The 63,166-nt window shown below is 42.4% G+C and overlaps 2 protein-coding genes across 5 annotated transcripts; one reads left to right on the top strand and one right to left on the bottom strand.

The window, feature by feature from the left end:
• The first annotated feature begins 3,655 nt into the window (after positions 1–3,655).
• On the top strand, positions 3,656–13,367 carry LOC141743505 (toll-like receptor 1). 2 transcript variants are annotated; one of them, XM_074587805.1, is made up of 3 exons: positions 3,656–4,064; positions 6,092–8,618; positions 12,660–13,367. In XM_074587805.1, exons 2-3 carry the CDS (start codon positions 6,182–6,184, stop codon positions 13,085–13,087), a joined length of 2,865 nt encoding a protein of 954 aa, XP_074443906.1. In that variant the 5' UTR covers positions 3,656–4,064; positions 6,092–6,181; the 3' UTR covers positions 13,088–13,367. The 2 variants fall into 2 exon arrangements, with proteins under 2 accessions (XP_074443906.1, XP_074443907.1); XM_074587806.1 differs by having other exon boundaries at positions 3,692–3,785.
• A 421-nt stretch (positions 13,368–13,788) lies between these two features.
• On the bottom strand, positions 13,789–43,334 carry KLF3 (KLF transcription factor 3). Of its 3 annotated transcripts, none has more exons than XM_074587807.1 (7): positions 42,662–43,334; positions 38,547–38,585; positions 31,792–31,888; positions 24,256–24,751; positions 23,642–23,792; positions 19,013–19,173; positions 13,789–17,839 (listed from the first exon to the last, which is right to left on the bottom strand). In XM_074587807.1, exons 3-7 carry the CDS (start codon positions 31,846–31,848, stop codon positions 17,658–17,660), a joined length of 1,047 nt encoding a protein of 348 aa, XP_074443908.1. In that variant the 5' UTR covers positions 31,849–31,888; positions 38,547–38,585; positions 42,662–43,334; the 3' UTR covers positions 13,789–17,657. The 3 variants fall into 3 exon arrangements, with proteins under 3 accessions (XP_074443908.1, XP_074443910.1, XP_074443909.1); XM_074587809.1 differs by lacking the exon at positions 42,662–43,334 and adding an exon at positions 42,394–42,639; XM_074587808.1 differs by lacking the exon at positions 42,662–43,334 and adding an exon at positions 41,941–42,163.
• Positions 43,335–63,166: the final 19,832 nt, after the last annotated feature.

Here is a 63,166-nt window from a genome sequence, read left to right as displayed (position 1 = left end):
GGGACAGCTGGGTTGTTACAGAGTGGCTTGCTTGAAAATTTTCTTTGAAAGTCTCAGAGTTTTATCTCAGCAGCCCTTGAAACTTCTGTAATAGCTTTAATATCCCCTGTTGTGTGTGGAGCTTTGAGAACTCGTATGGCTGCTCCTGTTGGCCTGGGGACAGAAAAAAACCCTGAAAGCCAGGGAGTGCACCAGGAATCCTTCCTGTTACTCAGGTGGGAGCACACAGCTGTTGCCAGAAAACTAATTATTTCTTTCAGTAGTGGAAGGTTTTAGCAGAGGTTTGCTTGCCACTTTGGAAAAAACTTGGGAACTACGTGACCTCTGGCAATGTAGCTGATGCAATCATAAGCAGATATATATAATTACAGGTTTCTGGTATATGTCCAAAATCCTTTTGTGAATAATGTTGGAAAGGGAAGCTTTTAATGAGCATGGGGAGCAATTAAAACTTGTAGTTTGGAACCGGAAGCCCACGCAGTATTAGATTTTTGTCCACACTATGTGCCAGATAATTCACAAAACAGGTACACATGCAGTGAATTACTACATATAGTTTCTCTGATTCCACAGGAGAGAATGATTTTCGCAAGCAGTATATATCAGAATACTTCAAACGATTGTTTTAGCCTCCACCATACTCTGAACGCTTTCTATAAAAGCAGGTTTAGTCCAAGAAGACTTTTCCCATACGTGGGCACATGTGTTAGTCTCACCGCCCATGTCAGCCACTTTATCCGCACATTTTGTGAAGTGGCTACCCTTTTCTGTGCACCCTGGTGGTGTGAGACTGCAGCTGGTTCTGCACTGAGAGCTGTAACTGCTAATGCACTCCAGATAGGAGGAAAAAGGATTGTGTAAATATATTCTGATGTCAGACACCGTATCAGAACAGATTCCTGGCATTTGACTAGTCATCTTGGTGACTAGCAGGAATGTTATTTTTATGTACATAATAATATCAACATACAAAATTGATAACATGGGAGTTAAACACCCTCCAAAGCCTAGAAACTGTGCAGAATGAAGTGAAAGTGTAAATGTTTTTATGTCTATTTAAGTAGTGTGTGGTGTAAAGGAAACTGAACTGCGACAGACTGGGACTCCTGAGGCAATGTGGGTTGCCCTGCTGAGAGCCCAGCTCTTTTTTAGCTTTAAAAATGTTACAAACCGTCAGCACTGAAGCTCAACTGCAGAGGGTTAGAGCTGGGAAAGGCGCTCGAGGGTAAAGAATGAGACTGTGGGAAGTGAGGCATTCTGCTGAGGGGAAGGTTCAAAACCTCTGTGAAACCCGTGTTTTTGCTCAGGGCTTCAGTCTGGCTGTTTTTTCTTTCAGAAACATTTACTGAGATTGACTATAATCTCATTTGTAGTCACTATTCGGTCAAGAGGAAGCAGCTTTGATAAACCAATAAATGAGAAAGTTCTGTATTCTGCAAGGTGGCTCTCTGTTAGCACTTTGATTTCCACGGCTTTGATCCTTTTGTCTTTTTGGGCCCAAGCAAAACAGGCTTGGGCATAAATGCGATACAGCCTCTGCTCATTTTGACTTGTGGTAGCATTTAGCCCTTGTTTCACCTATGTGACACACAGGGTTAAGTGGTGATGGTGAGAGTTGCAGTTGAAGATAAGGGCCTCGATATGACCAAATACTGGCTTTGCAACTTTTAATAATTGTATTAACTCTTCGTGAGTGCTTGGATGAGTCCAAATGCTCTGGCTGTGTTTTAACTTGGTGTTTCGCATACGCGAGTTCCCTTCTGCAGTTCCAGTTGGAGAGATACTTCACACCTTTGGGCATAGGGCTGGTCCTGAATAGCTTCTGGTACCCAGCCAAGCGTAGCTGCGGTTCCTTGCTGGGTAAGTAATCGGAACACGCAGGCAGAAGTGCGAAATGTGCCTTGAGGAAAGGCTGTTTGTGAAGCTAGGTGCTCGCTGATAGAATCAGCTGCAAAAATCCCCAGCAGTATAAACTTCAGAAATGCAATGAGGTATCTGCATGAGTGTACAGACATGCTGACCGTGGAAAGGATGGTATTTAACTGGTACCTTTTACGATGCGTGAACAGAAATACACTGCTTTTTAGTTTTTGTGTATCACGCAGAACGACTTAATAAGTAAACTGAAACGAGCCCCAAACACAGCTTTGATGAATTGGTTAGTAAAAATAACGTTATGCAATGTTTCTAACGATTTAACAAAAGTATTCATGTGTATGAGTTTTATTTTAACTAGTTGCAAATTTTTCTTTATGGCAAACTGTGTATTTGAATGTATTTTAAAGTCTCATAAAGAAGCGTGGTAGGGAAATTAAACACTACAGCTAAAGGTGTAGATACTTTGGCTTTTTACGGCTCTGTGTGCACTGTAGTCAGTTCTGCCGAAAGGTGATGGTGTATTTGATTTTGTCCATGCAACAAGGCTTTTTCATTGATTATATTGTAAGTAAAACTGCCACTGGTTTGCATCATATAGTTCTCAATTTGATTGTGATATTATTGTTCTGTCGACAAGTGCCTTAAGACAAGACAGTATCAGCTGAGAAGCAGACTCTTGCTGCTTACTGAGAAACATTCATGATCCCCGGTCTTGTCTTGGGTCACAGATGTCTCGGAGTTTTCTGTAATGTACTACTCAGATTCGCTGCACTGAGCAAAGTAGAATGGTTTCAGTTCAGTTTCAGTTCACACTATCTTACTTGTCAATGTCAAAATGAAACCCATAAATTTTCTTTCAGCAAACCAAAGGCTTAAATTATTCTTTACAACGTTGAAAAGTTAATTACAAAAGAAAAGTTTCAAAGGAATCTAATGCAAGCTTGAAATATAACTGGCACTGCTATCCAGAAAAAATTGTCATACTTCTCAGCTTCTTTAAATCAATCCCTTCTTGCCTTCAGCTCTCCTCCAAGGTGCTGTTTTATGGGGTGGAATGAGCTCTAGACTGAGTCCAGAACGGGCCTGGGTGCCCCCTCTCCCCCTAGTTTGCGCATACCTGAAGAATTCATTACATACTTCATGTATTTAATCTTAAAATTAATTAAGATTAAATAAATCTTCATTCATTTATTAATCTCTGCTTCTTTCTGCCGTGCTAATTAATCTTACTGAAGCATGTTGTATTAGTTTGGAGGCTTATGGGAGCAAGGTGTTGGTTTTGGTTATTTACACCTGCTTTTACAATGTGCTCACTCTCTGTTGATTTGCTTGCTAGGCTCATGTCCCTGTTCAAGACATTAATTGAAGTGCTGCTTTATTGGATTCCTTCATCCTCAAATTGCCCTATATTGCTGTGTTCTTCATGGCTTCTTTACAGCTTTAATATCACAGAGAATATTCTCTATAGTTCGTTTTTAATAATTTTTTGAAGAAAGCTACAATGTAGGGCATCCCTGATAACCATCTGAGACATCTCTAGTGTAAAGATGACTGACCTGTAAAAGGTTTCGAACTGTGCCAGTTTGCCCCTGTTACTAGCTTTTAAGATCTAAGCTTTTGCCATCTGTCAATGTGCTACATTAATTAGTCTGCTTGCTGAGGAAAATAGCTCAGCGGGGTAGAGCTCTGCAAGAGATTTTGATACGAAGAGGAGTTGGCGGTGAGAGTTCTGCTTCCTCTTTTCTGTGTGTGCGAATGAGGAGATGCAGTTGACGAATTTCTAGAACATCTGTGTAACCATCAGAAGCAGACATGAAATTAGAAACGCAGAATTATTTAAACAGTCTTACCTTGGTGAATATTCTGTACTGCAGATAGGCTCATTTGCTCCTAAACCATACTGCTACGTAAGTACTGTTCGAGTCTGGGCTGTTAGAAGTTTCCTTTCGTTGTGCTCTTACCTGCATTGTAGGGAAATTTGACTAATTCTTAGAGTTATATAGCCTATATAAGAAAACCCTGTTCTTTCTACTTCCTGAAGTAGTAATTATTAAGGAATTAACGTCTTGTGAGATTCCCCAGCTTGAAGATTATGTGTGTTTGAAATTCTGTTTTGAGGATGTTAACCAAGTATGAAGAGGTCTTTTGCTTGTTCTTTGATTGGAGATGAATTCCACGCACAAAAGGTGGGTTATATTTGCTTCATTGTTTTACATTTTTTGTTCTTCTTGTCATATGTATTTTGGGCTCCGTCAAATCTCAGGTGTTTCTTCACTGTTTAAAGATATTCTTGCATTTTGAAATTTCAGTGAAAATGCTCATCTGTATGTTGAATTTCAACACAGAAGAAAATAAATAAATGTTTGGTACGGCAATTTTCATTCTAAGTGAACTCTTAATTTAATACCATCATAAAGTAGTGTTGGAGGGGTAACTGTTGATCCTTAATATTGCTTTGCTAGACGTATCTGCTTTATTCTTTGACTGTGGCACTCCTCAGTGCTATACAGCGTGGATCATCCCTTCTTGCAGTGTATATCATAGCATGAACAGTAAATTAAAACTCCTCTGGCAATGCAGCATGGACTGTTGTTTTTTTCTCCCTTCAGAAAGTTTCTTGCTTTGTTCCTGATATCCCTTTTGCCCTGTGAAAGTTCCTCCAGACGGTTCCAGATCAAAGTTTATTTGATTCAAGAGGTTCTTTACCTGCCTGGACCCTGAAAAACAGGGTCAGCTGCTCTTTGAAGGAAGCTGGGTCAGATTTCCTTGTCTTGGTTCTTCTCGTGAGTGCTTTCAAACTTTGACCAACCATCATTTCTATTCTCATATTCTGTTCTACTCAGATAGATACCCTTTCTGAAAGAATTTGACCTCTCAATTAGATTCTGTTGATGTAGAAATGTACTCTTTACTGATTATTCTTTTATTGGTTTTGGTGATCTTAATTACACGTATTTTTGCTTTACTTATTTGAAAGAAAACTTGATTAAGCTTGGTAGGAGACTTGGAGGGGAAGGGATGAATTTTGGTATCAGTCAGTCAAACTATTGGGGACTAACACACTTTATAACCTAGAACTGAAAAAAATAGACTTTTTGATTTTATTTAACAAAAGATTACACTGGGCAGAATTTGTTTGTTTGTTTGTTTGTTTGTTTTTTCCCAAACAAAATCAGCACAGGAAAAAAATCAGGACTGTTTGTCTCCTGTAACAGTTTATGAGTTGCTCATGCTTCAGTTGGCTGTGTGTTGTGTTAAATGCTTGATGACAAGAGAGTAATGCCCAGGTCATGCTTTTCCATGATAGGACTGATGCCTCTCCAAATCTATGTAGGCTATTGATAGGACCATATATTAATTCTACTGGAGCATTTTCTGTTTCTAGAGAGGTTCTTTGTCAAGTTGCAGCTGTGGGGTTATTTGGAAAATGTAGGAGATTTCCTGGGTGTCCGAGGAGTCTTTGGAGGTGTTGAGCGTCTTCTTTCAGATTTTTGGGTACCACTACTTTATATGTAGCGTTTGGTTATGCTGTGGTTTTCCTGTTGGCATGCTTTTGGACAGACTGGCATTACAATATTCATGAGACAGTATAATTCCTCCTCATGCTTCTTGGCTTACTGGAAAAATGGACCCTTACGTCTTTGTGCTATAGCAAAGACAAAGCTGATCAGCTTCGCTGATCGGCTGACCCTGAGGGGGTGCGTGGCCGTGTCCTGGGTGTTTGGGGTGTGAAGAGGAATATCCTTTGGCTCTTCTGACCGAAGAGTTTGCTTTTGCGCTGGTTCCTGTGAGAGTCCATGGGGCTCTTGGAGTTCTGTCCCCAAACATGTCTGGACATGGTGTGTAGGGAAAGAGCAGGTGAGAGGCTTGCTGTGTTCTCCTTTACTCCTAAATGCACCGAAGTCTGTCTGTATTTGTTTCAAATTTTTGAATATTGTTGAGAAATTTGTATTTCTTAACATCTTTGTGTTGTTTTAACTTACCACAGATTGTATTCCTCCCGTTATAAAGAGATTAGTTTGTACTTAACTGAGACAATCAATAATTGGAATTAAAGAACGGGGGCGAGGAGGCTTGATAAGAACTTAGAAGAGGAGTATGTGAAAATAAAGCTTTGATTACATAAATTTTGTATTGAATTTCATTTTAGCAATAAAAAGCAAATTCAACAGTTCCACAATTTCAGCAAATTCCATGTGTTTTCTTTTCATAGGGCTGGACTCATCACTGAGAAATATTGATCAGCAAACAAAGATATGCTTTTGCGTTTCTGTAACGAACCAAGATAAACCTGGAAGGCGTAATGGGACCCCTTTCAAATATCTATGTCTTTGTCTGTGTCTTTACATTCATGCTATGGAATAATAGCCAGCCAACTGTGGAAAATGAATTTATTGCAAATTATTCAAGCAGTTTGCTAACTAATGTTCCAAAAAACATTCCAGTCCATACTCAGGTATTAGATTTATCACATAATAGGATCTCTGGACTTAGGATCTTGGAATTTATTTCTCTTTCAAAACTTCAAGTATTAAATCTTTCTCATAATCTAATTATGGAGCTTGACTTCAGTGTCTTCATTTATAATCAAGACTTAGAATACTTAGATTTATCTCATAATAACATTTTGAAAGTTTACTGTCAAACTCTTGCATATCTTAGACATTTAGATCTTTCTTTCAATAAGTTTACTGCCCTGCCCATCTGTCAGGAATTCGGCAACATGTTTCGTTTGGAGTACCTAGGATTAAGTGCCACGGTGATGCGAAGGTCAGACTTCAGGTATATCATACATTTGCAGCTGCACACTGTCTTCCTAACCTTAGAAGACTTTACTCTCTATGAGCCTCAAAGTCTGACAGCCTTGAATACAAGGAGCCTCCACATTGTTTTTGCAGCAAACCAAAACTTCAGTTTTTCCCTCTTGTATGATGGAATGAGCACTTCAAAAAACTTGAGTATAGTTAACTTGAGATATTCCTTGAGCTACAAAGATTTCCCCTTTCCTCCTTTAACGCTTCTGAAGAAAATCAAGACAACAGCTCTGATGCTTGACACTGTGGACTTACAATGGGCTATAATTTTGCAAATTTTCCTGCTTATTTGGTATTCACCTATGGAGCATTTGACTGTGAGAAATTTGACTTTCCAGGGACCACTGGGGGAGCTGACTGAATATGAATTTCTACCCTTATTTGATTCTCTGGAACAAATAATCTCTTTGGATGGCTCCATGAAAGTGCTGACTTTGGAGCATGTTCGTAATAAGGTTTATTATTTCAACCAGGAGATTGTATACAGACAGTTTTCAGAGATGAATATTGCCAGTTTGACAATATATGATGCATATATGCCACACATGCTTTGCCCCAGTAGGACAAGCTCATTTCAGTATTTAAATTTTTCTCACAATGCCCTGACGGATGAATTGTTCCAGAATTGTGGCACTCTGACAGGTCTGAAATTACTTATTTTACAGAGGAATAAATTTGAGAGCCTTTCCAAGGTAAGCTTCATGACCAGCCGTATGAAATCACTGAAATATCTGGACATGAGCAACAACTTGCTGAGTCATGATGCACCTGATGTGCAATGCCAATGGTCTAAGTCTCTGTCAGAGTTGGACCTGTCCTCAAATCAGTTGACGGAGTCTGTGTTTGAGTGCGTGCCAGTCAACATCAAAAAGCTGGACCTGCAAAACAATCAGATCACCAGTGTCCCCAAGGGGATGGCTGAGCTGAAATCCTTGAAGGAGCTGAACCTGGCATCGAACAGGCTGGCTGACCTGCCGGGGTGTGGTGGCTTTACATCCCTGGAGTTCCTGAACATAGAGATGAATTTGATCCTCACCCCATCTGCTGACTTCTTCCAGAGCTGCCCAAGGGTCAGGGAGCTGCAAGCCGGGCACAACCCATTCAAGTGTTCCTGTGAACTGCAGGACTTTATCCGTCTGGAGAGGCAGTCTGGGGGGAAGCTGTTTGGCTGGCCATCGGCGTACGTGTGCGAGTACCCGGAAGACTTGCGAGGAATGCAGCTGAAGGACTTCCACCTGACCGAACTGGCTTGCAACACGACGCTCTTGCTTGTGACAGCTCTGCTGCTGACGCTGGTGCTGGTGGCGGTCGTGGCCTTTCTGTGCATCTACCTGGACGTGCCGTGGTACGTACGGATGACGTGGCAGTGGACGCAGACGAAGCGGAGAGCTTGGCACCACCATCCCGAAGAGCAGGAGAGGGTTCTGCAGTTTCACGCGTTCATTTCCTACAGCGAGCGTGATTCATTGTGGGTGAAGAACGAGCTGATCCCAAACCTGGAGAAGGGGGAGGGCTGTGCACAACTGTGCCAGCACGAGAGGAACTTTGTCCCCGGCAAGAGCATTGTGGAGAACATCATTAACTGCATAGAGAAGAGCTACAAGTCGATCTTTGTGTTGTCTCCCAACTTTGTGCAGAGCGAGTGGTGTCACTATGAGCTGTACTTTGCCCATCACAAATTATTCAGTGAGAATTCCAACAGCTTAATCCTCATTTTACTGGAGCCGATCCCTCCGTACATTATCCCTGCCAGGTACCACAAGCTGAAGGCTCTCATGGCAAAGCGAACCTACCTGGAGTGGCCGAAGGAGAGGAGCAAGCATGCCCTTTTCTGGGCTAACCTGAGGGCAGCTATTAGCATTAACCTGCCAACTTTCGTTGAAGCAAATGAGGAGCAGAGTGATGTTACTTCTACTAGTAGTATAAGTGAGTATGTGAATAACTGATTTGACTGTCTTGCATTAAATTGTGTTAATCAATTTTTTCTATTTTTTACAGTGTTCCTAGTTGGTAGCAAAATGTTATTGTGATACATACAGAAATTGCTATTGCTTATTCTAGTCCTGAAAGTAGTCAGAAGTCTTCTGTAGTTGCCCATCATCAACAAAGAGAAGGAGAGAGAAATGTTCATAGGGATTGCACTTATTTTTGTTGATGTGGGTTGCTTTTATTTTGTGCTTTTCCCGTTGAAAGCCACGTTTGACAGTAACAAAAATAGTGGTTGGTTCAATGTCATCAGGACTGTCAAGGCATGCATTTAATCTTTGTTCTGACATGGATGTTGTGGGGTTAAGGTGGTAGGGATCTGCTTCCTTGGGTTTAATTAAAAAGAAGAAAACTCTTGTTTAAATCCCTTCCTGTACATTGGTATAGTAGATGTCAAGGGTACAGTATCCCTACATCTTCAGCCTCTTTTCCCTGCCTGGAAGTCTTTCCCTTCATCACAGATAGAGACTTTCCTGGGCAAGAGCTGAAAGTTGGAGCCATTAATCCCTGTTTAATATTCTTCTTCCTTTTTTGTACTAAACATTCCCACTTGTCTAGATTTACGTACCAACTCATGATTTCATAGAATTCATAAGCTTCAAAATAGTAGTCAATATCCAAACTTATGAAATGTTTATAGTGTTATAATATTGCTGCTTTCTGCTGTAATCATATCAAGTTATATTGGGTTGCCTGTTTTTCCTGCTTTCTAAAGCATAGTTATATATTTCAATAAAATATTTTTCTTATTATGAACTCTTTCAACTGTAAGAAGAAGAAAAATAAGATTCCTCAATCTGTTGCCATTTCATTACAAAAATTTCCCTCAGTTGTGCCAGTGTAATTCTTCAGTTAAATTATAAAACATATTTTATTGCTATCTCTCTGCAGCAGCTAATAAGTAACCTACATTATAATGTAGTGTTATAGGTATTTAGAATATGTTTTACGCAATAATAGCAGGAAACCCCCTCATATTTATAGAAAATTGGCGACGCTGCAAATGAACAGTGGGAAACAGAACTTGCACAATGATTGAGAAAGAGTGGCAGTGCCGGAACTGTCACTCAATTAGGTCATTTTTAAAGTATTTAAACTCAGAAGCTTGATGTTTGGAGGTAAATCCCCTCTTATCTCCAGACTTTCACTGAACTCTGTTACTTGCCCTTTTACTAGCAGGTGCTGAGGGTCATCATGCAGGTGAAAAAGTAGTAATTTTCATTGGGAAAATTGCTACAATCAAACTGGTTAAACTAATGGTATCTGTTGATAGGTGACATCCAATCATTTGCTGTGCTTGGATTTAATTTGACAATCTAATAAACCTTTCATTTTTTATCTGTTACTAAATTTCCTGGTGTCATTTCACTGGTGATGAGGAGTTGTGTAATTATCCTTACGGCTTAATGGAAATGCAAAGCCCTTCCCAGCACAACCGTGAGTGGCAGGCACGGTGAGCAAGCTGGTAAGAGGTTGTGATCCTTGTCACTCGCCAAAGCAGCTGACCGAGCGCCTGCCAGGCCTGTGTGGTGGTAGCCAGATGGAGCAGTGGATGGGAAGCTACAGGAGAGCTTCCTGATGGCCAGAGGTGCTGAGACAATGCTGTGCAGCCACCTACCAGCTCAGGGTAAGGGGGTATCTCAGCAGGATACTCTGAATGTAGATCTTTGGAAAGAAGGACTAAAAATCTTGAGCAAGTCTTAGTTGCAGGTGAAGGGAAGTTGGCTACTGACTTCTTTGATAACACGTAACTGAGATCTCCCCTTCTCCAAAGCCAGGACCAAACTTTCTTTGTGTACCTTAAAAAGGGCTGCTAAACCTGCAGTACTTCAGTGGGAGCTGGTGGATGGAGCATGCTTGAAAAGCAGGTTATTTATGATGAGAGGAGGTGTTCGAAGACACAGATGGGTTAGGGCTCTGCAGGAGTTTGAGTCAGGAAGGCTTTACCCTACCGTGAGATTTTCTCATGCTTCATAGCAACCCAAAATGGAGGCCAGGGGCATCAGGCACTGCAGGGTGCTGCCAAAAGTGCATCACCAACCTCCTGTGCCAGCTGGCCAGCTATAGCGAGCTGCGAGGCGCTTTCCACAGAAGTAGTGGTGTCAAACCTGGGGCTGCAGCCTGAACGTGCTGCTGGAGCTGTGACGTTTCCTTCATCACAGGTTTTTCCCAACTGTTCAGCATCCCTCTGGGTGCAGGTTCTTTACTTTCTCCGTAACATCTCTGTCTGCTCTTAGGCAGTTGCCTCCTAAGCTTTAGCGGCTTCATTTCAGCTACGACCAGGGTTACGTCTGTCTCTAATTTACTGTTTGTGTGCTATACAGCTCTCGGGTACTTAAGGAACTGTTCAGTCACAGAGGCCAGTGCACATTAAGCTGGTTACGAGTTTTGTAGCATTTACCTCTCCGTGGCTCCTCCGTGCTTTACAGGAGAGAGCCTGTGCCTCTCCTTCCTGAAAGACTTCTCCCCCTCCCACGCGTTACAGTCTGAGGACATGGTTCGCATTCAAGCTTAGTGGTAACGTATCAGTGGGCACGCAGTCTGTCCTGTTTACTAGATGAGAAAAGAGGAAGTAAAATTTCTCAAATCAGGCTTTCCGGCCTCTGTAAATGTGATGCATCAGCAAACTGGGTTTTAGGTCCTAAATAATGTACAGGGCCTGGTCCGGGGAAGAGTCCGTCACCTTTAAGACTGTTCTGAAACCTAAGTTGTAGGAAGGTGTGAAAGGAATAGTTTCTGAAGTTTGCCAAGTATGTTGTTTTAGGATATTAACCTCTGACACCCCTTTATACGCTGCCCTCTCTACCTCACAAATCTTTCATCCACATGCCAAGTATTTAAGTTATTTACGTACTGTACTGTACACTACGGCCGCTTCCAGTACGCTTCTGAGTTCCTTTAATAAGGAAGGTTCATTTTGCTTTTTTTGTTAAGTTAGCACTTGTCAGTGTTTCTCATCACTTCTCTGTTGGAACTTCCGTTTTCTTCTTCCCTGAAACTCTGTCTCTGTTCAGAGGGTACATGAAGTGTTAATTATTTTTTATTTGGCCCAAATGTAGCAAATGCTTTTTTTCACTGTTTTTTTTATGAGGCAATACACTGTTGAAGATTTTGTCCTTAAAATTGTGTTCATAGAGCTGGTTCTTGGGAAGAAGTTTGCAAGACATAGAGGACACGGGTACCTGGTTGAACTCTTGAAATACTGTCATACCAACATCCGTATTTATAAAAACAACGTCAGGTGCTGCTCTCACTGAGCTCCCAGGCCTGCAAGCCCCCATGAAAGCAGCATTGTGTATCGCCTTTCTTAGTGTTTGGCCAGGCCAGAGTTGTGATTGTAGGGGATACATTAAAAGTGTTTTTATGGCTAAAAGTTGCAGTAAAGACACAAAGATCAGTTCGGAATCCTTGCGCAGATTTCTGTGCATGGCAGGATCTGACTCTGATAGAAGGTTAAGGCCGATGTAACAGCTTCATTTCTTAACTGTGACAAAGGAAGTATTTTCTTAAATTACACTTGTAATCCTAATTTTTGCCATTTTCTCAGACTAAGGGTGACACCCAGTGGCCGATTAAGTTACCATTGAGTATTTCCTGAAAATGCCGGCTCATGCTAGGATACACACAGGGCATTTTGCCTCTTAGGCAAAATGAAATAAATAATCGCGTCAGCCCAGCGAATGCAGGAGCCTCTTGCAGGTGTGTGTGGTCTAGAGAGGACAGGTCAGGACAAGCCCTTCCTCGTGGCGGCTCCCACGCTGGGCCAGTGGCTGTGACTTGGGCCCCCACACCATCGGTCCCTCCTGCCGAGTCGGCTGTGGGGCGCAGGGACTGACCGGTTCAACTAACAAATTAACCTTATAAATCAGCAGTGTAATATGGGCACTGACTCTTGCTTTACAGGGAGCAATCCTTATTTTCAAGCAGGACACCAAGATGGAGAATCCGGTCATTTTCTCACATCCTGTCTGCCGTTCACAGGGTTTTATTTTTATGCCTCATTCCTGCCGTACCTGCTTTCCCTCCGGTATGTCCTCACGACGTGGCGTAGGTGGCCTGCTGGGTCCCGGGCAGCAGTCCGCCAACAGCACGACGCAATCACCTCAGCAGGGATGGAAAGGGTTGAGAGATGCATCGTGAATTCAACTGGGCTCGCTCTTTCTGGGCATCTGAAAAGGTGTGAAGACATAAACCCTGCTCTGCCCGCCATCACCTCCCAGCATGCGTGCGGGCGCCCCGCCATGTGTTCTCAGCCTGTGCCTGCACTCTCCGCTCTGGCACCCCGGCCCGGGAAAGGGCTGTGGGGTAGAGCATGGCTAAAGGAGCAGGCCCAGGCAGCCATTTCGAAAGTGATTAAAAACGCTAACTCACACGTTTGGTGCTCCAGACCTGCCAATGGACTAATTTGAATGCCCTAATTAGATGCGAGTGACCCTAGGGGTCAGTACTGGGTCCAGTCCTGTTCAACACACTCATCAACGACCTGGATGAGGGGACAGAGTGCACCCTCAGCAAGTTTGCTGATGACACAAAGCTGGAGGAGTGGCTGACACACCGGAAGGCTGTGCCGCCATACATGGAGATTGGGACAGGCTGGAGAGTTGGGCAAAGAGGAACCTTATGAAATTCAACAAGGGCAAGTGTAGGGTGCTGCACCTGGGGAGGAATAACCCCCCGCACCAGTACAGGTCGGGGGCTGACCTGCTGGAGAGCAGCTCAGCTGAAAGAGACCTGGGAGTCCTGGTGGACAACAGGATGACCATGAGCCAGCAATGGGCCCTCGTGGCCAAAAAGGCCAATGGCATCCTGGGGTGCATCAAGAAGAGTGTGGCCAGCAGGTCGAGGGAGGTCATCCTCCCCCTCTACTCTGCCTTGGTGAGGCCGCACCTGGAGTACTGTGTCCAGTTCTGGGCTCCCCGGTTCAAGGACAGGGAGCTGCTGGAGAGAGTCCGGTGGAGGGCTCCAAAGATGATCAAGGGACTGGAGCACCTCTCTGACAAGGGAAACCCCAGGGCTGCCTGGGGCCAGGGGGGATCCCTGGGCACACCCCGGTCCCTGTACCTTTGTCATTGCTCTGTGTCGTACAGCGTACGATGACATGACCACAACCAATATTCTGAGGGTTTTATTAACAAGTATAATACATATGCATTGTCTCCTAAATATAGTATGAGGACTGTACAGTACAAATTTATGTTCACAGTTTGACATGACAAAATGTCATTACTGAATTCCCATTGGACTACCAAAGTAGGAACAGTGAAAGTACATTAAACATTCACATCTTTAGTAAGAAAAGATTACCAAAATGTCTCCGTATTTGCAAGTTATAGTAATGCACGCTAGAAACCTTTAATTACCCATTCAGTCTTATTAGCTTATAAAATATATTACATTTTATTAAAAAATTTCTGCATAGTTTATACAAGTATTAAAGTAAATAGAACATCCCTGCTATATTTGCAGGTGAGAGATGCTAAGCAGAAAGATTATTTTGACCCTCTAATATTTGAAGTACATTAAAAAAAGTGCTAATATCTGTAAAATATAATGAAAACTGTTGTAGCCCTCAAGATATGTAAAACGCTTTGTAAATTTTTTTATAGAAAGGATTTGTATTCATCTACATGTTGCTAACCTTGACAGAGACAACAGCTTGTTTGGACAAGATGTGGCATTAGAAACATCACTGCAGAATGGTGCTGTTTATTTAAATAAAATCACATACAGTAATTCCTGCTTGGTTTTTTGCGATTGTCGTAGAAACTAGTCTTTTTTTATACTCAAATGGCTCAAACAGGCACATCTTAGTCCAACAGTATTAGCTGTTACACACTGCAGACTGCAATACTGCTGGGGAAAGAGGTGGGGTTTTTAAACACACACGTTCTGCAGGATTAGGGTTTTCTGGCTTTGTATCTAAACTGGCTTCTCTTTAGGGCAAAGATGGAAGGGCTGGCTTTAAAAAAGTATTTAGTTGCGTATATTTAAAGACTGCAAGATAGCCATCAAATAAAAATTTGCTAAAATTAATCAATGAGCCAGTTAAGATGTAAATTCACATTTTCAGCTGAAAGATGAAAGCGTATTTGTGACTTTTTTGACATCCTGCAAAAAGACACCGCAGACAGGAGTGAAAAATCCCATAAGCAAGGCATTTGCATGAAATAATCTCAAATATTTATATTTAATGTTTAAATTTCTGTTGTTCTAAATCACAAGGCACATGGGTAAAGGTATTTTAAAGTTCTATTGAATCTCCACTGTATTTGTCCCCCCCATTAGCATAAACATTTTCAGGAAAAAGGTACATAGGCTAATGAATGAACATGGTAAATAACCTAGATTAAAATTTCCAAAGTAACTCATAGTTACAAAGAAGTTCTGATTTTAGGGTACTTGATTTTAGATTTCTAGTTTAAAAAAATATTCCAGAAAACATTTTGTGAAAGCCTTGAAAGAGAACAGAGCATTGGAAGCAAATGTTCCTTAAAACATCCCAAATTTTATGCATTTGCATTTGTTAAGCTAAAATGGGATCAGCGGCCATTAAACTGCTTATTAGTACAGGATCCCATCTGCTTTTTTCCCTAGAATATAATAGAGAATTGCTTTCATCCCAGGATACTAAATGTCTCTAGATTTGCGACTGAGGCGACAGGGGCTCCACGCAGCTGCTGCCAGTGGCACCTCCGCGTTTCTGGAACCACCGTTAAAACCCAGAGCCGAATGAAGGCGCCCAATTCTGCTACCGCCGACAACAAAAATATCCAACAAAACTCCCCATTCTGGAATAGCTGCTCACGAGTATCATTCTCCTCCCTGCAAGTTCCTCCACGTTAGTAACAACCCGGCCTCCCAAAAGAAGAGCGATTCACCTCCCAGGTTTTTCAGCTCCATAGGTAAGCAGACGAGGGCCAGTTGCGTGAAACATCTGGTGCAACTTCCCTCGGTCCTCACGAAGTGGCAAGGACATATGGTGCCGTAACAGAGCACACGCATCTTCCTCACCACAGCTTTGCAGCAGCGCCCCCAGCCCCGCTTTGCAAACCCCCTTTGCAGAGCGCATATTCAGGGCTCTATTCCTTAAATAAAATTGCCGATTCCATATTCTGACATGTAAGATTTGTTACACAACTGGAACGAGACTTCGTCTTTCACTGCAATCGCTGTAGGAACATTTTTCTCCAAGCAGAGATCCTCTGCTCTAGCTCTATGGGTATGGGGATGTCAGCAGAACGGCTGGTAAACTCTGCCACCGAGGGAAGGCTCTTTGCACTCCAACTCCTGCGTCTACAAGAGTATTTGAGTTCGCCGTTGCACTCCACACGATGTAGAAGCACAGCCTACCTGCTCCAGCAGCTCACACGTACCCACCTGCAGATGGACACTCCACCTGCCGACTCCTGGAGAGTTTTAGGAAACTCCTCCTCACCTCAGCCCTCCATGTCCCAGTGGGTTTTTCCGAGAGAAATGAAAATCTGACTTCAGGATGTTTACATTGCAGGGAATGGTGTTTACCTTACACAGGGGAAAAAAGAAGAACGCACTGGTGTGCCGAGAGCCTAGAAAAATACATCCCGGTTCCTTGCAGTGCCACAAAACCTGCCAGCTAATAAAGAGAGAAACTTCCCTTTCAGCGGGCTTCCACAGATGGGAACGTTTCTGGGGTCAGCTGCGGGTTGCTTGAATTCAGTTTATTTTATCGATGGAGTTGTGTTTGCTAACTTGACATGGGAGTTAAGACCTTCTGATGCGATTTTTTTTTTTAATACAACAGACTCATCCGCAGGAAAGCTCAGTCTATCTAACGTTGAGAGACTAGCAGAGTCACAAATCAAGAGTTATCAAATGGATGATGCGGTATACCTTTTTATCCAAAACAGAGACATGACTCAATTTGTCCTCAGAAGTTCTTCATACCTGATGCCATCTTCTCATAGAAACATCGTGGATTAATAATTTTAAATATTGTAGCGTATTGAAGTGGCACTCACTCACAACTATACAGTTTGGAGCATTTTTAACCTAACAATTGCTATTTTCTGAGGTACAGCAAAGAGAAAAAACTATTTAGAGGAAATGCAGGGGAGTGATTGTAGAGGGATAGTTTATATCCCTGAAATGAGGTGCGGTACGTTTCTAGGAATATCATTTAATGCCATGTCATAGGAGAGTACCGTGTGTGTTCCATCCATACACTTGCACAGAAACCAGACATACAGTGTCACACAAGGGCTTCATTTAACAAACGCACCAGGGCACTACGCAATAAACCCAGGGGTATATACTACACTATAATACAGAGGACAGATGACATCGGCTTAGATGCACAATATTAAGTGTAGACCAATTCCTGCCAGTTTTTCTTCACTGGCGGAAATGACACTGTGACTCACTCTTTCTTTACAGTAATTATATTGCTTAGATTTATTTCTACGGTGTTATTCAATGTTTGGGCAGAGGGGATTTCTGAATCAGGTGCCTTTCTGAAATGGCTGTATTAACCGTATTGCAGTAACCAAGATGGCGGGGAGAGTCCATTGATTGCATTGTTGAGCATAGAATGAGAGTGTATCCCTTACAGGGCACATAAATAAAACGTCTCTGGCAAGGACTAGCATTTTGGATATTCAATAACATTTACTACTTCATCAGTATATGCTGGGTTGATTATATGAAGAAACCAACAAAAGCTGTTAGTTTACAAATTCCCTTATTCACAATGGAATACATTAAACATACTGTCTGCAGAAAGGGTTTGCTTAGCATCCCCCGGAGAAAAAAAAAAAAAAGTGTTCACATTCTTTAGGTCTGACCCGTGGCAAGGACATAGAAGGGTTAGATAACATCTGTTACTGACCATACGTAAGCTTTTAATGGTATAAACTCAGAGATTCAGACCAGCTGAATCCAAATTAAAATGTATGTGTGAAAAAAAAATAAAAATGTGTGACAGGAGTCAGGGACAGAAGACATTCAGACCAGCATGTGGCGTTTTCTGTGAAGAGCAAGATGGTCCGAACGTGAAAAGCTACGGTCACAGTCTGGGCACTGAAAAGGTTTGATTCCTGTATGCTTGCGGAAATGCCGCGTTAGTTCATCGGAACGAGCAAACTTCCACGTGCATCCCTCCCAAGTGCATTTGTATGGTTTTTCACCTGGAAAAAGAAACACAGAAGCAGGGATTTAAGACAAAAACACAGCAGTTAAATATCTGACAGATTTATCCCCTTGCCTTGTCAAATTTCAGCTCAAATCTCAGCGAGTACTCGAATGCTTACTCAAAAAGTCTCCAAACAGCACTGGGCTGCAGAGTACTCTGCGCTAGAAACTGTGTAGTCGAAGTTAAGAGATCAAAAAATTGTTTCCTGCCACAACTTATTTTTGTATTGTCTCTCTGTTCCTCCCTCTGCCATATTAGCACTTGTTTTGTCTCATCAAGCCCAGAAGCGTGAAGGTTTAGGCATTTGTTCAAGTATTTTCAAAACCAGGACCTCATACGCTACATTAGCTGGGGGAAAGGACTGGTGTTACCATTCAGCACAGCAGGCAGAAATCTTCTGACCTCTTAAAGTTACTGTAGTATAAATAACTGCCACCACTGCCACAAATCACTCAAAATCTCTGTCAACCATTCCTTTCTAACATGCGATCCTCCTCACCACCATTGTGCTGCCCAACGGGTGAAGGGCTGACTTGTGTAGAGATGCAAGACAGACATGAACTGGGCTCCGTTTTACCTAAAAGTGTCCCGCACCTTTGTAAAAACTTTGGATGTAGCTATATTCAATCGGCATGCCAAGCTGAACCTTTCTGCTGAGAACAGAGGTGGGGATGTGTTTGCTGGAACGCTCACTCAGAGAAGGGGACTATCGGACCAGTGGTCAGCATCTCCACAGGAAGGAGAGGTGTTTGTTGTGTTTGGCACACAGTCCAGGCTTTTGCAAACGGGCTACTCCCATGGAAGGCTCAGTCAAATTTAAGAGTGATGCAAGAGGTGAGGTAGTGCAATTTGAACTGATTTGGTGTTTACAGGGTGTGCAGAATGAGTAATCTGCAAGCAACTGGACAGAAAATGAGCAAAGAGCCAGTGAATGTAAAGAATAATAGCAAACACCGGGATCCTGCTCTGCCTTAAGTCTCTTCTTGGGGGTTTTTTATTCTACATCCTCTGTCTTTTGTTCAGCCTATGATTATACTCAACGCCAGATCTAACTTCTCTCATTTTGTTGTTTACACCTGTGGTCACCTGGCCACCAGCACAAAGGAAAAGCTTAGCCTACGATTTTACCATAGACTTGGTGAAAGAAAAGCAACAGCAGTGCTCAGACCTGTGTGGGTTCTTCTGTGAGCTTTCAGGTGGGAGCTCTTAGTGTAGACTTTGTTGCAGCCTTCATAATCACATCGATGTATCCGGCGTTTTCTTTGTGTGTCCGGAGATTCCACAGGTAAAGGTCTCTTTCCTGGCTGAACTATAACTGAAGGGTGATTCCTGCAGAGTCAAATTGAATGTTAAAAATGAAAAACATTTAGCACAGCAAACCTCAGCTAATATGATTCATGACAGAGCCCTTTATTCACCACCACTCCGTCTCTTGGCAGAAAGAACAACATTACAGGCATGTCGAAAAATTCGAGGGTTTAGCAAACTTCGTGTATTCTAGCAGTAATATTTTTAAATGTTTACTCACTCTGTGGCATGATGTAGCCATTTTTACTACCCCCTAGCTTTTTTTAAACTTACAAAGGAAAAATCCCCTTCCAATTCCTGTTTTTCAGTCAAACCCAGATTTCTGAAACTCTGAGTTCATAGTGAACTTTTCTTGCCTGCCTTTGCAATTTTTCTCCTTCCTTCAAACGCCAACTAATTCGCTTGTAATTGGAAACAGATATTCCATATTATTAAAGAAATTGTATCTTTAGGGTTTCAAAGCAGAACTCAAATCTTTATTGTTCCAGCCACTCCTTTAGAGAGTAATTAAGAATTTCCTGTTTGGTGCTGGCAGGAGGGTGCGGCCTCCCTGTACCACTGACGTCAATTCCTAAAAGTAGAGTTTAGGCTGCGTGGCACACCCACAGGATGTCTGAAGTTGTCCCTCCACCTTCATAAACATCGGGTTTTTTTGCTTTTGAAGCCCACAGGTAGAGCGCAGGTAAGGCGTGGACGAACTACATATGGCCGTCGGTAACAAACAAAAACATAAACATTCGGGCACGTGAAAGCACATGGAGCTTCCAAAAAGGTGTCACTGGCTGCGGATATTTAGCTTTGAGTCACACCCCTACTGTGGAATTGGGGACAGCCTTGATTCCTTCCTCCATGTCAGTGTTAGAAAAGGAAATCAAAATTTCAGAATTTAGAAAAGTTTGTCAAAAAGGTAAGTGGCATTACAAATCTTGCCACCTCACAAAGTTGCATTTTTCAACCCGTTAGCCGATCTGCATCACTGCTTTTAATGTATTTTTTTAGCTTTTAACTGAAACTTAGTATATAATGTGCAGATATTAGCATTCCTTGTTGCAAAAGCAGATCCTCCATGTGACAGAAACAAGCTTTTTAGAACTCCCATCTCTTCTCAGTTACTGTATTTCACATTTCTTTACTGACTGAATTACATTTTACAACACTAGGTTATATGGGTTACTTAAACCAAGTTCCTTTAGGGCCTAATTTTCAGAAACACTGATTACCTACTTCTCTCAGCAAAATAAAGGGCATGTGCTGAAGGTCCTTTGGTTAAAACCAAATGAAAAAAGACTTATCAGGCACAGCAAAACAAATCTTGTGCGTGGTTTAACAAGAAAAAGATTTTCTATTAGTCTCCACAGCAGCAGGATGGGAACTACTGATGTGGGAAAAGTTTAATTCTGTTGCTAATTCTTTTATTAGAGTTACAAGCTTGAAACTGGGAGCCAAATTCTCTTTCTTGGGTGTTTCTGTGACCGTTGAGTGATGTACTCGTCAACTACACATTAAATCTAGCGAAAAGTATTGTGATGGCAGGAAAAACTCAAGATGGTGATGTGAGACACAGCTGTACATGCTCTCAAACAAGAAAGGCAGGCTTTGAGCTTCCAACGAAATGGTTCTCTAAAGCAATGCTCAGTTTTAATGCTGCTGCACACTAGTCTTTTTGGAGAAGCTCTGGCTTGGGCCAGCAAGCAAACTTGGTTTAAATCCCTGTGTGTGGAGGCTAGTCCTGGGCATGGTGACCTCTGGAAAAAGGGAGAAAAAGGATATATTGTCTGTACACTGGTTGTGATGGCTTTCAATCTAAGATGGTTTAAATAAAACATGGGGAATTCGTCCCTGTCTCATCTTCCCTTTAGAGGAAAGGAGGCTGGCAAGACTACAGAATGTTATCAATAATCAGGTAGGGTGTGGCAGTTTTAAAAAATGGTTAAGGCGGTGTCAAAAATCAGAGGTAAATATTAAGTAAGAGCAAATAATAAATACACAGCCCTAATTCTTTCATTCCCTCTTACACAACCAGATACAAATTCATGTAAGTCCAGCCATTTCAGCATCATTCTCCAACAGACAAGAGCATCTTCCAAAAATCATGTTAAAATTTCAACAGCTTTTTCTCCTTTTTTACTGACAGACCACACTACGTTGACAGCGTGAGTTAGACTTGCAGTCACAAGAAAATACAATGTTAATGAGGCTTCTTATGTTTGGTCAGAGATTACTACCTCAAGTTTCATCTTAGAAATAACGGCAGCGTTACGTCAATTATCAGACATACCAGGAAGTCCAGCAATCCCTACAGAAATGCCACCAACATTACATATATATAATGTATAGGACAAAAACTAACACTAAAGCAAAATCAGTCCCTCAAAAGTGAGACTGAACGTTTCCTATGCCCCTTTAATGTAGCTTGTGTGTCTGAACAGTGCACTTTGGGCAGTTGGAAAATGATAAAAAAGCATTGCCTAACTAGAGCTCATAAAGCGGAGAGAGGCTGATGAAGCTTGTGAGACAACAGGAAATTTTATAAAGGTCTAGGTCTCTGTCTTGTAACTCAGATAATTTGCCTATGTATTTCTTTTTGAATGATAAAAAGATAAAAACTACCATTTACAAACTTCTTGCTAGTGATACAGCAGAATGTGAACTGGGAAGGGCTGGCTTTAGGAACGAGCAAGAACTGCAGCTCTACGGGACGGCTAGGAAGCAATTTAAGCCATTACAATGTGAGGACAGGGTCCCCATAAACATAATGCTCTGCATGGGCATGCAGAAGAGATGCTTTGGAAACGTGGACTATTCAAATGTTTTCTGTAGCAACGCTACCTCCACGTTATACAAAATTTTATATTCTTTGCTCAGCGGATGGGTTTCCTGTGGAAACTGGACTCATTAAGAAATAATTAATGCAAATCACTAATGCAGGTGACAAGTCTGCAGAAGTCTCGGCCCTGGAGGAAGGGTGTGGTATCAGCCGGGAACAGCATTTACTGGTTTGCTCTTGTTAAAGAGGCCTAACGAAGAACACTGAACCATTTGATAGTCCTGAGCTAGCAGGAGTTACTTACAAGCAGACACAGACCTGACTGCCTTGTGGGGTAGGCCCATTGTGGAAGATAAGTAACCACCTAGTAAACATGGATGTTTACTATTTTATCATGTTTATTGTAATAAAACATAAGGTTATTTTTAAATAAACAGCAGATAGTTTACAAAAGCTAGCTGGCAACGAGTTAATTGCAAAGAGCCTGCAGTCCAGAACCTGCATCTAAGCTGGTTAGAGACTTGAAAATGAGGAGAGGTGCCTGCAAGAGGGCTGTGCAGAATGTAGTCAGCCCTGGAGCCGCGGTGTGCCTTCTGACTTGTCCTGAGCAGGAGGAAGAGGCTGCCTTCTGAAGGCAACGCAGACTGCCCGTCCCGTGCTTTCCCTCTCTTTCTGAAACACCCCACACTCGCACACTGGTTTGGGGAGTCTGGCTCAGAGCCCTTCTTCTCCATCCTAGAAGGTGAGGTCCCGTTCAACTGCTCCGAGGGCAATAGTGAGCAGGAAGAAGGGGCAGAAATGGACTCTGAGGTTACATACCCTGAGCCCAGCTCAGTTCCCAACTTCAGCTCCTGACAGAGCACTGCCTGATGAAAGGGTGAGCCGGGCTCCGGGCCGCTCCACGATTTTGGTAAGTTAACAGAATTTTCCCTGGGAAAATGGGAAATGGAAGGGTGCCTATGGCTCCTCAGGTACTTCCTGAGAAATTTTTAGCATTTCCAATTTAAAAGTTTCTGCCCCAGACCTCACTTCTTCCTTCTAGCCCTTGCTCTGCCTTCTGCAAACGGGACTGTTTTAAACCCAGTTAGATCTGTGAAGCGGTTCATGCAGTGGCCCCAGTAACAGTTGCACCAGCACAATGAGTTGGTACTGGGGTGGAAACAAGTGGCTGGGAGGAGAGTGAGCTACAGGCGCTACTTGAGTTGCCAAAAGAACAACCCACAGAACAATGGCCTCAGGTAAACATGGAATTTCACTGGAGATACACAGAACTTGGAGCTCTGAGAGGGTTCTTTCCACCAAGTAGCCAAAATATTTTGAAAGACAAATCGGTCCTCCAAGAAAAGAAAGTCACAAGAATCTTTTTAAAGAAAGGTGGTTTAGGTAACATAAATACAGAGATCAGTATGAAATGTCTTTACAGTATCTTTCCAGTTTGCTGCTGGTTTTACATGAACAGGTACCACTGGCTTATTGGGAGTCCTACTGTAGGATTGGGACGAGCACTACTGTAAAAATGCATTATATAAATGGCAGATCTAGAAAAAAAAGTTGAAATAACATTTCACAGTGGCAGTGTGTGGGGGGAAGGATGTTTTTCTGTATTTTCTCACACGTTCTAAAGCACAGCAATGCTCCCTCCCGCTCCTCAAAATTGGTAACTGCTGCAATGAACTTCTTTTAATTCTTCTGCTGATCTTGGGCCTACTGTTAGCTACTTACTCTTGCAACATTACTTGCTGGGGAGACAATGAGGTCATCATCGGAGGTGACATTTGTTCAGGATAGAAGTCAGTCTTCGATGGTTCAGTTCCTGGCTCTACTTTGATTGTTTTCTTCAGCGTAGGCTTCTCGTAAGACTCAATGACAGGCACTGTATGGGGGAGGGGAGGAGAGGGAAGGCAACACACCAAAACTATGTAAAGTTATGGAAATAAAAATATATACGTAAAGATCTACAGTTAAAACAAAAAAAATATCCCCCAACTCTACTTTTAGTGTCACAGTTTATGCTAAAATACAAAATCTTCCAGTTTTAGTCTATCTCCTGATGAATTATGATTCAAAACAATTCTATTAACTTTCATCAGCCCAATATTTTTATCAGTCTGAATGTCAGTAGATAAACAGCTTTATGCAGGTATAAATCAGAACAGAATACGACTTTATAAGCTGGGTAAAGTATTTACACAGTAAATTCTATGCCTGCATATTGTAGAAGAACAGGAATTATGTCCCATTTCCTAAAATGTGAAAAAACACACAAAAAAAGTGCTCGGATAGGCAGTTATTTTCCCAGGATGAGACGGCATAAGAAAGAAACTGACAACACCAACCTTGCATGCTGCTTGGAGTTTCCATCTCATCAGCAAGAACTGTGGACACCATGATGGGCTGCTGAAGATGGGGAGCGTACATAAAAGGAACTGGCTGGACCACAACAGGCTGTATAACCGGGAGGATTCCAGGGCTTCTCAGTCCGTGGCGCGAAAGAGCAGCAGCCATTACAGGTGGGATCGTTATTGGCATGGAAATAGGCTGTACTCCTGGGGGTGACGGGGTGAATTTACTGAGAGGTGAGCTGGGTGAGGACAGAGTCAATCCAGGGGAAGTTCTCCTGTGCACAGTCTGGAATTTTAGGGGGGAAGGAGAACTCCCAGTCGAAGGTGGTGAGCTTCGTTTGTTCACCGTAAGGTCTACTGGCTCCATCTGGATTCCATTTGAGAGTCCTTCGGGGTTTGAGTAGAATTTGTTGTGCAACATACTCGGTGTAGAATAAATGACGCTGTATTTGTTTGGCTTCATTTGGTCCATGTAATTGGACGGGTATGACTGTCAGAAGGAGTGGAAAAAAATAATAAAATCAAACAATAAATCAACACACACACAATTACTGCTGAAAAAGAAAGGCGGCTAATACAATTCAGGCAAAATGAAGAAGTTTCAAGAAAGCACTTTAATGTACTTTCTAAATAAAAGTGAATTAAATAAAACCTAAGATTTCACACAAAGGAAGTTATTCAAGTAGATTCACAAACCATTTCAGAAGCAATGTAAAACAGATGATGAAAACAAATCCTCAAGGCTTACTCAACTCTCTTTCTCCCTTAAAAACTGCTTTTTGTACACTAAGCTGCACATTACTTAACTGACCTGGGAGATACATGGTGCTATGCCCAACATATAACCCTATGATGAGTATCGTGAAGTCAAGCAAGAGGGGAGTTAAAACTGGACTTAGAATGGCAAGTAATGGGTCCCGATCAACTGCTTAAGTAATTGGAAAACAATCACCACAAAAGAAAGAAATTACGCATCTGAACCCTACAAGCAATAAAAAATACATAGCTGAACTATATAAGCTATGGGTGAGAAACTCAAGAACACAAAAAGGTAAACTCTGAACCTTTTTTTTTTTTTTTTTTTTAAGGAATAAAGCAGATAACTAGCCAGTCTGATTTTGGAAAACTAGTACAAGGATAAACTTTTGGCATGTTGAAAGAATATTCCTGTTAGTGGTAGCTAGCAGTTCCCATTACAAAACCACACAAACCCCAAAGCTAATCTTGACCTATGTGATGACCTCCACATTTTAGTGGAAATAATTTTTATAACCCGAGAAGTATTAACATTCATTGTATTATTAAACAACTATCCAGATCAATTTTGCATCTAAAAAGTGTTCGAAACTGAGGTTGTTTACTAACAGATTACTTACAATGGAAGCCGATGTCATGTTCTAACAGCAGATAGTCATAGAAACTGCAATCTACACAGTTTTATAGCCCTTAGATGCTGTAAAATTTTTTGAAATAAAATGCTATCTTTGGATTATAGGTACGTAAAGCTTCACATTAAGGCTAAGCAGTTTCACACTAATATTAAAAAACTGCTGAATTCTTTGGCACCAAAAAGAGTTTGATGAGTGGAATTAAAAAATATTCAGAATGGTAGAAAGTGAAGGAGATTAGAAGTATAAAACTACTGCATTTTTATACAATCATTTCCATGACATTTCAATTATTTTTTTTCCTGGTGTGAAAACTTCTAGCAGTACATCTTCCTGGTTTCCTACCTCTGTCTTCCCTGTGAGGGACACTACGTGATTTTAAATGTCAATGTTAACTAAAAGTATTTTTGCAAAATGACACAAATGTATTTTTCTTCTTTTCGATTACTGTTTGAAACAGTGAGTTTAGAAAATATTAGATTTTCCTACTATGCTTCCAACACTGTGATAACACAACAAAGCTGAGTCACCTGTTCCATAAAATACTCTAATAAAGCAGCACACACAATGCTGATCAATCTTCAAACAGTAAATATGACATTAAAACCTCTGAAACTTTATTTATTCTCTTTATGACTGTTCTTACAACTCAGTCCATAAAAACATTCATCTTTGATGGTAACTGGTTCCTCAGAATTCTATTAAAATGCCATTATTGCAAGCAGTGTTGGCTAAAACGAGTTCTACAGATCTGACACCTCTGTGGAGCCAAGTGACACAGCTATTAGCATTCTAGTGATGAAGGCCACTGAATATTGATAGAGTTCAATATTTAGCAGTATTTAATATCTACTCAATCTGATCAAGTTATGGGCATAGACAAAACCTCAAAATTTAAACATGTAAGAGATATTTAGTACTTCTGCTAAAATTGCTAGTTTCTTACAGTACAAAGTTTACTCAGCTTCAACAAACTGTAAATGTTCCACCTGTTGTCCCAAATCTGGGTTCTTTACCCTATTACATGTTACATTTCATTTTTCTAGTTAGTATCAATTTTACTACAACATAGCACTAAGCATCAGTGCATTTACAGTGCTGCAAGTTTCTCAGGGATGATCACAACCTACAAACATTTCCTCCGTTGCAAGAACATTAGAAAGGAAAAAGACTGTAATTTTCATCTTAGGGATCTTTTTCCATCAATGAGTCTATTAATGAACGAAGCATCTCCAAGCTGTAACCTTTCTATATAAACAGTTATCCTCTTTCCACTCTTCAAGTAACACCAGGTGTGTGTGTGTTGAAAAAATACCAAACTATTAAAATGTTGCGCAGAGAACTGTAAACTGGAAAAGTTAAATAAAATATATTTAGACAAGCAAGAAATACTTTCCAAGAATTAGGAAGAAAATACTGATGTTTTTAAGAAGTGATTATTTTAGGGACTTGGTATTTTACCCCATATGCCTTGCATTATTTTGCATAGGAGGTTTTCATTGTTGTAATTAAGCTGGCATAGATTTAACATCATCTATTTTTTCTGGCAGTTTGGGGAAGCTGACTCATTTTTCTACACTTTTCTTCCTCCTGCGATTTTAATTGCTATGTTTCTATCTGAACTGCAGATAAAGTTGTGATAGAAAAATGTGGTGCGACAAATTATCTGTGTTGGGAAGAAAAAGGGTGAAAAAGTTGAGAAGAATGCCACAACAATGAAAAGCAGAATATCTGCCGTTAATCAAGATGCTCTGTTTGGTGGAAAACACTTTTGCTTCGCTACCAACGAACCGTGGTTGAAACCCTGTTCGTTTGGAGTCAGTCACACTCAGACCTATCTCCTGGTTCTGAAGTTAAGCTTCCTGTATCTTTTAGCACAGCAAAGTTGCAGTTTCCCGCTGCCTGGGACACAGCAATTGCCATTAGGTTGATATGAACCACCACTGCTTTCGAATTTGGGAAGTCACTTTCCCTTCCTTTGCCAGGGAAGCCGACGGTACCCCTTGGGGAATATGGGATGGGAGAGTATGGAAGACTTCACAGTATCTCTCTGTAAACAGGGAGCATTAACAACGGCAAACAAAGAAAAAGCCCAACCAGCCGTGTTTTGTTTTTCCAAATGCCACCAACTGCAGGAAGCAGGAGTGTACTTCACAGCTTATAAAATCACTCTTTTCTTACCTGTCCTAGAACTTATGTGAAGTATTCTGGTGGAACAATGGAAAATTAGGTATCATTGTTCCATTTCCCTGCAATGTTTAAGATGATACACTTTCCTTGGATTTCTACTGTGGGAATTAACAGCCTAAGCAGGAGTTTGGTCCGACTTGGATTAAAAAAAAACAAAACAACAAATTCCCACTTCCCTGTAAATTCTGCTTTCCACAACACCCCTGTGCAGAACAGTATGTCAGTAGATCACTATAAAGACGCAGGATTGTATTTCAATGTATATTCCTTTACAGTGTCCTTCTAGCTCTTTTTTATGCTTGATATCATCACTCTTTTGTCCTTACAAAGCAATTAATTTACCTTTCCTTGCTGTTTGTCCATAATAAAACCCAGAGCACTGAAGCCACAAAGAAACTGGAAAATAAATCAAAGGAACTTCTAATATTCTTGAGACATATCCATGTGGCTCACACAATTAAGTCAATAAATCCAAAAGGAGAAAGAATCACCATGCTTTTTCTCTTAGCAGTCTATCAAGAATAAATACTGGCCAAATACATCACAAGCACACCTATCACCACCCAGAAATCTGCTGCTTCCAGAAGGGGACATTAGCAAGCACTAATCTGACATAATTTGCTAAATTTTGTTACGCTGCCACAGTGAAACATCTTCTTGGTTATACAGGCGAACAGATTTTGAAGCAATTCACCAAGTCTTTTATAAACTATGTAACCCTATAAATTTAACATAAAAATTTAGCCAGGCTCTTGGGAAAACAGAAACAAGTGAAGAACCTGCTTATCTATTTACACTAATTTGTCAAATTAGTATCATGTAAGAGGAGAATAGGATTTAAATCAAATAATAGCTAATACACGAAAAAGCATCCTTACCACATGAAATTTATATTCCAGTACACTACTTAAGACCTCAACCCCTTCTGTAACATAGCTGTCTTTAAAACAGGTGAAACAGTAGTTTTGGGACTGATGGAAGGGAAGAGAAAAACAGTTTATTTCAATTAAAAGAAAGATGGTAACACATAAAAAAGCAACTTCTTTCACTAAATGGTCACTGGTATTTGTCCAAAACGTTTAAAAAGTTCTCACAGCAAATATCTGGGTAGGACTCAGATGACTTTGTCACTAGTTCATTAAGAACTCTCATAAAATGTGTTCAATAATTCAATAAATAGCATGACCTGTTGGTAGAGTGATGAAATACTGTGGGTGCGAGCTTCAGTCATCTGAGAAGTATAGTTAATCCTTTCAGCCACACACCCTGAAATATACTGGTGTCAAAACCATAATTTGTTTCCTTCTCCCAGCCCAACTACTGGGAATTTTTAAAGACAGACTTTATATCTACAGTATACCTATATATGCGTGTGGGTATATAAATACATACACCTATATAAAGTGTGTGTTCAGGAAACCCCCCTAAGGGGCTTCATCTAGTTTGGCCTCTAATGATACTAGCTGAATGACAGATAAAATACAAATAAATCCTGATTTAAGACTTATGTCAGCCTACAGTGAACTGAATGCTATGCTCAGCACCTCCAAAACATCACACTAATAGTTTCTCTTTCCTTCCACCTTCTCAAAAGAAGGTAAAGAAACCCAACACAGTGGCTGCTGTCCTTTCCTATGTTCTCTCCATACATGATTCCTCCCTTCAGAGGTGTCTCCAGAGCAGTTTCTGCTGGGGAGCCATGGCGGCAGGGCTACAAGGAAGCTGCAAGACCAAGAAGCGCTGGAGAAGCCAGGACCTTGAGGGCTGGCGGCTGAACAGCCTGCGTGCGTACAGAAACACACACACTCCTCAGCCTGAGGGAAACCAGAGTCATCTCCATCAGGGGAGCCTCACTCAAAAAATGTCCTTTTCTCTGGACTTCCTGCTTTTCCTTTTTTTTTTTTTTCTTTTTTTGCATTATGCAGTAATGAAAAGGTAACCATACAGATTTGGTAAAATGCTCTGAATAGTCTCTAACGGCTGGTCAGAGCGATGACACCGAGTTGTAAGAACACACAAGATGATGCCAGAGGTCCAGCGCCTGGGAGGTACTGCGCCTCTGCAAGGAGCACACGGTATAGAATAAGCAACATTTGGAACTACAGTCTTGAAATGCACTTGGCTCAAAAATGCTCTCCTGTTCTTCCCATTGCAGTTTTTCCTTCAGCTGCCAACCTGGGGAAGAGCGCTCACTCCCCTCCTGGTCAGCCTGCTGAGGGACCAACCCTGGCCATCTTGAAGAGGCCCACAGCTCTCTGGGGCAGGACCTTGTGTCTCTCATGCATCATCCCAAGCCACTGCAGAACCTTCCTTGGGAGATGAAGACAGGTGTCTACAAAAGACAGCCCACAGTGTCCCTACAGGGATTTTCTGTTATTCGGGTAATGACACTTTTATTGTAAAAGTGGCCCATTTCCTGCCTTTGACGGACTCCATTAGATATCCTTAGATAATTGTAGATAATCACCACTAATCTTAATATGGTTATGCAATAACTGTGATTGAAGTGACAGAGACAGACTGGACAATACTAACGTTCTTTCTTGACCCCGATATTGGAATTTGTCAGATGTACACCCTCAGTGACAGATCAGTTATTTTTCTATCATTGTTCTCAAGTAAATAAACCCCATGAAAGTCAAACTGTAATTTTGAATTGCATATAAACTTAACTGTTAAAAAGTTTTATTAATAGCATTGAAGAAATCAGACTGCTTACAGATGCATTTAAATTGATGACAGTTGTTCTACATTTTAAACAAAACAGCAAGCAGACTTTTCACTGAAAGGTGCCGTTCAGAGCATGAGTTTAGTGCACTCTAATTTATGCACCCTGACTTCACCCTTTTAATTGATCGGCTTTTCCAAGGGTGTGGTTTCATGTTACACTTGATCTGATCTTATTGCAGGCTACTGCTGAAAGGGGAGGTCCCATTCCCTCACCCTCCGTCCTGCCCTTGCTCTAGCAGCTGCAGAATGAGTCAGATCAGCTCTTTGACCTGACCAAAAAATAAGGGTATTTTTGATTGGTTAGCAGCTCTGACCGTTCAATGAGCTGATCCAAAGGATCCAAATCGTTCTGCGGCCACACAATTGCCTCATGTCATACGAAGGAGACACAAAGCTGGAAAGGAGGGAGAAAAGCCTGAAGAGTCCCTTTCAGCAGCTGCCTGCAGTTGAACAGGTGAAGTATACGTGAAACCGCTTCCTAAGGCCATACGTCCCTGGCAGCCTAAATCATCACAATTCCCATTGTCCCCCTCCCAGCTATACGTGCCTGCTGCTCTTGCTGAACAGACTCTTCTCTGAGACGACCCTATACACCAAGCTGATGGAAAACTAAGCCAATCAGAAAAAAAAAAAAAAAAAAGTCTCCCCTTCCCCTTTTTTCCCCATTCCTCCTCCACTGCCCTGGTTGTCATCTGTTCACATGGTAAGGTCATGCACCCGGCTTACCCAGCAAAAAAGCCCCTCCTTTTTTTGCTGCTTAGAGCGCAGAGTTAGCCCCAGGCACAGGTTTTCAAGACCATGACAGAAACAGAAAAGGGGATGGTGAGCGGCTGTTTGCTTAGTTCAAAGGTTCAGAAACACTGAAACCACAGGCCCTCGCCACTTCACTGTGAAGTCTGGCAACCTAATTTCAACCCACCTCCATCAGCAGCCTGAGCTTCAGGGATCATATTTGCACCATAGTGGCTGGGGAGTACTTGGATGTTCCCTCTTCTGCTCTGGGAATGGGAGCACCAGCGGAGGCAAGGGGGTAGGTCATTTAGGGCCAATAAATTCACATACTACAGAAAAAGTTTTCCTAGAATGTAAATTTGATTGCCCTAAAACCCAACTTCACAGCCTTCCCTAGGCTAGTCCGAAGTTTAGAGAAAACTTGGTAAGAATTTAAACATGGAAAAACTATAGAGTCATCACAAAAGCTAAAATATTTTAAAAGTCTTACCACTGAAACAGGCTCCATGGCTTCTTGCTTGATGGGGACTGGGTCAAACATTAGCATCTTTTTTATTCACCTGTTCTGATGCCTCTGATGTTCTGGCCTGCAAGGGAAAGACAAGGTGTTAGAAAGCTGCAGAAAACCCTCTGATCAACTTTCAGAACTCTAAAGAACTTACTATTTTGTCAGATTAATGTGAATATTTATCCATCTCTAACACAGCTCTTAAATATTTGACTGAGTTTCATTTAAATATTTCAGTTATTGAAAGTTTATTCTTTCCCTATTGCTATTGAAGCAAAGGGACATCTGCTCACTTTAATGAAAGTTAATTTGAATTTTTATTGTGCATGTCAGCATACCAAGATCACAGAGTTGTCACTTTCATTAGCTGTCATTAGTGTGTGAACACATCACGGTTTAGACTATGTATTTCTCATCAGCATTATAACTTCAGAATAATCTTGTTTAGCTGATAATACAGTGAACTGATTCTGGAGAGGTTATTTCTTGTCCTGATAGAAAAGTTGAAACACCCACGTACACTGATATTGAAATCAATGCTAAAGAAAGATTAAAATCCAGGACTAACTGACAGGTAGATTCAACACGCTGTAATGACTTAACATAAAAAATATATCAGCTATTTCCCTGAGATAATAGATTTAGTGACAATTCAACAACAATTTGCGCTAACTGTGCAAAAGAAAAGCTCTTCAAAAAAATCTGGTTGTATTCTGTGCAGCTTCAGTTGTTCTTTCTACAGAGTGTTCAACCTCACATCTGACTTATCACAAACTGCCTGAAATAAAAGTACTTAGCATAAAGCATGTCATAACTTAACTCCCATACTACACATTTGCCATAGTCAACCTGGAAAGATGCTGTGAAGGAAAGGAGGAGCTATCTCTTCTGGGGTAAGCCATAAAGGTACAGGGTAAAAACCAAGAGAAGCAAAGGGAAGTTGTTCTCCATGACATTTAGATGTTGGCAAGCTTTGATAAATCACTTCAGGTTATACATTACACGACTGACGTTAAAGGAGGAAGTTCTGACCATACACTGTACAGTGCACAGCCCTGCCTGAAAGGGGCATGACCTCTATTAAGATGCCAGGACAAAAAAAAAAAAACAAGCCAAAAACAACTACACAAATTCAATTTCGACCAGTAGATGGCACTGGAAAGAAAGGAATACAGCCAGACTACACCATCCAGAGAATTTCACCCTGCGGAAGTAGGCTAAAGGCTCAACAACAGATTTGTAGTTGGGGCTGGAAAATTCTCCAAGAACTTTAAATGAAATTTTTAAGATGTACCTGCTCACATTAAAACAGTTCTAATAAGCCTACACTAATGAACAATCTTGCAATTAACTATCAGGTGTGTTAATAGATAAAAATTTGTTAAGAGCTGCCAGAGAAAGATAGAATGAGTTTTAGAAGTCTATCATTAATTATTCAGGTATATGAATAAAGTTTAAAGACTTATGTAAATCTATTAAAACTGTGTAGATTTTGAATAATTGAAACAAACAAGTATCAAAAGTAAATTAAAGTATCTTCATAATTCTAATTCTCCTTACGGAAGTCAAAGGCCTGAAAAAACCAAATTGCAAAAAAAAAGTGAAACAGAGCAGCTCAATGCAATTTCCAGTTTAAACTTAACAAGTAGTTTTATTTTAGAAGCAATTGTGTAAGATGGCACTATCTGCTGAAAGTTGTAATAATTTTGTAAATACTTTAGGTATGCCTGTGAAGAGGTTATTAACTATACTATTTTTCTTTGAATTATTATCTTTTTCAGGTTTTTAACACTTCACATAGCTAGAATTAATGTTTCAGAAGACCGTCTTCCCGGAAATATATCCACGTATTTATGCATTAAATTTTAGTTTATATGTGCATAGATAAAGTGACACACCAAGGCAGGCAGGCTGGCAGGAAGGAAAAGAAAGAAGGAAAGAGAAGAGACAAACAGAAGGGAGAAAGAGAAGAAAGAAAGAGAGCAAGGGGGTAGGAAGGGGGAGAGAGAGAGGAGAGAGTTTGTTCTACGGAAGCAGTCGCACTCCGAGGCTACTCTTTTTGTCACTTTTCTTGTTTGAAAGGAGGAATTTCTTCCGTTTACGATTTACTCCTTTTCACCTTTTACCTCAAGAAAGTGTGTGAAAGACACTCGATACCCATTTCACGTGTCATGCTACATTTGAGTGTTTCCTGAGAAGGCTCTCAATTACTGTGCAGGAATTAGACTCACGTAGCCAACAAAAAGTGCAATGCTCTGAATAAAAGTGAAAAGTAATTCCCAGTCTTTATCAGGCGCAGTCATCTAAGAACAGCAGAGAAAAACGTTACTTTTATTGTCGCATCATAGTACAGAAATTGAGCACTTATCACTTGAGACTCTTGAGCAGCAGGTTTCTTTTCCCCATTTGATAGCGACTGGAAACCAATTTTCAAGAAAATTAATTAACACGTAACGGTTGGTCCTGTCAGTCCAGACCAGAGGGTCAGATTCTCATTTGGTGGAAATGGGTAGAGCTGCTACAGAGCCAATATAAACCAGCTTTGGGTCTGGCATTTAAAATTCAGCAGAAGAACACTTTGCCAAGACTGCAAACAAACTCAAAAACCAATTCTCTTTGTATTTAAATAAATGCTCCAAATCGATTGCTTGGGCCACACTCACAAATAAAATAAATGCACGCACACTCACACACAAATAAAGCACGCTACTTCCAGTAAGAAGTCAGTATTTTTTCCTGGTCTATTAGCAAAATCATGCCTACTAACTCAAAAACTCTCTCTCCTAAACATTTGAGAAGGGGGCAATAGGGAAGGTAAAAAGCCTAATCTGTTTCTATTACAGAGGAATGAAAAAACAGTTGGGTTCTACTTTACACACTGACTTCATAACGTACTTGTTTGAAAGCCCACAAATTGTTTAGTAAATACAACTAATTTCTGGAAAATCAAAATACCGCCTCTCATTCCTGAGGTACACTAGAAAAAAGAGTGAGAAGACAACAATAGATTCATATTAAGCCTATTAAAAAGTAAGGGCCTTTGTCTTTCACGTTACTAGATAAACTATTTTGCATTAAAGGGTTTTTTTCATGTGGGTTAAAAGAATTTAACATGCATGTAATCTGAAACTAAATAATTAACTACCATCCGGTAGGCAAACATTCCACCCTCTTTTTTTTTTTTTTTTTCTCTTTTTCTCTCTCCCTCTCTTTTTCTGCTAACAAGCCACCCGGTTTTACTTTCTCGCCTCCTCCCATTCACTCCACCCTGTGGATCTCTGCCAAGTCAGTCCAACTTGTCCAAACAGGACACGGCTTTTGATAAGATTCTGCTCACACCCTGTACTTCAGAAAGACAAATGAAGCAATGGGGTTTTGTATGCAAATAAGGGCAGGTGCAAGGTAAAGTCCAGGCGAAGTCCCTCGGTATTTTCCTATCTGAAGTCCAGTGAAGACAGAAAGCCAGAAAAAACACAAACTCTGCCCTTATGATCCAAGATGCAGTGAAGTATCCCTTCCAGAAGGGAAGTTCATCATCAGGAGAGCTCATCGCCTTGTCAGGATTGAAGATTTCTTGATATTAACTTCCTGACAGGTACGGTTTACTGTTTCAGAGACATAATGAAGAGTAAATGAAAGCTTAAAGGTACTTAACTTGTATTCTGACAACAAGGACTTGTACAGATTATTTAGCCTGATGAAACGAGCAAAGCGGTTAAAGAATACGCCCAGACTGCACATCTGCACTGCAGAGCAGCTGGAGGAGAGCAGCCGCATTGCAGCTCCTCCTGGCAGCTCTGTGCATCTACCTTCGAGGTCCACCAACTTTGCAGACCTGCTGTGAAAGGAAAAAGGAAAGGGTGGGGTGGAGAGCCAGTTTTGACTCCGCACATCCAATGACAACAAAGCCTCCCTCTAGCATACAGCCTTTGCTCTCATTAAATACCAGGAAGAGCAGACAGTGGCCTGACTTGTTGCCGACAGGGGGGTGGTGACCATGAATTCTCCCGCTCTTCACCCTGCATGGAAGCAGGCGAGGGGTTTGCTTTCTCAATCTTTGTGCCTGGGGGAAGCAAGGAATGCTGCCCCGAGGTACAGTGAGGCTTTGTCTGGAAGCTTCAAGGTATGATTGTTATTGTTGGTATAATTACAGAATAATGTAATGATACCTGCTAAATTAGCACTGCAAGAGTGCCCTCTGCAAAGACATGGCTGCTCTTGCAGTGCTGGTGGTATCTAGCAGCCAACGTTAAGTCATGCAGCCAAAGTTCTTCATTCCAATTTGGGACAACTGGTGTTTGGGACTTGGGCTGTTGCTGTGAAACTATTACTTCTGTGAGCCTTAAGTCAAACTTCCCCTGATACTAAGGAGAAGTGATAATATCAGAAGACTCTCCACTGATGAAATCCAAAGGGTGGGGAGGTTTTCTGAACCTGGGTGAGAAGTCTTCTTCAGTGAAACCTTGAAACAGAGCTTGACAGAGAAAAACCAGTTTCTGAGACCAGGATTCCCTGGATAGGCTAGAAAACAAAGAGTGTTCCAGGGCTAGTAATGAGATGTGTTTACACTTACTGTACCAGTTGCTCATCAAGACCTGAGTCAGCAAAAAAAGTGTTGGTAAAGTTCCATTGACTTTAATGGGAAGTAAAGCAAGCGCCTAACTGCACTGGGCCCCAAAATAGCAGCAGGCAAAGAAACTCTGCAGCTCAGCACAGCCGTCGGGCTCAGGCAAAGCAAGAGCAGGGGACCCAGACACGGTGCTGGGGGAATGGACCAGAGCAGCCAGCCCATGAAGAACAGCACGGGGGGAAAAAATCTGTGAAGAACTCCTATACCAAGAAAACGGTTCACTGATCAGCAGCCTTCTGCGTTTGTTTATTCACTGCATTTCCACTAGGAAACAACAATAACTGTTGAAAATGTTAGGATATCATGTAAAAAGAAAACGGTATCTGGGCAAAAATTTTCTGCGGGAAGTTTTATTTGACAGGCACAAAGAAAACGAGTATTTCCGTAGGATTCTGTTATTTAGTATTTCAGACTATTTTGTCTTTTTACTGACTTGAAAAATCTTTTATCTTCCGTCAGAACTGCAAGCAGGCTGAAAAATCTGGTTTTTTGCACAACTTGTGCATCCTAACTTTGCTGATGTCACTTCGTTTGACCCAGAACCGTTTTGACATAATCACTTATCAGCTGTGTAACAGACTAATCAGTATTTCCATTAAATTTACGATAATACTGTTACAGGCTCTTTGAAGCCACATGCCTGGAAATGGCTTTCTTGCAGGTAAAAGTTTTGGGCAGAAAAGTTCTTGCAGTGCTCATTAAGAAAATACATTCTTTACGAAGGAAAAATGGAGCCCATCTAAACCCCATTCAACCTCCAGTTCTACATTTACTGAACCTAAGAGGGAGAGAAAGAAAAGCTCTTGAGGCACCTCCATTAGACAATATTCTCCCTTATCAGGGCAGACTGCTGTCTGGTTTCCTGTCTCAAGCTAGTTCTTAGAAGGAGAAACAGTCTAGTAAGGATAAAAGATCAGACTTTTGAAAACAAGTGAAGTATGTGGAATGGTATGATAATCTTTCCCTTCCAAACTGAACTTTTGTTTTTTTGTTGTGTTTTTCTTAAGAGGTTAATTTTGAAGATAATTTAAAAGGAGAAATAGAAATTCTATCTTTTTATTATGAGGGAAGAATGACAGAAAACACCGTTCTCTTAGGTAAAGGGTTCTGCTATTTCATGAAACATACGAAGCAGAGATTCAACATTTTTGATAGTATGGGGAAGAAGAAAAAAAAAATCTAATCCTGAAGAAAAGAAGTGTAGATTTATGAATAATAGCCTAAACGATTAATTTGAATGAGGATTTGAATACAGGGCAAATGTCGATGAACTTCTATGTACCTACGGAAGTGGAAAAAAAAAACCAAACAGGGAGAAGAGATGGATAGTGTAGTGGGTACAAATGAAACAGTGATCAAAGGAGCTTAGACTCTTTAAAAGTCTGTCATCCTTCATGGATCAAGTTAGTTTGTTGGTAACACATGCTGACTGAATGATAGGCAGACCATGAGTTTGTTGTGTGTTTTTTTTTTTTCCATTCTGACTTAGTTTACTATTAAAAACCTGTTAGAACTTTATCTTTCCAGTTGTTTGATCTACACTTACACTTCCTTCCCCTGGGAGATACCAACTACGGCTACAAAACCCTCAAAAGAAGCCTCGGCATCAAGTGAATGCTTAACAGGGAAGGGTTAAATCTCTCCTAAAACCAGCTCTGCCAAACTTCATATTCTGGATTGGAAGCAACTAGCCTTGGAATGAAAACACAAAGCTTCAATGCTGACAGCATAAAAGAACTCTAAAAGACCTCCTGTTAGCGGTGTTAATTAATATTAAAAAGTTGGTTTACAAAACCATTATAATTTTAATCTCATCCCTGATTTTGTAGAACTTCTGGCTACAAAAAGGTGTGAACCACAAAACTGACTGCATTTATTATACAACAGTTTCCAATATTAAATGCAGTTAAATGCAACACTTTTCCTCTGTCATGGGAAAAAAGATCAAATACGTTTGAAATCCTGTGCAAATTAACAGTACCAGAATTAAGATTTTTGATCGGGTTCTAATGGATAAACTCATCCATGATATTCTAAAAGGAACAGGAAAACAACTAAGCAAAAACAACTGAGAGTAACAAATGAAAATAATCAAGAAACAACTTACCAAAACTGTGTGGCCAAATACTTCTTGTTCTCTGGATTTCTGAACAGACAAAAAACAAGCTGATGTAAGGATGTGCACATAATTCAGTAAAAATTATTTTTCACATACAATTAGCCCTGAAAGAGGAAGTTTACACCATGTATTTCAGATACTTCTTAAAAGATACCTGCAATGATCACAAACAGCTAACTTTCAGCATCCAAAAGAGCAACGTCAGGAACGCGAAGATTACTTAAAAATGAGTGAAATAAAAAAAGGGGTAAAATGAAAGGGTGGAAGTATTTCTGTGTGTACAGGAACTATGCATATTCCGGCCCATAAGTGACAGAGAAGAATAAACACTCCATCTTGCATTTTCATCCAGGGACTGATTCAAAGCCCATTGAAGTTAATGCAAGTCTTTCTCTTGATTTCAATGAGCTTTGGCTTGGGTCCTCTAGCTCTTCTTCTGTCAGATCCAAAGCAACAGAAAGATTTATGTTCTCTCTCTGAATTTCCTCTCAATGTTTCTCTATGTCTGCCTGCAACAGGGTGGGGGGAAAAGATAAATATAAAAACGAGAGTAAAAAATTTATTTTTATGCCTTCAAAAATGCAAACTGTAGGACAGCCATACCTATTTATTCCAAAGCAAAATTAGCCAGCAGTGCCTCATTTTCTGTAATACATTTGGAAGACAGTGAATCTTCTAGTTTGTATAAGGAGAAAATACCTATTCCTTTTGAGATCTGGAAATACAAAATGCTTACGGTGGGCCATTCAGGTTGGGTAAGGGCAGAAGCCAAAACCCTCTTACAAGTGTGAACCTACAGATGTGGATCCTCTTCTCGCGCTCTTTTTTACACCAGTGTATCTCCGTGACTTTAATGGAGCTATTCCAGGTCAGCTGCTGAGCAAGCAAGAGCAGAAAACTGGCTCACAACTTTCTGGGGACTGGAGCACAAGTTTTCAGTGAAGGAAGGGAAGCTCTCCAGCTCACCCCCAAAACTACATTGTGGAGTCGAGGGCGTGCGTTAAAGGTTAACTTGGAAACCTCATGATGACATAAGACAGGCATCTTAAGCAATCGCGAGTGTGTAGAGACACGATAACTCATTGGGTGGAGATTGGGAGTTGAGGGGCAGTGACAAGGGGCCTGGACGAGGCTACTGATCCGCCAGAAAACAGCCTGAAACAGGAAAGAGCACCACATATGCCACTTGGAATGTGTGACGCAAACCCCAGCCTTGAAACAAAGAACAGGAAACAGCTCTGCTGGCTGCGCTGGGGAGAAAGCACAGAGAAACATTTAGGCGGCCCTCCCTGACCCTATATTCATGAGCAGCTGGAGTCTTTTAAAACAACAACAGTGGGTGGAGGTGTTTGTTCACTGGGTGTGAATAAAAACACTGTCCTAATGCAGGGGACCTGCCCTATTTACAAACAGGCTCCCTCAACATCAGGGAGCGAGAGATTTTTAGACACCACAGGTCATGACAACTAGCTGAAACCTTCCCTGGGACTAGTTGGTTTATTACTGTATTTACAGAGTGCCAGGAGCGAAACAGAGCTACAGCTTCATGGCATCAAAGAGGCAGCGCCCAGCCTGCCAGTAACCACCTTCTTTGTAGAGCCAGGGGGATGAGGCCATTGCAGGCGTGATGCGCAAACCAAGGGGTTTGTCCCGGACAGCATCTCACTCTTGGTCAGTACTGCTCAACAGCTGAGGACCGACATCACTCAGTGCACCCAAGTACATTTTTCTAGGCCATCGCACGCTTAGCCTTCTACATCCCTGTTTCACGTGCACTCAGGCTTCATCTCAGGACCCGATTTTCTGTGGATATAGTACTTCTATTTTTGAAGCACCCAAATATACAGCTGAATAAATGAAATAAGCTGACGACACGAGGCAGAGGAAAGGCACTAGCTTGCCTCAATGTCATGCAATAGAATAACTTCAACATTTGTTTTCCTTCAAAGCCACGGTTTTGAATACTGTCTCTTCTCTTACATACTTTGCATCAGTTATTTATATACTGTGGGTGGGACATCTAGTATCATCCAATGTGAGAATGTGCTACTGCAAATTATGTGGACAAGTGCCACAGTAACACTAATAATTACTGTGGGGTTTCACGGCTGGAGTTTAACAACACGCATGAGGTGACAACTGGCTGCTACAGCATCTACACAGCAACCTGTGGGTGTAGGTTTTATACCGATGGTATCAGTTCCTTACTTTCCTCATACTGAATATCTGGAAATGTAAGTAATTTGGTGGTTGTACAACTCCCACCTCTATTATCTCTGAGCCTTCGACTAATCTCATTCGCATTTACATCATTATTTATCTGAAGACTTTTGCTTTTGGCTAAACAGGTGTTGCCTAGGTCAAATCCTCACAGTACCTAAGGGCTCTCCCGTGGCTCTGCTACTTAGAGGAAATTTTGCATGGTTTCTCAGGGAAGGGAGAGACCATTTAGTATCTTTTTTTTTTTCCTCCTGACCTTACCCCCAGTCTCCCTTGCGGTCCATAGCATAGCTATAACAGGGCTGTGCGGGGCTGGGGGGGGGAAGTGATCGCCTGCTTGGGAAAAAATAAGAAAGGCCACTCAAGTCATTTTCACGTTTTTTGTATTTTGATACTAGACAAAATATTCTTAAAAATACAAAGGGAAATTTAGTTTGAAATAAATTTCTTCTGGGTCGGGCAGGATTATCGAATCCAGATGTAATTCCTCTCACACAAGAAATAGCTCCCCATGCGATTATCAAGACAGTGTATCTTAAAAGTATTCTATGGAAAAGTCACTAGTGAGCAGCCGTGTAATCCTTTGTTTTCAATACAGGTAATGAACATTTATGGATGTTAGTGTAAATAAAGCCAAGACTTCTGAGCTCTCCTATCAGCCACCCAAATTCAGCTTTACTCAACAATAAAACCTTCAGAGTTCAGCTCCGCAAATAGTGACACTTCCTGAATTTTCAAAGGTGAGGAAGCAAATAACACACCGGAGGCAGTGCAGGTACGCTACCCAAATCACCGGGGGAGTATACAAAGCAACTTTAATTTATTTTTTTCTTTTTCATGTAACTCTGGAATGACCACCAGAGCTATTCTGAAAGAGAAGACCTATTTCTCCCAGCCTCCGGCGAGGTGCTGTGATCTCCCAGCGCGGGATCCTGTTGATGAACCTTCCTTTTTTCCTTTCCTTCCTTTGTGCCAGGCACTCACCTGACAAACGTCCAAAGCAACTAACTCCTATTCCCATTTCGGCTTAAAAAAACAAACCAAACAAACCCAAAAAACAACCCAACAAGCAGGCATCCAGAAAAGGGAAGCTAATTACGGTGGCAGTTTCTAACTCCACGCGTAACCGAGGTGCTGTCCCAGGCGTTTTAACTTCGCCTACCTCCGGGCTGAGCGGTCTGATGGCAACACGAGGGATGGATTTTTGGGAGCCGGCCTCATCCCTGACTTCTCCGGGAGTTAAAGCGGGGACACCGCCGAGAGGTGACCTCCGGCCCCGGCGCTACCCCCACCGCCCTCAGGGAACCCGCTGTCCCCTTCCCCTCGCTGTCGCCCGGGATCCGGTGACACTTCGCTCCCCCGCCGAAGCCGAGCCTGTCACGCCCCGCCGGGCGGCCGGGGGCTGAGGGGCGGGCTGCCCGCAGGCCCTCCCGCCGGGGGCAGGCGGCCGGGAGGCCCCAGGCTCCCCCCGCTCCCCCCCCCACCTCCGCTCCCCGGCGCCAGGCAGCGCAGCCGGCGGGGGAGGCGGCCCCGGCCCGGAGGAGCGGCGCCGGCGGCCACACAGGTGCGCTTGCCCGCTCGGGCGGGCGCGACGGACGGCGGCAGCCCCCCTCACCTCACAGCCCCGCTCCGCTCCCGCCGCCTCACCGCGCAGGAAGTTTCACAGCCGCGGCGGGGTGAGCCCCTGAGGCGAGTCCTCCTCCCTCCGCCCTCGACGGAGACCCCCCGGCCCCGCCGCCGCCCCGGCTGCGGCTCCCGCTCTCCCGGTTGCCGGTGGCGTCCCGTCGCTCGCAGTGCCTGGAAACTTTCCTCCTCCGGCACCTCCACCCCGCAGCCATCCCACGGCCCCCCCCCTCCCCCCCCCGTGCCGCCCTCACACTTACGCTCGGCGGGCGGTGCGGAGGGCGCCGAGGTTTCGTCGGCTCCCGCAGCGCCGGGGGTCGCGCTAGGTGGCGGAGGAGGAGGAGGAGGGGGGGCGGAACTCGGGCGGCACCGAGGCGGGAGGCCGGCGTGTCCCGCGGCTGAGGCGCCTCCGCCGCGGCTGCGGGTACTGTGTGCGAGGAGGAGCTGCCCGCCCTGCCCGCCGCCCTGCCTCCCGCCCTCCGCCCGCTCGCCTTCCCCCCCGGGCTGCTGGCACCGGGCCGCGCTGTCACATGACGCCGGCGCCGCTCGGCCCTGCCCGGCTCCCCGGGCCGGCGGGGTGAGTGGCGGTGGGAGGGTCACACGGCGGGGAGCGCGGCTCGGGCGGGCCGGGCGGTTCCCCCCCCCGTCCTCCCCGCCCGCGGGGTGGAGGCTCTGCCGAGGGGGCCGGGGCGAGTCACCGCGCACAAACAGGCGGGCGGGCACGCAGCGACTCCCCGCCGCCCGCCCTGCCTCCCGGGGGCAGACGGACTCGCACAGACACTCATTATCCCCGGCAGCCCGGGGAGGGGAAGGGAAGGGAGGGGAGCGGGGCCGCCCCGCTGACAAACCTGCCCGTCCAGCTCCTCCTTCCCCGCCCGTGTGTCAGGCAGAGGCGTGCGCCTGGCACCCGGCCCCGCCGCGCACCCCCTTGCCCTCCCTCCGCGCCCACCCCGGCCGACCCGCGGCGGCAAAACAACAGCAACACCCAGCGCCCGGGGGGGAAGGAAGGGAGGTGCTGGCTCTGGGGCGATGGCTTCGCCGGCGGGGGCTGGGAAAGGCAGCGGGGCGGCGCGGAGCCGGGCGGCGATCCACCTCCCCCCCCCCGCTCCTCACCCCCTTCTCCCTGGCCCTGCCGCCGCGGGGCTGCCCGCGCCGCGCCCCGTCGCGCCGGGGAGGAGGCGAGGCCGGGCGGGCCGAGGCGAGGCGAGGCCCGGCGGTGCGGGCCGGAGCGCGGCGGGCGTGGGGCGAGAGGTGTCGGCCCGCCTCCGCCCCGGCTTGGCAGTTGGCCCTCCCCGGCCGCCGGGACTGCTGGCTGCCTGAGGCCCCGGCCGGGGTGGTGGTTTTATGGCTGACATCGTCCCGGCGTGCCTCGGCTCCGCGCCGGGGGGGAAGGGGCAGGCGGGGACAGGCGCTGCCAGCTCCCCTCGGCTCCCCCTGCCCCGCACCGGCCCGGGGCGGGGGTGTGTGTCCCGGTCCTCCCCCTGCCTGCGCGCTTCTCGAAGCTGGAGGGGCAGGAGCAGGGACTTAACTCAAAGCAATGCTTTTTAAAGAAAAAAATACATCCTGTCCTGCTGTCTCAGCTCCATCGGTCAGGGAAAGGCGCTGCCACTACTTCACTGTATCGTGCTTGCAGTTGTTAACAGTGTGTCGTGTAAATTCATGTCCTTTCCTGATTGATAGAATCATAGAATGGTTTGGGTTGGAAGGGACCTTAAGGATCATCTAGTTCCAACCCCCCTGCCATGGGCAGGGACACAGAATCATAGAATCGTCCAGGTTGGAAGGGACCTTTCAGATCATCGAGTCCAACCATCAACCTAACACTGACAAAACCACCACTAAACCATCTCCCTCAGCACCATGTCTACCTGTCTTTTAAATACTTCCAGGGATGGCGATTCCATCACTTCCCTGGGCAGCCTGGTCCAATGTTTGATAAACCTTTCTGTGAAGAAATTTTTCCTAATATCCAATCTAAACCTCCCCTGGCACAACTTGAGGCTGTTTCCTCTTGTCCTATCGTCTGTTACTTGAGAGAAGAGACCGACCCCCACCTGCCTACACCCTCCTTTCAGATAGTTGTAGAGAGCTATACCTCCCACTAGACCAGGTTGCTCAAAGACCCATCCGTCATGGCCCTGAACGCCTCCAGGGATTGATATACCTAAAAATGACCCCAAGGAAGAGGCGAATGCTGTGCTCAGCAAGGCCCTGTGCTGCAGCACAAACTGTGTGGACAGATAGAAAGCCAGCGATGCTTCTTGTGGATGGGGAGGTCACCCTGCAGGCTCCCATTATGTGCTTCATCTTGTGGGTAAAGTCAGTGGTAGGTGCTAAGCGTCTCCAGCTCCGTAGGAGCTGTGTATTTAACTGCCTCAATAGGACCCTAATGTAACCTGCTGGTTTTTTGCATGTTTGGCTTGAAATTTCTGTTCTCTTTGATTGTTGTTCACCCAGTCAATAATGCTGTAAAATCAAAACAAATGGGAAAGGGGAAAGGTGTGGGAAGTGTTCTCAAACATGCTGCTGTGTGCAGGCGCATGTTCAGGCCATGTCTTTATTTCGAGGATGTTTTAGTGCATCCCCAGACTTAACGTGCTGGTCTGTATGGCTTTAAAAAGCAAACTAAGACACCAGTCTGAAGCCCTGAAGGGTATGACTCAATGACATAACAATACATTGTAGTATCTCCTGCTAAGTAATTACACTGTATCATGTCACAACAAGGTATTGTTGAAATACTATCATGTAGCTCATAAAGTGTCATTTTTTTATTATAAGCCTATAAAATAAACAGAATTACTGTGTTAGAACATACACACGGACACAAAACATTTCATTAGGGCTGTGAAAAGGCACTTGTTGTAGTTTTCTTGCGTGAACATGCTGAAGGTAAAGTACATGTGTCCTGGTTTTGCATTCTTTTATTCTGGGAACTAGCAGAGGTTACACAGCTAATAGAACCTTTAGGTCAGAGGCAGAGCTGTTTTGATGTCAAATCATAAGAAATGCCAAAATATTTGGTAGTAACTAGTATGCTGCTCCCAGTAAAGTCACTGGGGTTTCCTGCTAACTATTATCTAGTTCTGGCCTCAGATGAACCTATTTTAATCCATTGTAATGTTACTGTCTTTGCGTGAAGTCACTTTGGATTTATATTGGCAAACGAGAGGAGAGGGAGGATTGTGAATGATCTTTTTGTGGTGACAAGCAAGATTGTACACCTGTCAGCATTTCGTTGCCTTCCTGTGTTTGGTTTTCGTACTTTAACAATCCAAAAATCTGTAGGGATGTTCAAATTCTGAAGGGAGCAGAATCTCATTGATTTTAATGGGAATTGAAAAACCAGGAGGGAGAAGCTGGGAACACAGAGAGAGTCCCTGCCATCTGCTTAGCAGACCCAGCAGTTTTAACCAGGTCTGAAAGTGTTTCTAGATCAAAGGACTGGCTGATGGCAGCCCTTAACATCTTCCAGCACAACACCTCCTCCATCCCTGCTCTGCCCATCATCCCCCCATCATTTCAAACATTGATGTGCTGAATGACTTCTCTCTCAAACCAGAAGGAGGAACAGTGGTATGTGGTCCTTGGTATTGAAAGAATAAAGAATATTGCTTGGGTGTCCTTTGGTTTGTAGCACGTGGCATGAACCCTTGCCATGACATGGAGCATTTGGCATGATGGGGCCTTGAGGATCCATACTCCCAAGCATTCAGCAGATACAAATTTCTGGTATAAAGAGACAGGAGGTGGTACATAGAGTGGGTGGAGGGCAACATATGGATCTTTGGCGTGAACAAATCGGTATTAAAATGTTAAATTAACAGGTATGAAATATTCATGTGTCTGATAAAAGACTAAATCCAGCCATGGTGAAATGAACCCTTGCTATAATCAGCTAAATTACCACTGTGATGAGTGTGACTTAAATTGTACACAAATTTATGGCTTTTAAAGGCAAAAGCCTTTTAAAAAAAAAGTTAGTTAAAAATAGAAGCTAAAAATAAAAGAAGTAGCTGAGAATTTTGTGTACCTTTTCAGTCCTTAATTCAACTTCAGGTTATGGAGTGAAGTACTAGTGGTTTGCTGGTGCCAAGCAATGCAAGTGTTAAGCTGGCATTTCTTCCGAGGTGCTCTGTGTAACAAAATGTGCTATTATATAGTCAGTGAGCGGTATTTATGCAGGGAAAATGTCCACTGGAATCGGTGGACTTTTCCCTCAGTCCACAGATACAGGGTAAGGCCCAGACGTGTTTGAGGTATTTGGATATCTGTCTATAAACTTACTGTGTTTTGCAGAGTTTCAGGTCAGAGAGTCACCTCATACATCTGGTACTCACTGAACTGCTTCTGGAATGAATGAGAGCGAGGTCGTCGCATAGCCAGCAATATTCATTATTTTCGTTAAACACAGTTCACATCTTGGAAGAACCATAAATTTCACACTTAAAAATGGTATTTATTTATTGCACCCCAAATGTTTAATCTCAGCAGTACAGTGATGATACAGGCCAGTGTTGTAATTCCAAGATTTCAGAAGTGTGGAAGATGAGATAGTAGGAGTTTAAATAGGAATTTAAATGATTTAGAATCTTAGGTATGTCTATGCTGCAGTCACAGACATACCTGAGCTGGTTTTAAACTATCCGACTGGGGAGCTGGTAGCAATCCAGCTGTGGCAGTGTGGAACTCGTAGCCGACTGGAAAACATGCCCAAAAACCTGTGTAAATACTTGCGTGGTTAGGCTGGCCTGAACTCAATGGCCAGACTACTACTGGTGCCCAGGCTAGCTAATTTACAGCTTGCCCGGCTATGTTTACACTGTATTGCAGTCACATCAGTTGTGACTATCGTATAGACATACCCTCCCGTGAATTCTGTGACTCAGCCCCATCTTTTGGCAGACGATTTCCGTGCCGTTCTGGGAGCTGTGTGGGTAGCGTCAACTCACTGGTCCCCCAGGAAAGGCTTCTGCAGGTATTAAAAACCTCACAGTGCAACACAAGATACGCTTTTATTGCATTGAAACTTACCAGATTGAAACGGTGGGCTCTCGTCTTGTAGCCACTGGGGCACGTGAGCAACCAAGTGAGTCAACCAGCGTGTTTGCATAATTGGGACCTTATGGTTTGCTGGGAGGAAGGGCAAGGCGGCGGCGAGCAGCCAGGCTCCCCAGCTCTGTCGCGCAGGTGCGGCGGGCAAGAGGAAACCACCGGAGGAGTTTGGGCAGGGCTGGTGTTGAGGTTCATGGAGCCTGGGGCAGAGGCAAACGCCTGAACCCCTCCCTGCCGCCCTCCTCGTACCCACGCGCTGGATGGAGGACAGAGTCCTGCTGCCTGATCTGGCCCATGTTCCTCCCCGCCTGCCCCTGCCCATGGCCTGAGGACCAAGGCAATTGCTTGTAGTTCCTCACCCCTTGAAATGAATTCTCATTTTGCACAGAAGCAAATTTCAAACACCACAACACACGGCTCTTTTGTGTTCACCGCCTCACACAAGGAAAGGATGGCTGGCTGTTCTCTCTAGCTAAAACCACCGAGTTGCACATGAGTGCTTTCAATAAAAAAACCAGCCCTCCGAGGGTCAACCCTCACATCCACTGCAGCAACCAAAATTACAGAGACAACATCTGGGGGCTGGGTGTGGGTGTGTGTTGAATTTCCTGTTACCTGTTGGTATTTTTGAGAACAAGCATGTTTTTGTTGCAGGTGTAATTGCTACTGAAGGCTGTGGGTCTTGAATTTCAATATTTGAAGTGTAGAAAGATCCTTATATTAAGTACTGATGTCCAAGATGTAGCTGAGGGACACTTGAGATTTCCACAGCAGAAAGAATAGCAGCAATTTTGGAAGTAGTAGCAGATACGTATGTGTAAAGATTGTTGGGTCTGGAGACCAAATTATCAAATCTATGTGGACGTGAACTCAAGAGGAGGTGTGGATGTTGACATGATTGAGAACACGGTCTTGCCATCTGTGTAGGTGCTCTGTCTCTTACTACTGTTCTTTAGCTTTATTCCTATAATGATATTTTCCTCCGTACTGGGACTGGAAGAACAGGAAACAGAAAGATGATGTGATTTGGTCATACAAAAAATATATGCAGTCAGTGGTTTGGTTATCAAAGCTGTGTTGCTTTTAGTCTGTGTCCACTGTTCCTCCCCAACAGAAAGCAATGGGAAACACGTGGCTAAGAAGTGAGTTACTCTGTTCAGCTCAGCTCACTGGATATAAAATGTAAACTAGTCTGCCTACGTAGATGTTGACTTTCACTGCATAAAGATTTGCTCTGTCTTCCAAAATACGCTGTGGAAGTTTTGAATGGATGGGAAGTCCGGAGAAGTAATTCTGCTCTTTGATATTCTCAAAAAATCTTGTTATGCGCCAGTTAGGCAGAAAGTCGAATTGTTAGCAGATGAAAGTTGACTTTGCGGTACAAAAAGTAATTTAGATGTATCTGTTTATATCTGTTGAAGGTCCATATAATGTAAAAGTCACTTTGACTTTGCTCAGTCAGGCAGCTCAATGGATGCAATGCCAGATTACTCCCAGGAGAGAAGCAGATCTTGGATCTTCCAGGAGATAGTTAAAGCTATCTAACTATAGTAGCCTATAGTTAAGACTGCTATACCTCCAGATATTATTTATTTGTTTGACTGATGGGAAAATAGATACATTTTAAGTTATTCTGGTTTTTTTTTTTTTTAAAATTAAAGCATTTCTTTCCCCATTTTGTCATGTTTTATTATGTATTGTTTCATCTTTATATAACTTGAGTAGGACACAGATTGACCTTTGGAGGTCTCATATATCCAGAGAGCACAGGTTTTTAGGTGTCCTCCTAGAATGCAGGAACACCTTTGGATCTAATTTGGGCTATTGAGAGAGAGTTGTCTTAGGACATGGAAGATGCTAACACCCATTTTTGCATTTTTTTCCCTCCTTTCACATTTGGGGAGCTTGTTTGCTTCTGTAGTTTAGGATGTACTGTCAGAAATTCAAGAATCCAATTCAGGTCTGACATAACTCCATTGAGTTCCTGGAATTTCCACAGTCACAAGTGACTCATAATGCTCAATATTCAAAAACAGCCTCCAAAAGCATGCAATTTGGGGAAACAATTTTTTTTTTTTCTTGCAAAGCTGGCATTGCATGAAAAATGTATACTAGCACAATTTGAGAAGTTAATGTAGGACTGAAAAATGTTGTATCTCTGTTACTCTAATGTCATTAAATACCTACTGAAAAGTTAGCACATTTCTTCACTGATTTGTGAGGTCCTGAAATGACTTACCAGACAAACCATAGAATTTAATTCCTTTGTCTGAGATTTTGCAGAATCTGACTGGTTTCGACTAGCTGCCATCTTTAGCTAATTTTTTGTATATTAAAAATATGTATCCGTATATTAAAAATATGTATCCATATATTAAAAATATCAGGATATATAAAAAATATTTCAGTAAAGGCTATGACAGCCTGGAGAAAAAATGGCTTCAGGGGGACCTAACAGCAGCCCCCCCAGTACCTATGGGGAGGTTCCTGAGAAGGTGAAGCTGAAGCTGAGGAGCACAGTGTGAGAATGGGAGACAGTGGTCATAAAAATGAGGGAATGGAGGGCAAGAGGGGAGGTCCAGCCAAAAGAAGAAAAAGCAGGCTTTTGCCATGGAGTTTTGGAGCAGGTTGCCCAGAGAGGCTCTTACATCTCTTCAAAAGGTTTTTGGGATCTGACTGGACAAAGCCCAGACTAATCTGTTCTGAATTCAGAGCTGAACCTACTTGAAACAGGGGACTGGACTAAATGACATCCCAAGGTCCCTTCCAACCTGACCAATGCTGTTATTCTGCATTAAGTACCACTTTTAGGGGAAGATAAGGATCATTATGTGCTTTAAAATCAGGCTGTTCATGGCAGCCACTACCTATAAAATGTTATACTTGTTAAATAGAAAACCTGAATGGAAACAAATTGCAAGTTAAAATTACCATAATGCAGACATTAACATCAAAATAAAGGAATAGCCAGTGGCTACCATCTTCCATGCTTGTGTGTGGTACTATATACTCCAGCAACAATGGTATCTGTTGGTTAAAAAGAGAGAACAAGTGCTGTTTTACCAGGAATACCATCAATTTTTATTATTTTTTCCTTTACTGCATATTCTAAGTATTAAAAGCAAAACAAGTGTTTGGGAAAATACAGCTTCACATCCTTTCAAAACAAAAATTTTTTTTTATATCAGCATGTCTAATTTTTTAACATAACTACTGTTTTCATGATACCTCCAAATTACTTTTGGAAAGCAATATTATTTAGAATTTCAATGTATAAACAAAAAGATTAATGTTCTGGGTGATATGAGCTATAGTGTGAAATATAGTACCCTTGTATGAAATGTAATTGTTTGCCTTCTACGCAGATGCCTAGTAATATCATTATTGATCCACCTATTTTAATGAAAAGTGATTTGACAGAAAGTTTTAATTACATGCTTAGCAATACAGTTTCTATAGTAAGGAAAATATATCTTTGTATCTGCAGAACAGGATTCTAAGCTCATAAATTAATGAGAAATCACCTGTTAGATGGCTATTGCTTTGACCCCCTGTGCCTCACACTTCTAACTACAGTATGAAGGGTAGATGAAATTTTGTTAATACAGTATGGGCGAATACTTTAAGACAGTACAGCCAGCAGGAACTTGAGATGAGGATTATCTTGTAGGTCTGGTTTTTCATCCTAGCTAGGGTGTGTTACCTTAATAAGTAAGCCAAATAATTACTTATTTACAGATTCAGCAAATGGTAAGGTCACACTGGCATTTCTGAGCAAAGAACCACAGTGAACTGATTGGTTAAAGTGGCCTGAATTTCTTTGAAATACTCCAATAGTAATTAGAATTCAAGCAAAGTCTGTGGGATTGTAACAGAAAAGGTACTGGGATAGAAGGGGATGTGGCACTCAGAGCATCCAAAGGCATGGTGTGGGGGGGTACTACATAGGTATCCTGCCTGCAGCTCAGTTTATTGTTCAGGATTTCATTAAGAAATATTGAGTGACACTAAAATGACGTGAAAGCAAAGAAACGATTTCACAATATGTGCAAGTCTTCCAGTTGTGCTCATAGTTTTTTCAATACAATAGGAAAAGCATTTGTACAGTGTGTTTCGCCAAACACCTTCGTAATTTTTCATGAATAAGATAAAGCTAGCACCAGAAAAACATTTTCCAGTCTAAGCTTTAAGGGAAGACTCACCATTTCTGTTCCTTAACCTACAACCCTTCATGTTAGAATTATATTGTCAAAAACGACCAGGTCCTTTTCAAATCCTCAGCTTTTCAATGTGCAGCTTGAGACAGTTTTGAAGGAATCAGAATGTCAAAAAGTGGAGGAGTCAGTACATCCTAGAGATAGTTCTCTGTTGACATTTCTCAAGGCAAACTGGGCTTTTTGTGTTGTGTTTTTTTTTTTTGTTTGTTTTTTTTTGTTTTTTTTTTTGTTTTTTTTTTGTTTTTTAATTTTATTTTAATTTTGTTGCTGGTGACAGAAAAAGGAAATAGAATTGACATGTTATTCTATATATCTATGCGCTAGAAGCACTGGAGTTGTGACCACCTACTTGCCTTCTCAGTGCCAGATCATTTAATATCCGTTTTTATATTTACATAAACCCTGTCTTTTAAATGTGCAAATGCAATGGACCCGTGTCTGACCTGTTTTACATGATTTGGGAAGACTACAAACTGAAGTGGACTAACTGTAGACTTATTTAGAATGGTGTCAGAGACTGTTCCAAGTTCAGTACTGCACATGCAGCTTGTGAATATTTGGATCATTGAAGAGTATCTAAATGACCTTAGTTTACTTAAAAACTGCATGTGGGTTAAAACCTCCAGTATCACTATCACTGAGGAGCATTTGAGGAGCTGTGAGGTGTAAAATTGGGGTGGCAGATAGATGCAAAAACCAGGGAAGGTGAAACGGGCTTCTGTTCGCAAGATCTGCCTACCTGTATTGCTGTGATGTTAATTAATTCTTATTTGCTTCTGGTCCTGAACGACTGTGCCCTGTGTCGCTGCCTTGTTGCTCTCTCTCCTTGTTTCACTGAAGCAGCAGCAGCAGCATCTGTACGGGTTGTAAAAGGAGCATTCGTGGTAGTTGGCAAGAAAGGCGAGATTACAACTGACGCTAGTTTAAATAAAAAAGCAGTTGGGTGTTTTATATGCCTGCGATGCAGGGAATCTCCATTTCAGCTGTCTTTTTCTTCAAACTTTGATAGTAAGCATCACATACTGGCTGAGGGAATTTCTCTGTGCTGCATTTTTGTGAAATAGGGAAGCGTGATCATTTCACTCGTGGAAAACAGGGGTAGTATTAGCAGGGAAGGGTGAAAATTGCAGTGTTGGAATCAGTAGATTCTCTGTTGAATGTTCAAATGTCTATCTCAGTTTGGAAATACGGACTTAGACTTTGATGTTTCAAGGGGTCAAGAGCTGAACCCGGCTTTCTTGAAAACACTGGGAATCTGGGGAACATTGGGAAATCCGTGAACCAGTCTTCCTCTTCTTAACATGCAGGTGTCCACCTGGAATTCTGTTGTATGTGGTGGAGCAATAGAGAATTGATAGGCTTTGAGGACAGTGCACTTTTTCTAAGTAATTTCCAAAACTGTGAACGAGCTGGTGAAAAAGCCAAATGCCTTTCAGCGTTTACAAGTTGGTTTAGAAACTTCTTTTCCCCTACCATATGATAAAGAAATATTCCTGAGTAACAGAAAAACGCCTGAGGCCGTGAGCATACCGCCGTGGTTGGGTAACTTTGCTCAGAGTTTGCTGTGAGCAAGCTGGTGACTTTTGGACTGTGCTTCGCCAGCCACCACCGCAGGCCCCGGGCACGGAGACAGCGCTGACACCACGGCTGGCTAGCTCTGCTTTTTGGGCTAGTTAGCCTGGGTGCGTGGCCACACTGGCACTCCGGTCCTGGAGTTTGCTTCTTCCAAGGTGGGTTGGTTTCTCTGTGCATCCCTGTCCTGAATAGTCTGGACAAATGCAATGTACCTTCATTCCTGTTTCCAAGTTGTGGAATGTCTGCTTGTTTGTGTTGCTGACGTCTGAACAAAATCTGCTCTTACCCTTTAAATATTTTTAATGGCTGTCCTATGACTCGTTTCACCCAATCATTCCCAGATGCTTCGGCCGCATTCAGTCCCTTGTGGGTCCGAGGGCAGGCAGGCAGGCAGCCTCCTGCACCTGGGGAGAGGTGTCGGGGGTCCCTTTCCCTCCCAGCGTTCTCGCACCGAAGACTTTTCCTCTGCGTGGGGTCCGCACCGGAGGATGCTGCGTCCCTCCTGGCATCCTTGCCCTCCCCTCTGCAGAGCCTGGTTGTGTAACTCTGTGAGGCGGAATCCCAGTATCTATAGTAACACTTAAACAGAAATAAAACAGTTCCCAAAACAGGAAAAAGTTGCTGAAAACTATCCAGGAATGAGATCTTACCTCTCCTGGGTCACACAGGCAGCAAAATGTGGGCTGATGAATCTATATAAGACGTAGATGAGATCCTCATCCCTATAGTCTCCTTTCACAGTATGCAAGAGAGACAGAAGAGATGAGGAGGTCTTCAGAAAGGAGACAACTGACCTGGACCGGGAACGGGGGAGAACAGCCGTGTGGCCACTTTCCAGAGATGCTTTCAGAAACCTGGTAAGAGGGTTTTACTAGGGATGGGTGTGTGAAGAGCCATGTGAGTGTTAATAATGGCTGCACTTCAAAGTTTATTGATGCTGGGAGAGCACTGCTGCTCACGTGCCAGCTGAAGAATCTGCCTGGGATGTCTGCATTACATGGGATTGAGGAGACCAAGATCAGGAGAACATGAAGATGTCTTTTCAGTCAAGTTTATTCTCCTCTGCCTACACGGAAGGCATGCTTTCTTCAGGCTCCTTTGGATCCCTTATGAACATCAAAGCTGCTCCTATGGTGATCACCTCTCAAAAGAACTCCCTCAGGAAAACCTTCTGGTGAAGCATGGCCAAAGCAGGTTCACATCAGTGGAGAAATTCTGCTTTTGGTGAAAGTTACTTAGAGATACCATCATAAAAAACTGCTGTGGCAATTCTGAAGCTTGATTTAAAGTACTTGTAAATGCTTGGTGTTCGTTCTTGAGCACAAAAAGGTGTCCATTCACGTTTCACATTTCTTCATGCTTATTCTGTGATCATACTTCGAGGGGCTTGTGCTGTATTTATTTCTGCAGGCATCCAATCTCCTTTGTCATCTCTTTGGGGCATAGAGTATCCAAAATCCTCCTTTGGCCTGTTCCCATGGTGCCTGTTGCCATCTCTCCTCTTTATGAGCCTTTGCAGAGAGCATCAGGAAAGGACAATGCATTGTGCATGCTTCTAATAAAAGGCCTGGACAGACTGCTCCTGGTCAGCCATGTATTCCATGAATAGTGGGAAATTTAGAGTTTGGGGCTTGTGGGCCTTCCAGATTTGTTCAGAAAATATGTATATTTCTAGGATAACTCTAATGGCTCTCGCTTCTAATGCAATTTACAACATTTTTTGTTGTTCTACCATGTGTGAATGCTTGACTTTTGAAAAGGAAATGTGTTATAATTGTAGGGTTATATTCTGGCACAAAATTACATCTCTTCTGGGAGATGAGCTTATGGCAGGTAAGAAGTGTAAATTCAGAATACAGAAGTCTCAAAGATTTTTTACTTACTGGGTTTCTAACAGGATAATTAAAAGTGTCAGTTATTTAAGATGTAAAGTGAAAATAGAAAAGCTGCTTAAATTTAAGGGTCAAGCTTTAAGGAAATATTATTTTAAAAATATATAAGAGGTAAAATAACATTGATATTCAAAAGCAGTTGAATTTTATTGCTTTGGGAAAAATAATTATATAATTAAAAACGCACATGAATACTTCTCTCAATAAGGGCCATGTACTTCCTGCAAAATTTGCCACTAAGTCTGAAGTCTTTAAACTCACAAATCTTCCCAAAGAAAATTCTTGCAAAGATAAACATCAGTCCTTTGGGAGTGGAAGTTCTCAGAAATAAGCACTGGAGGTTAGAGCTTCTTATACAGGCAGCATCGACTTAGAGAAGTCCTCAGTGATACACTTTTTCCACAGTACTCCAGAAACCAAGACTTACTCTGTTAACAAACTAGCTTTTAGTTACACGAGTAATTAATAAAAAGGTCACCGATCCATTTGAACTTTTTTAAGCAGTTATGATCAGGGCTGGAGAAGAGAGTTAAAGGTGAATGGAAAAAGGATCAGATGTGGAATATTTTGACCAGAAAGGTCATAAATCTGACTTCAAGTGTACAAAACCCAAAAACTAACAACAGTGATTTTGGCAGGTAGTAATGAAGAATTGGAAGGATCAGAAATTGTAGAATGGAAAATCAACATACACACCCACTGGACAAAATTCACCCATGTGTAAACAGCCAGTAACGGCCCATTTCCCGCATAAATCCCATTTACATCTTTAAGTTGGAGTAAATGTTTAGGAGCAGTTTCAAAGACATACTTGAGAAGAGAGAATTTCAGTCTTTGTGAATTAGTAAGTATCCTGGATTCTGCAAAGACTTAAGTCTGTGCCTTACCTGATACACTGCAAATGTTTCAGATACAATAAATAATAATGTATAAACTTAAAATGCTGACTGAAAAGGTTAGGTGGAATTAGGATTTAAGCAAAGAAATGTAAGACATAAAGAAGAAATCATAAGACCTTTTAAGTATCTGTCAACAGTAACAGAGTAGTTAGCATACACACAGGGCTTTATATATCAAAAGCACTGTATGAACAGTGGTCCAGATCCAAAATGCCAGTATTTATGTCAATAGTTCCAAGGAGCTACTGTGGTGGGGTTGCTCATCACTAAACTTTACATGCAGCAGAGTCACCTATGTTATTATCACCTATAGTTTACAGATGAAATAGTATGGTAGAGTAAGAACCAGGTATTTGCTTCTTTTTTGTATTAATAAACATCTCAACAAAGCTAGGAGAAAACACCTTAAGGAATCAAACAAGTCATTATTATGTAGCTCTGTAGCCAAGCATTAGTAAGGCAAGGTGGTGTTACACCTTTCTCACTTTAAAATTCATGTTAAATAGAGATACATCATGAAGGTGGCAAGCCTAATGAAGAAGAAAATGTCCAGATTTTATTTTTTTCTTTAAAGATCATGTTCAAGGAAACTCTAAGCCAGTAGGTTCACCAAAAGCCTATTGAGCCTTCAGTGGAACGTGTTATGCAAGGTGGATTTCTCTTGGGTGGTTGCCACTGTTTTAAGACTTGCAGTAGGTATTACTTGAACGTTGCTGTGTAGCCAAGCAAGGATCATTTGTACTTTCTTTGTGACACCTTCGTCTCCTCAGATGGTGGACTATTAATTGGGCTGGTGAGAATTCAAGGTTTCAAAGCATGGTGAAGTCTGTCTGCCCATCAGCACCCAGTCTTTTCAGGCTAAGCTGATTTCTTTCCAAATAGCTTCTTACCAACATTTATTTGGTGTTGGTTTTTTTTTTTTAAATATATTTGTTTTTCTTTATAATTGCATTTATTGCTTGAACGTCTGTCAATTTTACAGACTAGAGCTCCTGTTTCTTTATAGATGGATAAGAGGAACACACCAAAACAGGATTTCTTTCAATCTTAAAAATGGTTCCTATATCCCAGTGAATAGGGGAACACAAAGTGCACACAAGATGAGTGGAAGAGGTAAGGTGGAAATAATTCAAATACAGATGACCTGCCTCCTTGCTTTCAGCAAAATCTTCAGTTCTTAATTATAAAATAATTAGACACAAATCTTGAAAAAAGCATTGGTTCTGTGAATACAGACTAAATTCCCTGCTCATTTCAGATGAGTTACACCAAGAAGTTATTTGCCCCTGCATATTTTACAGAAGATATACTTGGGCGTGCCTAGTGATAACTGTTAATTGCGAGAAAGCAAAGCAAAACAAAGCAAGTCCCTTTTTATGCCAGTGTCTTGCGCACTGAGGAACCTTGAAAACTCTTGTTTCTCAGACCGGGTATCTGTGGAATTCCTGCCATCTATGTGCAACGAATTCAGGCGGAGATCTTAAAATTGGCTTCCTTCAATCGAGTTTTGTTATGCACTTGGCATGCTTTCACACCCAAACCTCCCATCTGCAGCCTGCACCTGCATTGCTCAATATTTAACTCAAAGATCTCTGAACTTCCTGGACCACTAAGGTGTCTTTTGGTTTGTGGCTTGCTGGCCGGGGCTGTTGCTTACCATAAGAAAAAGGTTTAGCTGCAGTAAATAATGTAGATTTCCAGTTTCCTCAATTTAGTTTCTGCTCATTGAAAAGATCCCCTTTCTGGCATGCTGCAGCTTTTCCTCGGCGTGAAGCATGGGGCGTGAAGAGCAGGATATAGCATTTACAACCTGAAATTAAAATGCTATTGCTTTGCATTCTTACGTTTTCTCTTTCTGCACAGCAGCAAAGCGAGTGCAGGATATAGGGCTCCCTTCACTACAAACAAACCCGCTATATTCTGCCCTCAGTTACTGAACTGTTCGAAAAAGAGCAAATCCTTCTCTTTGTCTTACGACTGTTCCTGGTAAGCTGGCAGTAAGAATTCGGGACTCCCATGCAGCCTCTTCTGCGACAGAGCTGAGCTGCTCCACGGCATGCCCTCCCCAGCCCATGGGGAGTTCAGCAGCTCGATGGACTGGAGACACGGCGGGTATGTATTTACCCAGCGATTTTACAACTACATTGCACCACTAATTATTCACCCTGGCTTTATACCTCTCCCTTCCTGGTCCTGTGGATCTCTTCAGTGCTCTGATAAAGTGCAAAAAAACCCTCTAGGGTTCCCCTATAGGTACATACACATTTTTGCTGAGCTGTATACATTGTTAGTAAGACAAAATATTTAAATATCAAGAATTAGTTCCTAAAAATTTTAAAATAGTGTGTGTGCACATGCAAACACTCCTGGGTACACCCAAATATGTAAACGTACATATATTAATACAGATACAAACACACATATATATATATATTTATAATGACTTGGATAACCTATGAACTGTAAGGTTCATTGGCCTGACTTTAATGGATGGGAGATGATACAGTACCTGTGAAGGCCGGAGGTCTGCTCTACGCTAGAAAATGTGTGTGGAGCTCGCAAGCCTTCCACAGTTATGATTGGAGGAAAGATTGCTTTTGCTCATACCCCGTCTTTCTTGGGAAAAAAGACCACCCTTTTCTGGTGCAGCTGTGTCTCCACTAGAATTCTACTGAATCCAGAGCAGCAAGGATCACTTGGAACCCTCTGGATGCTGCACTTGGCTTCTTTTTTCAAACCAGCTCAAAGAGGTTGAGACATGAACCTGCCACCCAGTTCCAGAGAATCCTTTGTGTGTGACCACTTTTTATTGCTATTCAAAGGCAAGGCACTAAAAGCAATTAATAACCTGTGTAAAACTGCTATGGAGATGTTTGCTGGAAACAAGTAGAAAGATGTTTGTTGAAAGAAGTATGGTTTAATGGTCTTAGCACAGGATTATGATTGAGGGTCTCCTGTGTTCTCCCTGTGGCTTTGACAGTGATTGCCAGTCTGTCTTTTGACAGGTCATATATCCTCTATGTGCTTCTGTTTACCTTCTCTGAAATGGGCTAGAAAGTTTGACTTAGCTTTTAAGAGCCAGAAATAATTTGCTTCTGTTTACAAAATACTGTCAAGACATGAAACATCAATCATCAGTCTCATCTACCTTTAGTTTTCTGAGTATTGTGTGTCCCAGACATGCTCTGCATTTGGTGGAGGGAGACCTCTCCAGAGGGTGAGACCTCCCCATGTGTCAGCGTGAGAGAAGTTTTCCTTCCGAAAGAAATTTCCTCTTTCCAGTCATTATAGAGGGAATATCCGATGATTGAGTGTGGCTGACTTTTAGGTGGCTAAGGTGAGGTGAAATGAACCCCATCCTGGATGCTACATTTAGAGTCGTTTATGCTCTGTGCAAAGAAGATGGAGTTTACACTTTGCATCTCTGATCTCTGAAACTAAAAGATCTGTGTGAACAAGAGGGATGAGTGTTTCACGAGGGAACACCTGGAAAAGAAAGATTCTATCCCAAAATTAGAAACCTTTTAAGTAAAATCTTCTGGCAAAGTAGAGTTGTTGCCATGAGTTAAGATGAATGGGCTGCGGGGCTGCCTGGGGCGTTAGGGACAGAAAGGGGACACAGGCTCACCAAGTATTTCAACAACTCAGGTGGCTGGCTAGGGAAGAGAAGATACAAGGCATGAAAAATAGTAATTATAGATATTATCATTGCTGTGGAACAAGGGCAGTGCAATAGCCCAGTTGCAAGCACACTACATCATTGGGAAGCTGAAGAGAGGGAGAGAGTTTTTGGGCCATTCATCCGAGTGGACCAGTAGAGAGTCAGTGCTCAGAAGTGATCTCAACTCCAGGAGGCGAAATGCCAGGCACATTACTAACACAGTCTCCTTCGCCAACCGATCTCTTTGGCAGCGTTGGTGTCAGCAAAGCAAAACACGGCTTAATGAGATTGCAGGAGGAATGGCAGGTGAGGGCTGTAGGTGGGGAAGGCCTCTTTTCGGTATGCAATAGCCGCAGTTTTCCAGATCATGCGCGGTCACAAGGTTGCGGATGGACCAGAAAGCAACCCCTGGGTGGGACCACTCCATCCATCTGAAAAGTTGGTCTTTGATGAAAACAGGCTGAAGTCAAAGAGCCAGGCTTGGAACGTTCCAGGATCCGCAGCTCATGTTAACAAACTGTCCTCTTGCTGAGAGCCAAAATTTCCAAATCCTGGCTGCTTGAGCGCTTGCTAGTCCCTCATGCAGTCCTCTGGGTTTACTGCATGTTTTGTGCAGGGTTTCCAGCTCTCTGAGTGCTCGTGCTCAACGCGTGGCCGTTTGCAGCAGGGACGCGTCACCGGGCAGCGCTCGGCAGAGGAGCCTGGACAGGGATGAGGCCAAGACCCCATAGCATGGGCTGGGACAGCCTATGAACTTGACGGTGCTTTCGGCAGTGGCTACCCCGGGTGTGCATCTGTAGCTGTAGCAACCCACAGTGTTTTCAGGAAAAAAGTAAACACGAGTAGGCATTGCCTGACAGCTCTCGATTTAAATTAAAAAGTGATTTTGAGGTGGTGGTTCCTGTCATCTTTTGCAATCCTCGAAACATTAGTGATGCCTGGTCTTCTATGGGTGGCTGAACCCCAGAAAACCTGTGGGGTATACCATCCCTATAGGAGTAATAACTGTCAGGTAGGATGATACAATACAAAAGGACCTTTAGGATCATCAAGTCTGTGTCTCTCTTTTGCAGACAATTGTATCATACAGTCCCTTTCACAAGTTAATCGACTTTCTCTGTAAAACCAGTTAGGTTTCTATTTCCACTTTTCCTATTGTCTGTTTCAGAACTCTATTTCTTTGCTGCTTAAAAATCTAAATTATGGAGAAAATGTCATAATTCTGACTTCTGTCAGTGTCATCATTATCCAGTAGCTGAATAAGTTATTTTTGCTTTCTGGTGTTTATGCTGTATCCCTATTTGACCTTCATTTCATGAGGTTAAACAAATGAGGCTATTGTATTCTTATGCATGGTAGCCTACCCGTTCTTTGGCTCATGCCAGTCATCTGCACTGTCTTTGCATCCTGAATTCATCCCTCCTGAACAATGGGTGATCGGAATTGTATACAAAATATTTCAGATGAAGGTGCAGCAGTGCTTTGCACACTGCCGTGAATATTATTCCATTTCTAATGGAAACATTTTGTCCGAGATATCCCAGGACCACGTTACTTAATTCATAATTACATTTGGGTCTAATAGGAATCCAGTGATCCTGGCGTCCTCAGACTTCTCTTCTGTGTTTCAGCTGATAACCTCCACCATGCTGTGAAAATTCTTGTTTCTAATCCCTCGAAGCAGGAATTAACATTGCATTTAATTTAATTTTAACCTACAGTAACACTTTGTTCAATGGTGAATTTGGAAAGCATTTCATGAAATGTCAGTGTTTGACATCACTGCAGAGATTTAATTAATTCATTATTATTACTTTTATTTCACATAAAACAAAGAAAAATTGGATGTACTCAGATTGTGTGTTGCCTAATTTATAAGTGCATAAGTGTTTGGGTGGGTTAGTAATAATATTGGGTACTAAAGGGAGATCTTTAGTTTAGATTGCTAAATCCTTGTCCCAACCGTGCACAATTTTACCAAAATTAATTGGATTTCATAGTTTGCCCCATTGCAGCGCGGAGAATGCATTTACTGCATTTTTCATTCCAAATGCATTAAATAACTTTTTCCTCACATAAAGCCACACATTTTTTGTGCAAGGATAGCTGAGCAAAAAGACAGTTTAACCAGTTGGTTTAATTAATAGACCTTGGCAATTCAAGTATGACAAGGTTGCAGAAAACTAGCTGAGCTGAAGTTCTCCAGCCTATAGATCTGGAAAGGCCGAACATTACTTTTGGTAGAGTATATTATGCTGAGTTGTACAAAAAGTGGTTTTATGTTGTTTGTGCCGTTGGAATCACCAATATTTCTCCTGTTCTTTGTATAACAAGTTGCATATCTTAGAACAAATGCAGGAGTGTAAAATTCAGGGAGAGCATTTTGTTTTAAGGCTGTGTTGCCCTGCCTTTGAAATGCTTGATTTCTCAGCTCTGTGCTTGCATTAATGGCTTTCTTTTTCTTGACACCTCTGTGTATTTGTGTGCATGTATACTTTGTATACATAACATTCATGACAATGCAAAAATATTATATGCAGTGCAGGAAAGGCTTATCCATTGTCTTTTTATTACTGGCTGTTCTTGAGAAATGGAAAACAGCAGTTACTTTTTTTTTTCTTTCTCCTTTTTTTTTTTTTTCTCTATTTCAAGCCTACAGAGATGGGGCCTTTGGGAGCTACGACATTGTTTTTCCTACTTTGAGGAAAATGTAACTGTCATCCAGCAACGCCTTATCTGCCACATTTTCTCTGCTTGAAGCAATGTTTTATAGAAGTACTTGGTTATAAGTGTAGAGGATCTTTGGCTACCACATGCCCTCTGGCTTTTATAGTTATTCCTAGGAATCTGACCAGTCATACTTCTTTAAAAATGAAAGGTGGCAGGTCATCTTGGTGCTAACACTGTTTGAAAAGCATGATAAAAAGCTTTATAAAAAGAAATATTAACCAGACCAAAACAATGCCATAGTCTCCAGAAACATTTCATGCTCCAAGTGAGTTTGATGTTCACAAGGGAAGGACAGGCCTGTGGGGAAATAGGGAACTTTCTTTTTTTTAGCTCAGCTTTCAGCGCAGCGGCTGGCTGAAACCATGATCCCGACATCCCTGGTGTCAGCCCATGCCTTTCCTTTGGCTCCAGTGGGCTTTGGGTTTTATTTTTATCTTCTTGAGGTCTTTGGGTTCTGTCGTATGCAAATACCGCTTGTCTCTCTTGGGTATTAGAATGTTTGATTCATTAATCTGTTTAAAGAACATTAAAAGCCTGGTATAAGGGTTGCTATAAAAGCTGTTAAATATTAATATTGGTTTGGATCTTCAAAGGCAGGGAAAGCAGGTAGGTCCCCAAAGGGAGCTAGGTCCACTAAAAGGCATAGGAAATTTAACTGTTAAAAATTGCTTTTTCTTCTGGCAATCCTTGCCACTGTGTGCAGTGTGCATATGTGAATTCAGTTATATCACGTGTA

The sequence above is a fragment of the Larus michahellis genome, chromosome 5, assembly GCF_964199755.1.
Source record: "Larus michahellis chromosome 5, bLarMic1.1, whole genome shotgun sequence".
NCBI classification, from domain to species: domain Eukaryota; kingdom Metazoa; phylum Chordata; class Aves; order Charadriiformes; family Laridae; genus Larus; species Larus michahellis.
Note: the sequence above shows the minus strand (reverse complement) of the source record. Positions and strands in the feature narration are given on the sequence as shown.

Coding starts and splice junctions, on each gene's coding strand:
- LOC141743505 (XM_074587805.1), top strand. CDS start 6,182: ATGGGACCCCTTTCAAATATCTATGTCTTTGTCTGTGTCTTTACATTC. Junction 8,619..12,659: donor TACTTCTACTAGTAGTATAA/GTGAGTATGTGA, acceptor TGCCGTTCACAG/GGTTTTATTTTTATGCCTCA.
- KLF3 (XM_074587807.1), bottom strand. CDS start 31,848: ATGCTAATGTTTGACCCAGTCCCCATCAAGCAAGAAGCCATGGAGCCT. Junction 24,752..31,791: donor CCATGGAGCCTGTTTCAGTG/GTAAGACTTTTA, acceptor TCCTTCTGACAG/TCATACCCGTCCAATTACAT. Junction 23,793..24,255: donor AACTCCAAGCAGCATGCAAG/GTTGGTGTTGTC, acceptor TCCCCCATACAG/TGCCTGTCATTGAGTCTTAC.